General features: G+C 40.5%; 1 protein-coding gene, 1 non-coding gene and 1 pseudogene across 2 annotated transcripts; 1 reads left to right on the top strand and 2 right to left on the bottom strand.

The window, feature by feature from the left end:
- Positions 1 to 21,181: 21,181 nt before the first annotated feature.
- LOC141590694 (putative disease resistance protein At4g19530) lies at positions 21,182 to 56,816 on the bottom strand (annotated as a pseudogene).
- TRNAQ-CUG (transfer RNA glutamine (anticodon CUG)) lies at positions 50,418 to 50,489 on the top strand. Its single transcript has one exon. It is a non-coding gene; the product is annotated as a tRNA-Gln (tRNA).
- Positions 56,817 to 66,494: 9,678 nt separating the features above from the next.
- LOC141590692 (putative 2' cyclic ADP-D-ribose synthase BdTIR) lies at positions 66,495 to 68,097 on the bottom strand. The gene is made up of 2 exons (XM_074411261.1): positions 67,607 to 68,097; positions 66,495 to 66,639 (listed from the first exon to the last, which is right to left on the bottom strand). Exons 1-2 carry the CDS (start codon positions 68,095 to 68,097, stop codon positions 66,495 to 66,497), a joined length of 636 nt encoding a protein of 211 aa, XP_074267362.1.
- Positions 68,098 to 72,089: the final 3,992 nt, after the last annotated feature.

Genomic DNA, 72,089 nt, shown 5'->3' with positions numbered 1-72,089 from the left:
CCATATACAAAAGAACACGCAAATTTTGAAAACAGAATTATTTCAACAAAAAGTTGAAAACTTTGTACAAAAACTACGGTCAAATTTCAAATAAATTGAGTAAAAATTAAATTTTTCAACAAAACCCATTTATAAAAGAGGGCATAAACCTTAGAACAATTAGTCTTGCTGAAGACGGGTCGGAGAAAGTAACGGGTAATGCCACTCACAAAACGGATAGGGGGACAAGGTGGGGGCACCCCCATGTGCTTCCCTCTCTCCTCTATTTGGGTCATTTGTGATAAAAAATGGTATCCGTCACTCCAAAGTGACGGATACATGTCGTCTTCAATGAGATTTTGTGACCTTAGAAACAAGAGTAATTGAACAAAAAGTTGAAAACTTTATAGAAAAATTACAATCAAAATTCAATTAAATTGAACGAAATTTAATCTTTTCAGATACAAAATAAATAACAACAAAAAATAATTACTTAAAACATTGCAAATGAGAACAATAATTTGGGAAAAATCTAAATTCAGGAAATAAATAAATAACATCTCTAATCAATTGAGGGCGAAATTTATTTACCTCTTTCGTTGTGGAATCAATTGAGGGCGACATCGTAACTAGGCCACCTTTAGTCAGGTGACCTGTGGAAATATATGAACGGCGATAAAGCATAAACAATGGGGATAATGGATGAAATGATGAACATGCACAGGGATAAAAACAAGTAAGAAAAGGTGATAATAAATTAATGTAAAACAGAAAAAACAGGTGAAAAAATAATGAGAAAACAAAATTTTAAAAAGGTATAACCGATTGAACAGGTAGCCTTTCCACCTATTCTATTACGAGAGAGAGGGTGCATTAGTAGGTAATATTCTTATTTAATTTTAAGTATGAAGTATTTTGAGAAGGGGTGCAATAGTTCAGAGTATTGCTATTAAATAACCCTTTTTTATAATGTAAACTTAAAGATATTTACGTTGTAATTTGTGTCTTGGCAAGTGTGTAAATGAAAATGTTGTATTTGGTCCTGAATGGAGGGAGTACTATTTATTAATATTCATACGTTTGTTTTAAAAATTTTATCATAATTAAAAATACATGCAAATAATATGATACTATATACTAATGCTAGCATTTCTTTTACCAAGAATCTATTATAATATAATTTTCATAATTTTTTTTATACTACTTTTTCGGGATATGAGATGTATAAGTTTTTATAAAATATATATATATATATATATATATATATATATATATATATATATATATAGAGAGAGAGAGAGAGAGAGAGAGAGAGTAAGGATCAAGTGAGTCCACTAAGAAGCATTGAGTCCCTAAGTCCTATTTGGAGCCATTAAAAAGATGGGATGGAGGGTTGAGATTGAAGGAGAAAAGGGAGGGATTAATGCTAAATGGAGGGGATTGAAGCTAATTAATCACTTTCCCTCACTACCTCCACTAATCAACCACTAATTTTACTATATAACATTTATTTTCCACTCACTTCTCTCTCATCTCACACAATTATCATTCCTCTCCTCTCTCTAAAAATCAAAAAAATTCCAATCCTCTCAAAAATCCAACAAAAATCAAAAACCAAATAATTCAAAAAAATTCAAAAAAAAAATAATTTCCCTCATCACGGTCATCACCCGCCACCACCACGACACACCACCCACCACTCACACACCCGCCACCACCCCCATAACCCACCTCTCCTGCCGGCCACTCACACACCACCATCCACCCACACACCCGTCACCACCACTCCCCGCGACAACCACACACGACCCGACCAAAAACGCCAGATCTGCCTCACGCACCACAACAACCACCACCTTCCCTCGTCTTTTTCGAACACACCACCACCACCGCCTCCTTCAACCACCACCCTCACGCACCACACCGACACCACCTCCTCTGTTCCTCACTCTCCCTCACACACCCAGATCCGCCACCACCCGACACCACCATGGCCGAAACCCCCAACCACCTCCCTCCCTCCCTTTCTGCCACCGCCACCTTCACTCACCACCAACAACATCCACGACAACAACACCACCATAAAATACCAACACGCCACACACCATCCACCAACACCACCCACCCGACTCCTCCCTCCAACCACAACTCCAACCAGTTCCACAACCCGACACCCACGACAACAACAACCCCAGATCTGCTCATTGTTGTCGTTGTTTGTGTTTGTTATTGTTCTAACCACGCACCATCACGCCGTCTTCACGCTGCCGTCACGCCGCCGTCGTGTCGCCTCCCTCCTTTTCTTTTTTTTTCAGATCTGTTTTCTGTTGTGTTTTCCTTGAGTTTGTGTTTTTGGGTGTCGTCCTCTTTATGTTGTGTTTGTTTTTTTTTTTTTTTTTTTTTTTCAACAATAAAGTTTGTGTTTTTGTGTGTGTGTCGTCCTTTTTTTTTATGTTGTGTGTGTCGTTGTTTGTTGTCATTTATGTCGTTGTTTTTATTATTGTTTTTATTATTAGATTTAATGTTATGTTTATGTTTTTTTTTCAATCTCTCTTTATTAGATTTAGTGTTGTTGATGTTGTTTTATCATGATTTTTATTCTAGATCTAATAAATATATTTATTATACTCATATTTTTTTACATTTACACTCATATTTCTTTACATTTACACTCATATGTCTTTACAATTACACTCGTATTTCTTTACATTTACACTCATAATTTTTACATTTACACTTGTATTTCCTCACATTTACACTCGTTATTATTTAAATTTACACTTGTATCTCCTCACATTTACACTCGTATTTCTCTTAAATTTACACTTTTATCTCCTCACATTTACACTCGTATTTCTTTAAGTTTACACTCATATTTCTTAACATTATAATTTTTACATTTACACTTGTATTTCCTCACATTTACACTCGTTATTATTTAAATTTACACTTGTATCTCCTCACATTTACACTCGTATTTCTCTTAAATTTACACTTGTATCTCCTCACATTTACACTCGTATTTCTTTAAATTTACACTCATATTTCTTAACATTTACAGTCGTATTTCTTAACATTTACACTCGTATTTCTTTACATTTATACTTGTATTTCTTTACATTTACACTCGTTAAAATTATATAAATTTGCGCTCATATTTTTTGTGGATATGAGTTGGTGGGGAAGGACGATGATGGTGGCGTTTTTTGGTAGTCGGACTAAAGTTTTACTCGTAAAGGACAAAGTTGATGGTGGCATTTTTTGGTAGTCGAACTAAAGTTTTACTCGTAAAGGACACAGTTACACTTATAAAGGGCCAAATTCACACTCAAAGGACAAAATTTACACTCTAAAATCTTCAAATTGACTAAAAAATCAAATTTACACTCTTAAAATGTTACATTTACACTCGTAAAACCTCACATTTACACTTGTAAAATATTAAAATTATATAAATTCAAGATTTCCGTCACAAAAAATCAAATTTACACTCTTAAAATGTTACATTTACAGTCGTAAAACATCACATTTACACTTGTAAAATGTTAAAATTATATAAATTCAAAATTTCCGTCACAAAAAAACAAATTTACACTCTTAAAATGTTACATTTACACTCGTAAAACATCACATTTACACTTGTAAAATGTTAAAATTATATAAATTCAAAATTTCCGTCACAAAAAAAACAAATTTACACTCTTAAAATGTTACATTTACACTCGTAAAACATCACATTTACATTTGTAAAACAATAAAATTATATAAATTCAAAATTTCCGTCACAAAAAATCAAATTTACACTCTTAAAATGTTACATTTACACTCGTAAAACCTCACATTTAGACTTGTAAAATGTTAAAATTATATAAATTCAAAATTTCCGTCACAAAAAAATCAAATTTACACTCTAAAAATGTTACATTTACACTCGTAAAACTTCACATTTACACTTGTAAAGTGTTAAAATTATATAAATTCAAAATTTCCGTCACAAAAAATAAATTTTACACTCTTAAAATGTTACATTTACACTCGTAAAACTTCACATTTACACTTCTAAAATGTTAAAATTATATAAATTCAAAATTTCCGTCACATTTACACTTGTAAAACTCATACAACATTACATTTACACTTCTGAAATCTAAAACTCAAAACTGATTAATTAGGGGCTAGAGAGAGAAAGAAAAATTAATTAGTGTATAGAAATTTGATTAGTGGTAATTTTCAATCTCAACCACCCATCTCAATCCAACCATCCACATTTTTTTCCTTTTCTTTTTAATGGCATTTAATCAAATTCATCTCAACCTTCCATTTAGTCCATCCAATGGCCGTTAGAGGGACTTATGGACTCAATTTGAGAGGAGGACTCATTAGATCTTACCTCTATATATATATATATATATATATATATATATATATATATATATATATATATATATATATATATATATATATATCATCATCTTTGTGAAGATAATGATATAAACTCTTAAAATCTCTCCAAAACAATACTTAAGAGACTCAAAAGATTTTTGGTTGGCATATAGGTTCCAATGATGACTCCTATTTATAATCATAGGATCACCCACCTTATGTTAATCTTTCGATGTGAGACAATTCTATAATTTATACGTATTATAATCACCACACTAACATTGTTTTTCAATGTGGGACATATAACATATTAAGAAGTACACCATCTTTAATATGTGCAAATCATATGAAATCTATACTCTAATGAAAGCATTTTTTACCACGAATCTAATTATATTATCTTCATAATTTTTATAACGACATTTTTTTGTCAAATGAAATGTCAAAGTTTTTATATAAAAATTAGAAACTTCTCATGAATATAAAATAGGAACTATAGATATTATAATAATTAAAAGATTCTCCACTTTATTTTTTTATGTGGAAAATATTATTTATGAAACTTTCCTAAATTAATTTTTGATGATGTGGACGCTCTAGAATCGCTCGAAAAAACTCTCTTTTATGTATATATATAGATAGATTATGGCCTTTATGGGGGTCTTAAACGCATAAATTTTTCAAATCATCCGAATTTTAATGATGAAAAATGTCTACTGTCCAAAAGTATGTGGCTACGCCATTGATTACATGATGAATAACTTTATAAAATACGGAATATTATAATCCAGGTCTCATCACCAATTACCTCAATATTTAAACACGATTGTTGGAAATTGGATCCTTATACTCTTTTTCTTTTATACTCCCTCTGTCCTAGTGATATGTTTACCCTTACTTTATCTTCCCCTTACAAAATACAGAAAGTGTAAATAAATCATTGGGACAGAGGGAGTACAAAGTACAACTACATAGTACCATTTTTATTGATTGTTTAAAAAATAATACAGTATTGTATTTCGTACATTTCTCTTTCTTTCGATTGATTTCCCCCCTTTTATTTGTTTGTAAGTAAGATTTTAAAAATTCAACAAATTTATTTTCATATTTTATTTACAATGCTTATCCCATGTGTTGAGATGTTTTATTATGTGGTCGGCATGAGAAAAATTTGGTTCAAAAAAAAAAAAAACTCTTACTTAATATAGAAAGGAAAGAATGGGGAAGAATGAAGAAGAACATGACAATATATATCCGCAACGGAACAATGAAAAAAACGTCAATAAATGAATTGGTGTTATACTGTGAGACATTCTGATTGTGTGTGTCTCTCGTACTCTATAATTTGTGTTGTTATTTTGTTTGTAAGGTTTATCTACATTTACCCTTAAATCTAATAATAATACTCCGTAGTTTAAAACTTTTAATCTAAAAATCTACTCCCTCCGAGTGATATGTTTACAGTTGCTTTATTTTTCCTACAAAATAAAAGAAGTGTAAACATATCACCGGGACATAAGAAGTTGTATTTTAATCTAAGACACCTTGCACTATACCTAAGACACTTTGCTAACTTATTTATTAGACCTGGCAAAAGTATACCGAACCCGAAAAATCGACCGAAAATACCTGAATCGACACCTGACCGTACACCCGAAAGGTATAACTGAACTTCACCCCGAAACCTGAATCGACCTAAATTGATTCGAAATCGAACCGAATTTGTAATATCCGAAATAGACCCAAGATCGAATGAACCTGAACTATTCAACCTGAATTGTTTTAATCCGAACCGATATATACCTGAACCGATTTCAACTCGTATATTGATGAAAGAAACCCAACATTGAAACCTGAAATGACCCGAATGTACCTAGGCGTCACATCTAATGTGTCTTTTTGTACATGAGTGTCACCCCTTTGACGTCAATGAATTAATATTATATCGTAGTTTAGTAGTTATACAAACAAACATTATTTATTACTTTTTTAAAAAAAATATTCATATTATATCCAATCTTTTGAATAAAGACCTAATCCTTGACATCCGATCCGATTATGACCTAACTTGAATCTCATCTGCTCTGATATTGACCCGACTCGAACCTTATTTGCACCGATATTGACCCAACTCGAACCTGAACCGACCCGAAATATCTACAACCGATTAAAAGTGAAAACTGAATCCAACCTGAATTGAACCAAACTGAAATCGAAAAAAAAGATAAACCGAAATAACCCGATCCGAAAGAACCCGAACCAAAACTGATCCGATTGACCCGTTTGCCACCTCTATTATTTATCTTACACTTAGCACCTATGTAGTGTTTACACCTAGCATACATGATTACTACAAACAATTTACCTTAATGGTAAATAGATTATTTATTTACATTTACATTTCCTTGTCTTATTCTACATTTCCTTGTCTTATTCTACATTTCCTTGTCTTATTCTACATTTCCTTGTCTTATTTTATTCGTTTTTAAGCTTCGTTCTGTTCAGGTTGTTTATTCTTTTTTCGATTGATTATGGAGGTATCAATTCTGAGGAGCCAACATTAATCTAGTTTAAATTTTATAAACAAGATTAAAATTAAGAAAAACTACATATTCATTACCTTAATGGCAATGAATGCGCGGTATTTATAGAGTTTTTATTTTTGTATTACTCAGTCATGCTAAATTAACACTCATTAATTTTTCATATTTCACGTCACATCATTATATTTTGATAAGGAAAAAAAAATTGAAGTAAAATTATTCAAGAAAACTGAGTAAAATTGAACTGTAAAATAATAGTGGTATCTTATTAATTGTTTATTTTTCTCGTTATTGTATTTTGTTTCGAGCAAAAAAAATATTAAAACTGAAAATTAATCCAAGAGAAATGAGTAATGTGCTAAAATGTATTTTTTTTTAAAATGTATTTTTTATATCACAATGCTAATTATTTCAATTTATAAATTCTCTCAAATTTTTTTTTGTTAATATGGAAGTAATCAAAACGATTTTTAGTTTTGTTTATACATAGTATGAATAGTATGAGTCAAGTCATTCTCAAATAATAATATCAATAAATGATTTAATAGTTTATAATTTTATATTATTTATACTAAGTAAAATATTATAGTTTAATATTTAGTGAAAATTATATTTGATGAAAAGATTAATTTTAATGAAAATAATTATATAATGAAATACATTATGATTATTAATTTACTTATTTAGTGAATACAATTAAATTATCAATAGTTTCTTATTTGAAAAAATGTTTTTTGAAGGAAAAATTTGTGAGTTTACCTATTCTTTTAGTAGATAGCAGATTAAAGGCGTTAATCAGACCCGACCTAAATTTGACCCAAAACTTGTATATACGGATATACCTGACCCGTACAAACCCGTATCTTGCAAACTCGAACTGGCCCGATCCGTTTTTTATCCGAACTCGAAACGACCAAACCTGTAACCCGCCCGTTCAACCCGTTTGACAGGTCTATTCAACAACGTACTTTTTTATAAACTTTTTTTTGTGTGTTTTAAACAGGGCCGTCTTTGGACCCGTGCGGGCCGTGCGGCTGCACAGGGCCCCCAATTTTTTGGGTCAGAAATCAAAATAAAAGAAAGAATAAATAATTGCAATACACTAAATATTCAATGAATGATAGTGTCTTGGTGGTTAGTAATTGAGTTTCTATATATAAGGTCTCAGGTTCAAGGCTTGGTAGCTATACTTATGGACTTTTTTATCCTTTTTTTTTAAATTCTATTTCTTAAAATGTTATATAGGGCCCCATATCTAGAGTTCGCACAGGGGCCCCCAAAATCCCGAGACGGCCCTGGTTTTAAATGAGGCGCAAGGCCAACATAATAAATAGGGAAGGGATTTGAACCCGTGATCTATTGTCACGATATTTACGTCTTCCTCACTTACTTTAGTAAGTCTCTTGAGAGAGACCGTCTCGCCTATGTAATTGTGCATGCATGCAACTTCATCTTGCATGATCATGCTATGTACTTTAGCCTACGTAATTATCCGCTATGAAATCGTTTCCATCCTCCCAAGTTTTATGTGTAAAACACTATAGCCGACTTTTGTTTTTCTCTAATCATTTAATGCATCATGTAGGTTTCGGTTTTAGCATATCATTGTCAAAATATCTAAAATGAATATACTCCGTACTATCTGTACGACTGCACTTGACTCATTGACTCCAAGATTCGAAGGACCCACCACAACAAATATGTGACATGGCAGGTTCTTATTTTAGTTACACGTCAAAACTTACCCACCATGACTATGTCAATGGGGAGCTCAAATTTCGGCTCTATTACGGCTACTAATTTTTTAAGGGGAGTGTTAGGGCGACATCGGGTGTTACTGAGTTCGGTAACACCCTAATAAAAAAATAAAAAAATAAAAAAAACAGAAAAATGATTTTTGTTTTGCGCCAAATTCGTAGGGATGAAACCGTAATTTGCAAATTTATTATATTAATAAGATAAAATATAAAAGATAATAATTAAAACTAAACTAAATCTAATATCTCCTATCTAATAGACAACAATAATCATAACAAACACATATCTTCATCTCTTCTTGATCATCGATAGTTGTATTCATGTCAAACTAAGCTAAGTATACGTTTACCAATTATCAAAAAAAAAAAAAAAATTGTACTGTCAAACCTGAAACAACAAAATACGTTACGGAAATTTCCTCCACTGGATCGATAATTATTAAGGTACGTTCAAGTGTTGAATGAAAGATGAAATATAATTATTTCATTGAATTTGTTGTAATTGTACAAACGAAAGATGAAATTTGCTCGATCATATTTTTACTACTCTGTAGATTCAATTGATTGTTTAACATGCTTCTATTTTACTTTCTTTTATGAGATTGATTCCGTTAAACATAAACATCAAATTATTTTCGCTGATGCTCGACGGTATTAAACATACACATTTTTTTTTGGTGTAAGGTAAGGTATATTGATCTCAAAAAAATAGATACACAGTGCCAAAAATGTTACAACCAGTGCCTATATTTTGCAAAAAACTGTATAAAGACGACATTTTAATAATCAAATTCGCCAACCACCTACAGTCACTTGGCTTCATAGTGCTTGCATTCATCCTCATTAATCTGGCTTTGATCTCCCTCCTAAGTTTTTGGATAATGACTTCAGGCCGAGTAACCACCTGATACATCCGTGCATCATTTCTAGCTTTCCACAGTGCATACATCAGAGCAACATGACATGCTCCAATATAATTCCTCACTAGCTTTGATTTTCCCCTTCCATTTCTATACCAATCAACCAGGTCCTTTAATGGGAACTGCACATTAATCAGATCCTGCAAAATCTGCAGACACTTCCCACTAAAGACACAGTCACATAGCAAATGATCATGAGTTTCAGGTGCTGCCATACATAAATCACAGTTGCCATCAATCTGTAAACCCATAGCAATCAGTCTATCCTTTTATGAGCAGCCTGTGATGCATCCAAGCCCAAAAAATAAACGAGTGCTTAGGGACATTGAGTCTATTCCAGCAAACATACCTCCATGATACTTCGGGAGCAAATCATTTTAGCCAATTGCATCCATCAAGAAGCCAGATACTCAAAGATCGAATTCTCAACCTTTCTAGAACCCCTACACCCACATCCCTTTCTTAATTCTCTTGTTTTCTTCCTTTTTTTCGTCCTCTTTTCTTTCTATTATAAACTCTACATATATACAGAAATCACAATATATCTCTACTCTCAAACTCTCAAACTATCTCCATTTCCTCATGAAAAAATCTTGCATGAAATCTTTCCATTATGATACTAGAATCTCAACAAAAGTGCATATATTCTTCCATAATTTTTTAAGAACTATTATTATTATTTTTGTTTAGAAAAATCATGTATTCAGGTTCATTTTTATCAGGGTTTTATTGCTGGGATTGGGAATTTTTAACTGCCCTTTTGCTTTTTAGTTCTCCTTCTTTTTAAAAAAAATCAAATCTTTCTTCACATAATCATATTATTACTGATTAACTAGATTAGATTAGCGAAATTAACAGTATCTCTTATAAAGCGGTTTTACACAAACTCTTGCGTAAGGCGACCTTAACACAAAAATTTACTATTAATTAGAAGAAATGGGACAGAGATCAGTACCAGGATGATCCTGTGACAAATGATGTGATATCCTGGGGAGATGAAGGAATAACGTTTGTTGTATGGAATTATATGTATATGTGTGAAGCAACATTTGATTTACTCTTTAAAAATCCATGCCTTCAGTAGTTATAATCAAAGGACAAGGAATTGGTACGGATGACCAACAAAGCACTCGGGTTTATTCTTATAATCAAGATAAATGACAAACGTGCTAGTACCTTATTAAAATTGATGAATGTTGATAATACTATTAAGTTATTAATTTTTCTTTTCTTTTGATAATGCAAGTTATGGACTCTCAAAGTTATTCAAATATTAACGAGACGCAAGATAAAGTAAATGGTGAAGCAACTCATTGGGAAGGACAAGATGGAGGAATTAATTTTTAAACCATTGACTTATTAGATGATGAAGAAACTATTCCAGAAAATTAATTTTTATTACTATTATTATTACTATTATTATTATTGTTATATTATTGTTATTATTATTATTATTATTATTATTATTATTATTATTATTATTATTTATTAATATATTCATTTTGATTAATATTATTAATAACATATTTATTTTTATTTTTATTTTTATTTTTTTTATATTACATATATTATTATTATTATTATTATTATTATTATTATTATTATTATTATTATTATTTATATTAATTTTTAAAATTATTTATAATATTTATATTATATTATACTTATGGTATTTATTTTTTTAGTTATTATACTTAATATATTGTATTATTTAATAGTATATTATTAGTAATAATGTTCTCGTTTTTATTACTAATATATTATTGTTATTATTACTGTATTTATTATTATATTGCTATTTTTTTATATACATTATTAGATTATTATTAGATTATATCAATATATTAATTATAATAATAATAATAATAATAATGAATAATATTGTTATAATATTTATTATTATTATTATTATTATTATTATTATTATTATTGGTATTAATTTTATTATTATTATTATTATTATTATAGTCTTTTATTTTTATTTCAGTACAGTTTAGTTCGGCTGAGTTCATATCAGATCAGATTAGTTTACCTACTTTATTTTTGAGTGTCTTAATGAATTATTTAACTTTCTATTTTGGGAATGTTTTTAATGAACAATTTGAAGTACATGGACAATTTTGTCCACTTGTTATCTAATAATTGTCCCTTTACAAAGGCATACAAATGATCGAGACAGAGGGAGTAATACGTAAACAAATGACCACACAAAGAGTGTATAAGATAAAGTATGCTTTAAATCTTTTGTTTTTTGGATTCCTATAAAACAATAAGTAACTCTAATATGAATATCGGTTTCAATTACTTAAATACGTAAACCCATATTAATATCCAAAATTTAACAAAAATAATTTTTTTAAAAGAACAAAATAATAAGTTAACAAGTCTCTCCAAGTACTCCCTACTGACTAGTCAGTAGTCACTACCTAACATAAGTCAATACCACAATGACATGTGTTTTATGTGCTCTTAATTGAATCATCTATTGCTAAGTTTAAGTTAAATCATGGTCTTGCCAAAGATCAGGAAAGATTAGTAATTATGCACGTGATAATGAACATGTATTCCCAGTAGCGGACCTATGATTTGTATACCAGAGGGGTACATTTTTTTTTTAATAATTATTTTTCAGTTAAAAACTTTTATTTTAGAATTGTTTACGTAAAATAACATTGAAGAGTAAAACAAATAGAAAAAAAAACGAAATTATTGACAAATAATATTTCTAAAAAGTGGATAGATATAACCATTTTTTAAACTTTTTAACAATTAACTCTAGTTGTTCAATGGTTTAGAGTTTTATATATTGCTAAGAGGTCTAAGGATCAAATCTTCTTTCAAACATTTTTTTACTCTAAATAAGTAAATAAATGGAGCTTGTCTGAAAATGCAAATAAATGCTTGATAAAAATAAAAAATTGCTGCTAACTGGATTCAAACCGCAGACCACTCAATCACACGGAGAGACAACTACCAACTGAACAAGAAGACAATGCTACTTATGTAAGATTATATTAGATATTTATTTCGAAACGGATTACAGGGGCACGTTCCCCGCCGTCACCTAGGTCCGCACGTAACGCTTAATCGGTTATTATTATTACTTTTTTTTTGTGGAAAGAATTTTTTTTTAATTTACTATTATTATCTTAAATTAATTAATGTTAGATTCCTAAACTACCCTTTACCACCAATAAGTTTAAAATTTGAATGTTGATGGAGGGAACACAAAATACATGAGTAAATTACAATAATACCCCGGGTGTCGCTCACTTTGAATAACACCCGGTGTCGCCAAATCATTTTCCATTTTTTAACCCATGAGCACCTGGGTCCGATTTTTTCTAGCTTAATTTCTGAAATGTTTTAGCTTAATTTCTACTCATTTCAGTTTAGTTCAGCTTTATTCAGTTTAGTTCAACTTCATTCAGTTCAGTTCAACCCATTTTTTCACAGATTAAGGTCGTATTCTTTTAGCCGGAAAGAAATTGAACTGAATAAACCTGAGCTGAACTGAATGAACCGGAAATAAGTCAATAAGAGTTAATTTGTGAAGAGATTAACTGAATGAAACTGAACTGAATTAAGGTAAGCTGAACTGGAAAATAATATGGTTTTAGATTAACTGATAAGATGTTGTTCTAATTACTTGTTGCGGTTTTGTGTTCGAGCCACTGCTGATGAAGCAATGTTAAAACTCAGGAGGGAGAGCTTTATCGCCCTAATGATCTTACCCGACTCGAATTCGAACTAAACCGGATAATATATAGACAAAAAAAAAAAAGAAAATTTTTACTGTTAGCTTTTGTCTAGACCTAGTTGTCACGCTCTCCTATTTACGGAGTATTTATTTAATCTATTCAATTCTCATTATCCCAAGTTCCCAAACTAAAATCAATCAGTCTTTATGAAATCGCAATTTTTCTATTGGCTTGTTTTTTTCATGGGCCCATTTAAACAAGTATATTAATGGAGCTACTTAGAGTAGGCAATGGGCCGTGCTGGGCCGGCCCGCATGCCGGCCCATCGTGCCTTCCCCAAAAATTGGCCCGGCCCAGGCACGGATATTGGGCTCTTCGGGCCGTGCCGTGCCAGGCCCACTGATCCAAACCTACGCCGCGGCCCGCTCAAGGCACGGCCATTTTTGTGCTTGGGCCGTGCCTGGCCCATGGGCTTTCCGTGCCTTGTCCGTGGGCCGGCCCATGTACTTTAATATTTTTTTTATTTAAAAAAAAACGTTATATAATTGATATATTTTTAGTACTTTTTGTTTAATATATATTTTATTAAATATATATTTTATTAAATATTAGCGTACTTTAAGTTTAATAAATGATGGTTAATGGTTTAAATATATATTTTGTTAAATGTTAATGTACTTTTTATTTAATAAATAATAATAAACGGGTCATTCTTCGTGCCGGACCGTGCCAAGCCCCTCGTGCTTGGTGCGTGTCGGGCTCCACCGTGCCTGGGCCGTGCCGTGCCTAGGCACGTATTTTTGAAGAAAATCGCGTCGGAGCCCGTCCAAAGCCCATTCGTGTCGTGCCCGTGCTTCCTCGATTTTCTCGCCGTGCCATGGGCCGTGCCGCCCACCGGCCCGCGGCCCTTTATGCCAACTCTAGAGCTACTAGTTCATAAATGTTGTGGGTTCATTGAGCAAAACTAATTTACCCGGACAACTTTAATGTTTGAGCAATTAGAGACGCTCTAATAAGTTTTTATTTTAAAACTCTAATGGTTGAACAATTAGCTTGTAATTTCTTGAAATCGCAATCAAATCCGTAAACCTAAGCTTGTTGTCACTAATTCATAACAATTGCTTTTATTTATGACCTTGATATATTGATGATGCAAAAATTATAGGGTTCTCTTAGTTACCTTACATGTTATACTCCTGTCTTTCGAATCATAGGTGAATGTACTCACTCCTTTTTATCGTTTTTTTTTTCAATTTTTTTCCTTTTTGGTTCATTTATTTAATATCTTCCATTATCATTGTTACTTGTACTCTTAATGAAAAACTCTTAGATTATCCAAAGTGCTCAAATCAACCTCTTTTATTGAATGTTTAATTGATGCACTTTTGACAATAATTTGTCGAAATATTAAAATATATACTTTCTCTATTTTTTAGTTTTTACATATTTTTTATATTTTTTGGGCAAGTAGTATACTTTTGTAAAATTAAAGTCAAATGTTCACCTTAAAAATTAGTTTTATGGGTAAAAATTAAATTTGTGTTTTTGGATTATTTACTAAATTTAGGAGTACTATTGATTTTTTTTATTTTTGAAAAAAAAAGGATTACCAACAACGTACCATGTTACAGTTTGAGAAAACACGATGGTACTACAAAAAAAAAAGAATTATATGACCGTATTTTTATTTATTATAAGCCGAGTTTATTACTATATAAGCTCCATAACTAAATGAAAAATGTATATTGATTTCGCATGTGAAAAATGTCGCATTCTTCAGGTATAATCGTCTTCTGATCCCATACTCCCATAGAGAGAGCGAAAATTGGTACGGATCGGAGTTATGAGAAATTTTAAGCCATGCACAACCATACACAATCAAAGTGCGTGGAAACATCGATCAATAAGAAAACATATGAAAGAATTAAATAATAAATATGATAAAACTAATAAATCGTACTCCGTATATGTTGGAGGAACGTTTAGCATATATGGACCATATGGGTTAAGTATAAGCCATATGGGTTAGTTAGTTGTTAGTTGTCAAGTGACTACTTTGTATATATACTCAAAATGTAATCATTTGATTAAGTTAATATAACACAACATTATATTTACTCTTTCTCTCTCCTACTACCTTACTACATCTCTCTATAACAGAATTACTATTTCTGGTATTTCCATGGAGATCAATAGCAAGGTTTCACATGGTATCAATCGCCGGAGAGTTTCCTGAGCTATAATCGCTTCCGCATTTCTTCTTCTTTTTCATCTTGTGATCTTCGTTCTTATCTTCGAAAATTCGGTTAAATTTATCTCTTAGATTGAGGTAAAATCTCGAATTTTTCGTTTCTTTTGCGAAGATCGTCATCAATTGTCTTTCAATTTGTCAATTGATCCTTTTATCTCATCGATTGCTTTCGTTTGCATATCGTTTGATCGCATTTCACATCTGGTTAATTTTGTGGAAAATTCTGTGGTTTTCACCTGAATTCTGTTTTTCACCTGATTTTTTCTTGATATCTTTCCTTCTTATCATCGTCTGCATCATCATGCCTGAGTCTACTGATAATGATGTGTCGGTGACTTCTGCTTCTGGTGATTTTTATGATGATCCTCTCTATTTGAGTACATCAGATCAACCTAATATGAAGCTAGTTACTCCTGCTTTTAGTGGAACTAATTTCCTTAACTGGAAGCGTGAGGTTTATTTTGCATTAGCTGCAAAAAATAAGGAGATGTTCATTGACGGTTCTCTTAAAAAGCCTGCTAAGACTGATAAGACATATCATAGATGGATTCGTTGTGATATCATGGTAATGTCCTGGATTAAATACTCTCTCAGTGAGGAAATTCGTGATCATATGATTTATGCTAGAAGTGCTAAGGATCTGTGGGATGAACTCCTAGAGAGATATGGCCAGGCTAATGCCTTAGAAATCTATCAGATTAGAAAGGATCTTAGCGCAATCAAACAGAGTAATGCGTCTTTGGTTGAATACTACAGTAACCTGAAAAGGAATTGGGAGGATTTAGACAGCCTGGACCCTATTCCCCAATGTTCTTGTGGTGCTATCAACTCTTGTACCTGCAATTTGCTCAAAAGAATGTTTGACAGGGATAATCATGCCAAACTTATTCAGTTTCTCATGGGATTAAATGCTGGTTATGATGGGATGTGCACTAACATTCTGTCAATGGAACCCTTACCTCCTATCAATAAGGTTTTGGGTCAGTTGCAAACCATTGAGAGACAGAAACAGATTTCTGAAGCTGTTGAAGTCTTAGCAGAAGCAAATGCTTATGCCAGTGCTAGGGCAGCTCAGCCTGACCATAAGAAGCCAAAGATTGCAGGATCTTCTGATGCTTCTACTTCCAAGTTCTGCATTCATTGCAACAAGGGAGGGCATGACAGTGCAGACTGCAATAGTCTTAAAACCTGTGCTCATTGCAAGAAGCCTGGTCATGTCATTGAAAGGTGTTTTATCTTACTCAAGGCAAAGGCAAAGCAGAATAAGGGGAAAGCAACTGGTCTGACATTCACTGGGGGCAACAATGTGTATAGAAGAGGGGCACACAATGTTGATGTGGTACTTCCTGAGTCTTCTTTCCAGGCCACGTCTCCTCTGGATGAGATTTCTGCATCACCTCAAACAGCTAGCCAGTTTACCTTTGATTCTAGCATGGTGGATGGTATCATCAATTCTGTTACTCAACAAGTTCTTCAGGCCTTCTCTGCTAATCAGTCTGCTTCTTCCACATCTAACTTTGCAGGTATACTTACTGATTCTCAAGCCTATTCAGTTAGTAATGCCTGTCTAAATGGGGATTGGATCATAGACACAGGGGCTAGTGATCATATGACTGCCAATAAGGCACTCTTACATGACATAAAACACTTGCATAAACCTATTCTTGTGGGATTACCTGATGGAACACTTAAATCTGTTCATTTAACTGGGACTGTCCATCTCTCACCTGACATTACTCTGTTGAATGTCTTTTATGTTCCAGATTTTAAGCAAAACCTATTATCTGTAGGAAAGCTTATTGCACATACTAACATGTGTGTCTTGTTTTATCCCACTCACTGCATCTTTCAGGACCTTTCAAGTAAGGTCACTGTTGGTCAAGGGGTTAAGAGTGGTGATCTTTACAAGTACAAGACTTCAGTTCCTTCCTTATTACAGACTACTATAATAAACACTGTGTATGCAGTCTTAAGAAGAGTTAGTAAAACTCATAGTGATGTTCATGAGCATCAGCATTGTAATGTTGTGGGTACTTTACCTAAAGGCAGTAAGTCTAGTAATGATCTAGAACTCAGTTTACTTCATGCTAGGCTTGGTCATGCTTCATGTGATAAGATACAGCATGTAATACCCAAATCTGGACTATCAATAAAGAGTTTTTTTTGTGAATCCTGTTTGTTAGCTAAACATCACAAACTCCCCTTTCCAAGAAGTCAGTCTAGGGCATCTAAGTGTTTTGAACTTCTTCACATGGATATTTGGGGCCAATATAAGTTGCCTACTCTTTCAGGAACCAAGTATTTTCTTACTATTCTTGATGATTACAGTAGAGCCACTTGGACCATTTTGTTTCAGAATAAGGGTCAGGTTGGCCAGTTGGTCAAAAATTTTCTTTCTTATATTGATACTCAGTTTAAGGCCACTGTTAAGCTAATAAGAAGTGACAATGGTACTGAGTTTCTTCAAGAGCAATGCACTGCTTTGTTTAATGAGAAAGGCATAGTTCATCAAAGGAGCATAGTGGGGAGACCTCAGCAGAATGGTAGGGTTGAAAGGAAGCATAGGCACCTTCTAGATACTGCTAGGGCATTGAAGATTCATGCTCATTTGCCTGTTAAGTTCTGGGGTGAGTGCCTAATGACTGCCACATATCTCATTAACAAGATGCCATCTGCTGTTATTGACTGGAAGACCCCACATGAATTATTGTTTGGGGAGCCACCTTCTTATGATGAATTACGAGTTTTTGGATCAGCTTGTTATGCTAGCCAACCTGTTACCTACAAGGACAAATTTGGTGCCAGGGCAAGACGATGTATCATGATTGGATATCCTTTTGCTCAAAAGGGGTACCATTTATATGATTTAGATAATCACAAGACTTTTGTGAGCAGGGATGTTGTGTTTAAGGAACACATTCTTCCATATAAAATAGATGGGTTTCAAGAAGTGTCTTATACTGATGACACTCCTCTTGTTAATCCTGTGAACATGATTCCTGCATCAGTCACTACTACACCTTCAGAGCCTCCTCATGTAAATAATGACAGCACTGATCTGTTTGATGAAGATGCTATTGTGCAGAATGAAAATCAACCAGTTCCTGATATATCTGAAGGTAGTACTACTATACTAGATGATAATACCTTTCAAAATATTGACATACATAATAATATTTCTTCAAATAATAATACCATTCCTCTCATTCACAATAATATTTCCAATAATACTCATATAGAACAACACACAAGAAAATCTAGTAGACCAAAACATACTTCTTCTAGACTTAAAAATTTCCAACTTCAAATAAAACTGCCTCATCAAGGGTCCTCAGCTAGTTCTTCTGAGACCACATCCTCAACATTCCATGCTGCTGTTCTTAAGGATTTAAATGATTTTGATCCTGCTTTTGTTGCCTCTTTGGCACATGTTATGGCTGAACATGAGCCTGTTTCTTATAAGCAAGCTGCTGCAGACCCAAGGTGGGTACTTGCCATGACCAAGGAGCTTGAAGCCTTGGAGTCTAACAACACTTGGGAGCTTACTCATCTGCCAGAGGGAAAGAAAGCTATAGGGTCAAAATGGATCTACAAAATAAAGCACAGAGCAGATGGAAGTGTGGAGAGATTTAAAGCTAGACTTGTAGCCAAGGGTTACAATCAAGTTAAAGACAAGGACTATAAGCATACCTTTTCTCCAGTGGCTAAATTTTCCACTGTCAGATCTGTCCTTGCTATAGCAGCTGCCAAAGGTTGGTCCTTGCACCAACTAGACATTAACAATGCATTTCTTCATGGTTTCTTGGATGAAGAGGTCTATATGAAGATTCCTGAAGGGTATGCCAAAGCCAAACCTAAAGAGGTTTGCAAGTTAAAGAGGTCCCTGTATGGTTTGAAACAGGCCTCTAGACAATGGAATCAGGAGCTCACAAGGTTCCTCCTGGGCCAAGGGTTTGAGAGATCCAAAAGTGACTATTCTCTATTCACTTGTGTGAATCCCCTGACAAACAGTTTTACTGTGGCTGTTGTCTATGTGGATGACATTTTATTGACTGGTAATGATGAGAAACATATCATTACAGTTAAGAGCAGTCTAGACACTGCATACTCTATTAAGGATTTAGGAGCAATGAGATACTTCTTAGGCATTGAAGTTGCCAGGAATGATACTGGTATATTACTTAATCAGAGGAAGTATATCCTTGATATACTCCATGATGTGGGAATGGAACAGTGTCAAGATACCTTATTTCCATTACCAAGAGGTTTGAAATTGACTGTTGATGATGGAGAGCTTCTGGAAAATGCAGAGCAAAGACAGAGACTCATTGGCGAGTGTGTTTTTATACCTTAACCCGACTGGACAGGATATCTCTTATGCGAGTTCAACACCTAAGTCAATTTCTGAATAAGCCAAGGATACCACATCTACAGGCAGCTATTCATGTGCTGAGATATTTGAAGACTACTGTTAATGTTGGGTTGTTCTACCCAGCACAGAATGACTTACACCTAACTGCTTATACTGATGCAGATTGGGGCCAATGTGGTTTTTCTTGCAAATCACTCAGTGGCTATTGCATGATGCTTGGTTCTTCTCTTGTTTCCTGGAAGACTAAAAAGCAACGAACAGTTAGCAAGAGCAGTGCAGAGTCAGAATATAGAAGCATGTCCTATGCATCATCTGAACTGGTTTGGTTAATTGGTTTACTTAAGGATTTAATCTTATCTTGTACCCCTACCCGGTGACTATGCTCTGTAAGATCTGCTGCTTTGCACATATAGTGCAGAATCCTGTCTTTCATGAAAGGACTAAACACATCAACATTGACTGTCACTATGTTCGTGACAAATATGAAGAGGGAGTGTTAATGCCAAAGTACATACGGACAGGACTGCAGCTAGCTGATCTTATGACTAAGCCCTTAGGGGCAGCTCAGCACAAATTTCTCTCTGTCAAGCTTGGCCTGCAATTCCCAATGGACATTCCAGCTTGAGGGGGGTGTATGGACCATATGGGTTAAGTATAAGCCATATGGGTTAGTTAGTTGTTAGTTGTCAAGTGACTACTTTGTATATATACTCAAAATGTAATCATTTGATTAAGTTAATATAACACAACATTATATTTACTCTTTCTCTCTCCTACTACCTTACTACATCTCTCTATAACAGAATTACTATTTCTGGTATTTCCATGGAGATCAATAGCAAGGTTTCACAGCATAAATAATTACGTATATATGAAAAATGAGATAGTACCACCAATCCACCACCATGCATGTAATACCGAGTTTAGGTATTACTCATGGCATTTTGGTAATATAGTCGTGAATTTTGTTATGTTTTTGGATTTCAAGCTAATTCATTAAAAAAAAATAGTAAGACTAGAATTAGGGCAAAATATCCTAAGAATTTAAGGAACAACCTTAATCCAACTTTTTTTTTGGGGGATTAAAAGAGTATTTCAATTAGAAAACACAAAAGTTACAAATAAAGTTTCAAAAATGGGGACGGGTGATAGCTCGGCACAAATCGCCGAGTCAATAATACATAGATTAGAAACAAATGTAGGAACAATAATGTCTCATCAAAATATCTCATAAGCATCAAGATCATACAGTGATGCCCTAACATTATCCATTGACTATTTCAGAATCGAGGTGGAATCAGCACCGGAATATTTTGTAATACGATGATTATTATCATCATCGTCATCAAGGTATGGTTGGGTTTCTTGAACTTCAAGCAAGCTTTGTAGTATTGCATCAGTTGCACTTGTGAGAAACACTGACCAATCCCTAAAGAATAAGACAAACATATAATGATATAAATGTCAAAATTAATCTTACATAAATAGATAGTACTATTCGGAGTTACCCAAATTTGGAAATAAAATAGGTTATATATATAGGAAATGTGATTTTATTAATGAATTAGATGATTTACAATTAGCAATTACAATGCTATAGGTTCCGGGTGTAATTCCGGAGCAGGATTGTGACCACTTGAGCTTGTAGAATGATGTCGTTGGTCGTCTCTTCCTTTCACTCTTTCCTGTAAAGATGAACAAACTGAGGGCTCGGCTTGGGGCCAAGCGTACTCACTCCGACGCTCAAGTCATTAAACTTAGAGAGATAAGTTGTGTGTTTAACTTGGCAAAGTATATTGTAGAGAGATAAGGGAGTTTATACCAGATATTCCAGTTGCTTCTCAATGAGAGATGTGGAGTATTTATAGACTTTCACCTTTTGTCACGTAGTGGCCAAAAGGCCAAGTGGCGTAGCAGGTGGAAAGACTGTCTTACCCTCGGCCGAGGGACCCATGACAGGCCGGCAGGCCTGGTTGACTCCATGCCGAGGGGACTGGATGCGAGTACACGGATATGCCTCTCGGCCGGCTAGTTGCTTAGCCGAGACCCAAGTGACAGGCCGACAGGCTTTGTCGGTTAGGCCGTTTTTCCTTTGACTTGTTGTCTTTTAGCTTTGACCTTGGTCAATATGTTGACTCGGTCAGCGGGTGTAGAATATGCCCCATCAATTTGCCCCCAGCGTAGTCTATGCCATGGTATGGACCTTCGATGCGTGTTGAGCGTATTCTGCGCATGTCGAACTTCTTCCTCGGCTTGGTCCTGTTCAGGCCGTACCATATCCCCCCTCCACATTGTTGTGTAATGGACATCGAATGTGGAAAAGAAAATGGCGCTGGCCGAGACCAAGGTTGGGAGTGCCGTGTGCTCTTGATTGCCCCCGGCCGGTGCTGCCAAGCTTGGATGATCAGCTGGCCGTTGGCAAGTAGATACCAAGGAGTGTGTTGAAGAAGATTTGTCACTGTATGTCGATTGACATTCCGTGGCTGCATGCTTGACACGTGGCCTGGTATTGATTGGTGGACGCTTCATGGGCTTTGCTCTGATTGGTCCACTGAATGGACTTTGCTCTATAAATAGAGCAGTGTGCCCCTCATTTTGCTGTGCAAACTTCTTTTTCTTAAAAAATTTCGTCTCTCTAGTTTTCGAAGAGTTTTCTCTCTCTAATTTTCGAAACGTTACTCGGCGTAACACTTTCTTTCAAGGTAAAAACAAATTCTTCCCCAACTTTTATTTGTTAAGTATTCGTTTGCCACCATGTCTGCTGCTGACGCTCCGGCTAGTACCTCAGCCCCGGGGGGCGAACCGCCGCGTCCCGATGAACAGGAGCCACTGGTTGTCACCCCGGTAGGGTTCGGGGGTCGCAAGTCGCCTTCTCCTGAAATCGACGAGAAATATCTCGAGGATTTTGATGATGAGGAGGAGGAAAAGACCCAATCTGATTCAGAGAGGCCGCATTACTTGTGGCACGGTGAAGCCTGCTCGATTAAACCCGATCGCGTTTGGACGAACAAGTTGGCTTTTGTCTCCGGGCCTGAACTTTTCGAAGACCACTACAACTTCGGCAGGGGGTATAGAATTATTGTCCCTGAGGGTGATCAGGCAGTCTGTTGCCCTCCCGAAGGTTGTATAGGCGTGTATATTAGGCATCTGGAGTATGGGCTCCGTTTTCCTCTTCATGAACGCGTCTCGGCCATAATCAAAGCCATGAATGTCGCCGTGGCACAACTGCACCCGTTGGCCATTAGGACGATTATTAGCTTCGTATGGTTTTGTCTCTTTAAGGGGGTGGCCCCAACGGTGAACCTTTTCTGCCGGCTCCACCATCTTCGGCTGTCTACCCAAGGCGTCATGCGGTGGTACAGCGTGCAGACCGAGCCGGGTTACGTGACCGTCTCCAAGCTGACATCCTGCAAAGACTGGAAGGGGCGGTGGGTATATGTCGAGGTTCCGGAGGACTATCCACTGCCCCGGTCCTTCCAGCGACGCGTCAATTTGCGCTGTGAGAGTCAGGGGGAGCATGAAAGATATGTCTCCCGTAATAAGATTAAGATGGACGCCAAGAAGGTTTATCTTAAAGAGGACGAAGTGCGGGCAATGAGCATGTTCGAGGCAGAGAAGGATGGCACGCCGAAGGGATGGATGCCTCCGACGCAGATCGTCCTTCAAGACGAGCCGCTTTGTCACGTCGGCCTCATACCGGCTCTCAGCCAGGGTGAGTGGGGTCGGTCAGAGGCCCTCCTTTGCTTTTATGCTTCGATATTTGAGCCTCGGTTTACTTCTTTCGCTTAACTCCGGCTTTGTTTCTTGCAGATCGATTTGGTCGGGATCTCTCTGTCCCCATCCTAAGCAAGTTGGGACTTGACCAGGACAGGAGAGTTGTTGAGCTGCACCCTAAGGCCGCGCCGCATGATCGCAAGCAGGCCCCGCACGAACTCATGGAGCAGGCGTTGAAAGCAATGGATGTGGGGGGGGGACTCAAGCAGAGATTGGCGGTAACGTGCCGCGTCGGAGACCAAAAGCAACGTCTTTGGCGGCTACGACGTCAACTCCAACTTGATCTCCAATCCCCATAGTCCGAAAAGATAAGGAGGTCGTCAATGTTGACGAGGACGTCACCGTTCTGGAGGGTCCTCCTCCTTCAAATAAGAGGAAAGAAACAACGCCTGCTGCTGCTGCTGTTACCGAGGCGGGGGAAAGAGGAGGGGTCGGCCCTCAATCCAAGAAGGCCGGGATCGGTGCGGATCTAACCCATGGCTCGGATTTAGCGGGTTCCTTATGCATTCTCGATGACAAAGCTTTCGATATGTCGATGAATGTTGACATGGACGCTTTGTCTGGGTTTTTATAGATCGCCGTCGCCCCGTTGTTGTTCTCACCGAACGGCACGGCAATTGGAGAAGCAAACTTTGTGCGGACGGGCGACAAAAATGTCGCCGCCGACTCCTCGTCCGAGAAGGCTTCCTTCGTTCAGCTCAGGGCGGACGGCATAAGGTTGGCCAAAAGGCTGGTGAAGTGGGCTGAAGTTGCCGGCACTCATCTTATCGAGCATGAAAAGCTCGTGGCTCAAACTGCCCCTACGCTCGAACGGCTTAGGCTTGAGTTTGCCGCTTCTAAGGAGGAGGCCGAGAAGACGAAGCAGGACTTCCTGGCCACCATGAAGGACTTCCTCGCTGAGCGAAAGCTTAAGGAGGACGCTGAGAAGGTGGTCCTGGCCGAGAGAGTTAAGGTCGAGTCCGCGTTGGCTGATACCGCTAAGCTGCGGGAGGAGAGAAACAAGCTTGAGGGTGGTTATAAGGCCATGGTTGAGCAGAGGGAAAGTTGGAAGACCCTGCATTTGGCCAAGGCGAAGGAACATAAGGGCAAAAAGGCTATCCTTGCTCAGAGGGAGAAGGATATTGAGATGCTGAAAACCGTCATCATCCCTGAAATGTGTGCCCGGTACCGGGACCAAGCTGAAGATGCTACAAGGGATGCGATTAAGGCCCTCCTTCCTGAAGGCACTTTTCCGTGGCAAGATTTTGACAAACTTCTGGATGAGAAGGCGGCTGCTGAGGAGGCCAAGGCCTCGGCAGAGGCGAAGGCTGCTCAGGAAGCAGCGGCCAAGGCGGCTCATGATGCTAAGGTGAAGGAGGCTAGAGAGGAGGCTGAGATGGCAAGGGCACGCGAAGCTGCCAAGTCGTCCTCTGGGCCGCCCACCGACGGTGACGCGCTGGCGGGCCTGCTGCCGTGTGGCGAGCGCGACAAGCATAGGGAGACGGGCGGTCGTCACAGATTCACTGGCCCTTCGGACGGCCTTCACTGTTCGGGGCCAACTTTTGAGCCTTTCCTCCCTGCCATCCTTTTGGCGCTTCATGTCTTAATGTTGTAATTTTTGTTGTTCCTTCTTTTTTGTTAAACTTTGGTAGGTTGAGCTTAGGCTATCCCTATGGGGACGGCCGTCGACTTTATTTTGTCTCACCTGTAAACATTTTCAATGAAGTTTGTTTATTTGCTTTCGGCTTGGCCGAGGCTTTGATCTCATCCTCCATTCAGTTGTCTTCTTACGTTTTTAAACATATTGAGCGCTTTTTCGTTTACCTTCGGCTTGGTCGAGGCAATTAGATTGCGTATCTCAACTGTACTTAAACGTTTTTAGCATATTGGTCGTGTCCTCTGCTTCACCTGAACAGGCCGAGGTAGCAAAATTCACGTTTTCCAATTTGCTCAAGAACATGTTGGCATGTTGCCGCTTCCTCCTCCACTCTCGGTCATGCCGAGGCGGTCGATTTGCGCTTCCCAACCGTTGTTGTAAACATGTTAGCATATCGGTCGTTTCCCGTCACTCCCGACTTTGGCCGAGGCAATCGAGGTTACGGCTCGACCGCATTCGTATCTATAGACATTTTGATCGCTTCCTCCGCCAATCCCGGATTGGCCGGGGCGATCATTTGCGTTCTCAAAGATACTTATACGTTCTTAAGCATGTTGATCGCTTTCGCGAGTATCAATCGCATTTGTAGTGTTGCCGGCTTTGGCCGTGGCGTCTACTTTGGTACGACTACGGAGGGGACAAGCATTTCGATGGAAAACTTGGATCACTCTTCATAAGATATAATCACGCGTTGGGGTGCCCACAACGGTCTCGGACACCTCCGCCGCTATACGAAATACTTTCTAAGGTTGTCTGTGTTCCAATGGCTCATTAGAGGCACACCCTCCATGTCTGTCAGCCGATATGTCCCCGGCCTCATTTCTTCGACCACCTTGTAGGGTCCCTCCCAGTTGGTCGTCATCTTACCATGGATGTTTCCTTTGTTGGTTGAGGCCGACTTTCTCAGGACTAGATCTCTTACTCTCAAGTCCCTTTTATGGACCCTACGGTTGTAGGCTCTTCTCATTCGGTTTTGATATACTGCCAAGTTGAGCTGTGCCATATCTCGACTTTTTTCGACCAGGTCTAGGGAGGCTCTCAGGCCTTCTTCATTTTCGACTGGGTTAAAGGTTTGCGTTCTGAATGTCGGCACCGCTGCTTCAATTGGCAGGACGGCCTCAGACCCATAGACTAGGTGGAATGGAATGTACCCTGTTGCTTCTTTCTCCGTGGTTCGAAGGGACCACAGGACGTCGGGTAGTTCATCAGCCCATCTTCCCTTTAGATCTTCAACCTTCTTCTTCAACCCGTTCAGTATTGTTTTATTAGCTGCCACCGCCTGCCCGTTACTCTGAGGGTGGCAGACGGAGGAGTATGCAAATTTGATACCGAGCTCTTCCAACCAATTCATCACCATGTCGCTCGAAAACTCTCGACCGTGGTCAAATACAATGACTTGGGGCAACCCAAAACGAGTTATGATGTTCTCCCAAATCACCTTTCTTACGGTCGCCGTGGTCTTGGCAGGTACCGCGACAGCCTTGACCCATTTGGTGAAGTAGGCAACGGCGACAATCAGGTACTTCCTTCCTCCGGAGGCCGTCGGAAATGGTCCTAATAAATCCATCCCCCACTGTGCAAATGGTAGGGGATTAAGTACTGGTTGCAGGTCTCGGGAAGGTGCATGTATTACCGGAGCATGCATCTGACAATTCTTGCACTTCTTGGTTTTTGCCCTGGAATCTTTCAGCATGGTAGGCTAGAAGTAGCCGGCTCGGAGAGCTTTGTGGGCTAGCGTTCTCGCCTCCATGTGATGTCCGCATATGCCTTCGTGAATCTCTGTCAGTATAAGCTCCGCGTCGGCTGGGCCGACACATTTCAAGAGTGGTCTTATTACGGATCTTCTGTACAATTCTCCTTCGAACACTAAGTACCTTGCAGCGATCCTTCTTATCTTCTAAGACAGACTGCGGTCCTCCGGCAACTCTTTTGTCAGCTTGTATTTCATTATCGGAGTCATCCACGTCGTCTCGGCTTCGATGTCGCCCACCATGCCGACGGTCTCAGTGATGCTTTTAGCATTTCTGATATCCACCAGCACAGTTCGACTGACATTTTTTATGCTTGAACTGGCAAGTTTTGAGAGAGCGTCGGCTCGGTTGTTCTCGGACACTGGGATGCACCTTGTATTTGGAAAGATTTCAATTTTGAGGTGTCAGCTTTTACCCTCTCCAGGTACCTTACCATCCCATCGTCTCGAGTCTCATACTCTCCTTGGATTTGATTAGTCACTAAGAGCGAGTCTGTTTCCAACACAATATGCTCCGCCCCGGCAGCTCTAGCTAACTCGACTCCAGTTATCACCGCCTCATATTCGGATTCGTTATTTGAGGTCGAGAAGGTAAACTTCAAGGCGTACTCAAACTCGTTTCCGTTAGGGCTGATGATAAGGATGCCGGCTCCTGAGCTGTTTGCCGTGGAGGACCCGTCGGTATACACTTCCCACACGCCGGTATGTGATTTTTCTTGATACATGCACTCGGCCAGGAAGTCTGCAAGCGTCTGCCCCTTTATCGAAGGCCTCGGCTTGTCTTTGAATGCCAAAGCCGGGAGAGCTCTCGCCCATTTGATAAGTCTGCCGGATTTTTCGAATTTTTCTAATGTTTTCTCCAATGGCTGGTCGGTTAAGACCGTCACGGGATGTGCGTCGAAGTAGGGTTTCAGCTTCTTTGCGGCAACAACGACGGCGAGGGCTGCCTTTTCGATTAGTGGGTAATTTCTTTCGGTGGCCAGCAGTGTATGGCTGATAAAGTAAATTGGGTATTGCCGCTTATTTTCTTCCCTGACGATTACAAGACCGACCGTGGCCGAGGTAATCGCTAAGTATAGATATAACGTCTCCCCGGCGTCGGCACTGGACGGGGTCAGAGTGTCGAAGGTGGGCTTTCGGTTGCCGAAAGCCGTGCTCTGTTCCTCCCCCCAGCTAAAGTTTTTATTCCCCTTCAGCACTTTAAAGAATGGAGTGCTCTTGTCGGCCGACCGAGAGATGAAGCGGGCGAGAGCCGCCATCCTTCCGGTCAGCGTCATAACCTCTTTTCGGTTTCTCGGCTCCGGTAGGTCTAGTATTGCTTTGACTTTCTCCGGATTGGCATCAATTCCCCTGGCGCTGACAAGCACGCCGAGGAACTTGCCGGCCCGGACACCGAAGTTGCATTTCTTTGGGTTAAGCTTCATTTTATATTTCCTTAGTGAACAAAATGTCTCGCCTAAATCGGCCAAGTGCTCGCTGTCAGACTTGATTTTTACAATAGCGTCGTCGACGTAAGCCTCGATGTTTCGCCCTTTTTTATTTTGGAACACTTTGTCCACCAACCTAGTGTAAGTTGCGCCAGCGTTCTTCAAACCGAACGACATCATTTTATACATGAATGTACCGTGACTGGTGATGAATGCACATTTAGGCATATCTTCTTCGGCCATAAATACCTGATGATACCCTGAGAAGGCGTCTAACAGGCTTAGGATAGTGTAGCCTGTCGTGGCGTCAATCAAACTATCTATTCGAGGCAAGGGATAGCAATCTTTAGGGCACGCTTGATTAAGATTGGTAAAATAAACACACATCCTCCACGCCCCAGACGATTTCCTCACCATTACAACATTTGCTAGCCACTCAGGGTAAGTACAAGGCATGATAAAGCCCGCCGCTAATAATTTGTCTACTTCAGCTTTGATGGCCTCACCCTTCTCGGCCGAGGAGTTCCTCATCTTCTGCTTGACCGGCCGAGCGGTGGAGAGTACGTTCAGCTTGTGAACGATCACCTCCCGGCTCACGCCTGGCATCTCGGCAGCTGAGTATGCGAAGACATCTTTGTTCTTCCTCAGTAGGTCTAGGAGATCAGCTCTGAATTTTGGCTCCCGGTCGACACCGACAGTTACGGTGCGCCCTGGGTCAATTTCCACTTCCTCGGTCTCGGCTCCTTCGACCATGCCGACATTAGAATTTATCGATTCGCACTCCTGCTGCAAGGATGGACTTTTCCCTTTCTCCGATTTCTTTGCCACTTTGAAGGATTGCATGTTCCACCCCCTGGCAGACACTTGGATATTGACTATTTCATCTCTCTCGTCCTTTGAGACGAGCTTTTGTGCTTCCCCCCGGTCCGAGACGTACATCAATGTCAAGGCCCGGATGAACATCATTGCATCGGCCTCGCTCAAAGTGACCCGGCCTATGAGAACATTGTAGGCAGACGAACCATCGATAACCACGAACTCAGATAAAACATTTTTAGTCGCATCCGCTTGACCGAACATCACCGGCAATCTGATTGACCCCAGGGGTACCAGGCCGGCCCCAGAGAAGCTGTATAGCGGGTGTTTAGGTCTTTTTTACCTAAGTCGATTTAGGGTCAACGTAGTCTATATTCGTTGGTCGATTGTGTGATGATTTGTACGTTAATAAGTAAACGGGAAATAAAGTACTTAATGTAAATTGACACGTAAGATTTTGGTGACGCGGAAAACCCAATGTGGGAACAACCGCGGTAGGGACGGTACCCTGCCAAGTATTGCACTATATGAATTGGAGGATGATTACAATTATGGTACGAAGCTTAATCCTGCTGACCCTAGGTGTCAGGCCTGCAAGATCGAGAATGAACGTGTATTATTTGCTGAGATGTGATCTTGAGTGTTGATGTATGAATGCGGGTGTTCAATGAATGAATGTCCTTCTTGATTTCCTTCCTTTGCTATTTATAGGGTAAGAACCCTAGATATACTCCATCTCGAACGTGGAAAGAGAATATTATTTCCATAAGGACTTCTTTCCTAATCCGGATTCCCTTGCCAATTCTCCCCGATCTCCCTAATTTCTCCCTAACTTCTCCCTGACACCCCTTTCCTTAACACGGGCGCCTACTGTGATGGGCTCTTGATCCTTCTTAAGCCCGTTCCCCCTTCTCCTGACCGCGGGCTTCCATCCTCCTCATCTTTCCTCTATAATCTTTACTTCACCAAGTGGGCTTTCTTTATTACGCTATTTTTAGCCCAAATAGTTTGCCCCAAATTTCTTGCGAAGTACGCTTTCAAGTATCGAGCAAGGAATTTACGTAACCAAATATTTAAAACCCTACGCCGTCTTTTTATTCTTCCCATGCAAGCCGCCTTTCTCCTCTTTCTCCGCACCCAACTCCCTCTCTCCTCTTTATAACCCCAACGTTTCTCTTCCACTCTCATTAATCACTCCAAATCATTTAAAAAAACTCTCCTCTTAAACCCTCAATCTTCTTCCCTTTAATCTTTATCAGCTTCACTGTTCCCTCTCCCGTCTTCATCATCAGGTAATCCATCTTCTTTCTTTCTTTCTTTTAATCTTCATTTCCTCTCTCTATTATGGGCAAAACCCGACAATCTTCGTTAACGTCGGCGCCCTCCGACCGTAATCTTGACCCTACTTTCCCTTCTCGGGGACTTTTCAAACACCCCCACGATTGTGACTCCGCCCTAACTCCGGCCGACATTCCGACGATCAAGAACTTGCTTGGTCTTGGTGATGGGGTTGAGATCGCCGTCCCTGAACCGGGACAGAAAGCTGACGCCCTCCGTCCGGGGTGGGTTTGCTTCTACTTGTACCCGTTTAGATATGGTCTTCGTTTTCCTTTCCCTAAACTCATCCAAGATTTCATTTTTACCAATAATTTCGCCATGGCACAAATCTCTGCCGCCATTTAGAGAGTTCTTCTTTATTTCTCGACCGCCGGTCGAAATCGGCAAATCTATCACTCTGGGCGATCTGGCCCATATGTATAGCATCAGATCCCTGGGCAGGGGTCAGTTCTCATTCCGGGGCCATGGAGAGGCTCCCTTCAAACATGCGTCAAAGTCCCGTGATGAGAAATGGTTTGAGGACTTCTTCTACGTGAGGAAGGACTCCATCCAGCCTCCTGCTGATTATATTTTCGAGAAGTGGGCTCTGACTTCGAGTAAGTAGCCTCCCTGTCGCCTGAATTATTTTATCTCGCTGCTTACTAGCTTACTTCATCGTCTTCGTGCAGGCCCCTGTGACCTTAAATTACCCGTATTGGTGCCAAGATCCCTGCCTGCAGCAAGCTATTCTGCATTTCTGAATCTGAGAGAAAGTTTCCAGATCTGCTTCCTGGTTTTTCACCTGCTTCTTCCTCCAATCCTCCTCAATCAGCCCACAGCAATGTCTTCTGGTAAGGTTTCTGTAAACACTTCTGTTTGCATGCCGTTGCTGCTGATGTTTTAAGCATTCTGCCGTCTGAGACTGTGTATGCTTGCAGGTTCAAAAGTCGATCAACTGGAACTCATCCTCCAAAGTGCTAAAAGAAAGAGACCTTCTGCCAGCCCTGATGTGGCCTCTACCTCCAAGAGGAGTGCTCCTGCCGCCTCTTTTCAGACTCCTTCTGCAGTTTCTAGTTATGCTGCTCGCGTGCCCCTGGAGGTCGATCCGTTGTCTCGCCATCCGCCAACTCCTCCTGCCAGTGCCCGTGCTTCTACTAGTGGAGGCATCATTGCTCATTTTCCAGAAGGCTTTGGGAATGTGGACATGGTGCCCTACTGGCCGGAGATTGATCAGCTGCTCTTTCCTCCTGTTGAGGAAACGTTTTCGGAGTTCTCCCCAGAGGAGATGGCTAAAAATGACGTGCACAATGCTTTCATGGTGAATATTCTTCATTTTCTACCTGTCTGTCCGTCTGTTTCTTGATTAAATTCTGCCTCCCAACTCTTTTGCTGACTTCTGATTATTTATGCCCCAGACTCTTCAGTCTGCACTCTACAACAGGAAGATGATCAACATAGTGCAGACCACCAGTCGTTCTACCAACGCCAAGAACCAGGAGTGAAGGAAATCTGTTGCAGATCCGCACAAGACGGCCGGGTTGATTCGAAGGAGCGTGTGGTGGAGTGAAGACCGAGCTTCTTTGTCACCAAGAAGAAGTTGAAGGAGGGAGCCGATCGGTGGCTCGAACCCAGGCGGTGTGCAAAGACTTTTCCGACTCTCTGAAGCGGTCGAGAAGAAGATCATCGAGTGATCTCCCTGGCCACCAATGTCGTTGCTTATGCCACCGGGCGGGAAAGATCGGTGGGATGCGTCTTTGCCCTCGAGGAGGCTCCCACCCCAGGCCATAGAGGAAGAGGAGAAGCACTGGAGATGCTCTACCCCGCTCAACCCGATCCGAGCATGCGGATGCCCGAGGTTGGTGAGGTGAATTCTTTGCGTTGGCCGAGCAGTGCCTTTGGGGGTGATCTTTGGAATGTCCCAGGATCTCTTGGCCGGAGCTCGGGGAGCTATGGCGGCCGAGGATGCTCGGGCCCGATGCGGTACTGAAACAAGAGGTCAAAGAGCGGAGGAGATGAGGTGGAGGTCATTAATGTGACCGATAATTAAGTTTTTATATTTTGATAAAACTTTTTTGGCAGTCTGGCCCAGAGGTGGCAGACTTTGTAAGTTTTAAAACTTGTTTTGTGTTTGCTTCGCCAGGGTGGCGGTTTGAACTTTGGGGCCGTATTTTGGCCATATTTTGAATGCCCCTTGTCATAGTTTGGCAAGGTTTTTACATATCGTGTACTTGTTTGTTTACTCTCCCTGTTTTAGGAAGTTTATGCCGTGTCACCGCTTGACGATTTGGCGAGTCCTGTTACCCCGAAAAGGCTAACGTTCGACTCGACTAGGCCGTGTCACCGATGGTTGATTTAGGCGTATGCCGCAATGTAAGGAGGAGTGGCCGTGTCAACCTGGGGGTGATTTAGACCAAAGATGGTCACTGAAAAAGACGATCCAGATCAAGCTAGCTACCGTGTCAGCCGACTGGCTGATTTAGGCGTATGCCGCAGTTTGTGGACTACTTAACCTTGTTCATGACGCAAGGTGTGTTCGTCTCGTTTATGCCAGCAGGTGACGTCATTGAGGAAAGTTTATCGTCATTCTAGGACCAGATGGAGACGCTGCAGGATTCTGGTAGCGCAGATATCCCTACGTTCCATGTTCGTTTTTGCATGCATGCTGGGGCCCTGATTAAGTGCGATTAGTGCGAGCTACGTCCAGGGGGTGGTATCAGGGGTAGCTGGATAAGCGTATTCAACTGTCAACCAGGCTCCCTTTCGTATGTTCCACGATCCTTTGGTGAGGGTGCTCCTTGTGGAGAAAATAGGTTAGGCATGTTGGAGTGCCATGTGCCTTGTCACCCGCGTTGGCGATTTGACAGTCCGCGGACATCCTTTCAAAGTACCATAGATACCAGAATTCAAAGTGATGTACTTAGAGAAGCCTGAAAATAAGAAAATCTATCAGAATGATGTGAAGTACCTGTCGCCATCTCATGGGGTACCAGAGCAATTGTGGTCCCAGGACGCTGCCAGACCACACCATCCAATAGTAGTTTAAAGTTTTAAAACAACTAAAGACACCAGAAATAAGAGTGAAACTGGCAGTATGCCTACTACCGGATTTTTATTTTATCTTTTAAAAATGGTTTGGCTTCTCATAGTACATTATTCTGAAAGCTAGAGTCTACTTATTATCAAAAGTAATATCTCTTCAGGTGAAGTATGTTCCATGGGCGTTGTATAATTTGACCGTCCATAGTCATCATTCTGTATGCACCATGGCCAACAACTCCTTCTACCTGGTATGGTCCTTCCCATTTGTAGGCGAATTTGCCTGCTTTTCAATTCTTGGTGTTCTGGAACACCTCTCGGAGAACCAGGTCTCCTACCTCCAGGAGCCTGACCTTTACATTCTTGTTGTAACTCCTGGCCACAGACCGTTTGTAGGCAACCAAGACGGATTTTTGCGCTTGCTCGCAGCTCGTCAATTGTGTCCAGGCTTCTGGTCATCTCTGCATTGTTCAGTTCCCTCGTCATATTTTCATACCTGTGAGTGGGAACCGGAACTTCGATGGAATGATCGTTTCTCGCGCCAAACACCAGTGAAGGGTGTTTGACTGTTCTATCTTTGTCGTCGTCTGTCGACCATAACACTAGTGGCAATTCATCCGCCCACTTTCCTCCTAACTCCTGTAGCCTCCTTCTTAGATTGTCCATAATGATTTTATTATCGGATTGACTTGTCCATTGGACTTTGGAGTCTGGTCCGACTTTTTTAAGGTGATATTCCACCTTGCACAAGTATCCTTCGGTATCGTTTGAGATGAATTGTGAGCCATTGTCACATATGATTTCGGATGGGATACCAAATCTCATGACGATGTTTCGTTTTATGAATGAGATGACTGTTTGTCCTTTACTTCCGTGAATGCTTCTGCCTCTATCCACTTGGAGAAGTAATCTGTCATTGCTAGCATCCAGGTCCTATTTCATGTGGCCCGTGGTAGAGGGCCTATTATGTCCATGCCCCATGCCATGAATGGCCAGGGAGAAATAATAGGGTGCGGAGGTTCTGCTGGCCGGTGAATCATTGGTCCGAGTATTTGGCAAAGCGTCACATTTTTGTGCGTACTCGCTGCATCCGCCTTCATTGTAGGCCAATAGTATCCCTGTCTCGAGAGCTTTATTTGCCGGACTTCGCCCCCGCATGGTTTCCACACTCGCCACTTTGTGGAGAGCATGCAACACACATCGTGCTTCTTCCTTGTCCAGGCACCGTAGGTAGGGACTGCTAGCGATTTTCTCGTATAGTGTATCATCAATGAGTATGAACCTGGAAGCCTTTATTTTAAAAGCTCTCACTTCCTTCTTATCGTCTGATAGCTTATTATGGCGCAGCCAGTTTAGGTAAAGTGTGCGCCAATCGTCTGCTGGGTCGGCTATTTGGTCAGGCGCCTGCCTGCTTGGCCGAGAGCTCTCACCTTCCTCTGTAACTGCTTGGATTCCTTTTTGCTTTGTGGGTCCTCCAGTTCACCTCTGTCTATTTTCGTCCGCTTTCGGATAGAAGGTTCCAAAGATATGTGCTATTGGAATCTTTGGATAGCTCGTTGGTTTGAATGTTGCCCCGGTGGTTGCTAGGCGTCGCTTCCACGTTCTGGTCTCTGGGAACCTGTTTAAGCTTACAAGTTTCGAATTTTTGTTTTAATACCTTTGCTACTTTCAGGTATGCAATCATCTTCGAATCTCTGGCTATAAACTCATCATTCACGTGGTTGACTATTAGCAAAGAGTCACTGGATATGAGCAGGTGTCTGACCCCTAGCTCCAGAGCTAGCTTCATTCCCAATATCAAGGCTTCGTATTCCGTTTCATTGTTGGTTGCCTTGAATTCACATCTTACAGCTTGTGTTATCAGATCTCCCTGTGGTGATCGCAGGATTAATCCTACACCTGCCCCCCTTTGGTTGGAGGCTCCGTCGATATGCATCTGCAAGACGTTTGTCTGCTTGCCTCTTTCAAGAGTGAGGATTTCTGTATCTGCCAGACTCTGGATGGCTGGACTGAAGTGTGACACAAAATCGGCCAGTGCTTGTGATTTGATTCTTTGTCCTAGGGTCGCATCTTGGATGTCGTATCCACCGAGGTGTACCGACCATTTAGACATTCTTCCCGACAGTTCGGCTTCCTCATGATAGCTTTTAGCGGGTAGTTTGTCACAACATGTATGATGTGTGACTCAAAATAGGGACGCGGTTTGCGAGATGCTACTACCAATGCTAGTACTAACTTTTCAAGGGATGTGTACCTGGTTTCTGCCGGCAACAGAGACTTACTGACGTAGTACACTGGCTTCTACTCCTTTTCTTGCTCTCTGACCAGAGCAGCACTCACTGCTACTTCTGTGACGGCTAGGTATAGGAATAATGGTTCTCCTGGCTTCGGCTTTGATAGCAGTGGCGGGCTGCTGAGATAGTGCTTCAGGTCTCTGAAGGCTTGCTCGTGTTCTGGGGCCATTCAAACTTCTGACTCTTCCTTAGTACATCGTAAAATAGCCTGCACTTGTCTGAAGACCTCGAAATGAATCTGGTCAGGGCTGCTACCTTCCCAGCTAGCCTTTGAACATCTTTAGGCTTCTCCGGTGATTCCAGCTGTAGGACAACTTTGATCTGCTTGATGCTGGCTTTTATTCCTCTTTGAATCACAATATATCCCAAGAACTTGCCAGAAGATACCCCGAAGGTGCATTTAGATGGGTTTAGTTTCATCTTGTATTCCCTGAGGGTGCTGAATGTTTCTGCTAGATGCCGCATGTGATCTTTAGCTTTTTCTGACTTCACCACCATGTCATCAATGTACACCTCCATGGTTCTTCCTATTTGTTCTTTGAACATGCGGTTAACCAACCTTTGATATGTGGAGCCTGCGTTCTTTAGGCCGAATGGCATGACGTTGTAGCAATATATTCCTCTTTCGGACATAAATTTTGTCTTCTCTTGATCTGCATGATCCATCTTGATTTGATTGTATCCACTCCATGCGTCCAGAAATGTTAGCATCTCATGTCCAGCTGTTGCATCTACCATTGCATCAATATGAGGCAGCGGGAATGGGTCTTTGGGACATGCTTTGTTGAGATCGGTGAAGTCCACACATACTCTCCACTTCCCATTCTTTTTAGGCACCACCACTACATTAGACAACCATTCTGGGTATTTCACTTCTCTTATCTTCTTTTCTTGCCAAACAGTGTCTACTTCCCGGTTGATTACCTTATTTCTCTCTGCTGCAAACTTTCTCCTTCTCTGCTGGATGGGTTTATACTTTGGGTCCACGCTAAGCTTGTGTGTTATGATGGATGGATCTATGCCTACCATATCATCGTGTGACCATGCAAAGCAATCCATGTTATCTTGTAAGAATTTGACTAGCTGATGTCGTAAGCTCCTTGTACATCCTGCTCCAATGAGCACGGTTCTCTCTGGGTGCAACTTGTCCAGGTTAATCTGGTCCAGCTCTTCTGCCGGGGGCTCGATGTATTCGTCCTGGACAGGCTGCTTCTGTAATTGCTATGCGGGAGGGCTGGCAGTTCCCTTGAGTGCCTTCATGTAGCAGCCTCTGGCTTCCTCTTGATCTCCTCTTATCGTTTCTACTCCCCATGGGGTGGGGAACTTTATGCACTGGTGATATGTTGAGGGGACTGCTTTCATCTGGTGCAGCCATGGTCTTCCTAGGATGACGTTGTAAGTAGAGGGGCCATCTATAACCAGGTACCTGACTTGCTTGTTGACTCCTCCCACATAGGTTGGGATGACTATCTCACCTAGCGAGCTGGCTGTTTCCCGCTGAAGCCTACTAGCGGAATAGTCTTCTTCTCTAAATCCTTCTCGCTGAATCCCAAGTTTTCTATGGTTTTCAGCATGATTAAGTTGACCGAGCTTCCTGTATCTACCAAGACCTTTCTTACCGTGCAGTTGGCCATTGACAAGGTGATAATAAGTGCATCATGGTGCTCTCTTTCATCGTATGTATCTCCCTCATCGAAGCTGACTGCTGGCAGATCACTGTGAGATATTCTGCAAGAATTGGCTAGTCTGTCTCCTTTGGTCTCGGTGGCATGCCTTTTAGCTCGCCGAGTATGTCGTCGCTTAAGTTTGAGCCGCTTTGTTATCACGTTTATAATTTTAGTGCATGTGGGTGGGTCTGCCGGCTTGGCGGAGCCTACCTTATCCTGCTGCTTGCCCCCACGTGGTAACAGGTGGCTCAGCTTTCCTTGTTCGTACAGGCGCTTGATCTCTCTTCTCAATGTATAGCAGTCCTCAGTATTGTGCCCAATATCACGGTGAAATTCGCACTTCTTCTTGCTATCCTTTCTCCATGCTTGCTCTCCTACTGGTGGGTTAGGCCACCTGACTCCGTCTCCCATCTCTCTAAGTGCCTTCAAGATTCCTCCGATACCTTTAGTGAACCCATATTCTGCCAAGGTGGGGAGTAGTTGGTTTTCCTCGATTCTGTTGACTCCCCTCCCGTATGGCCTGTATCTCTCGTCCTTCTTGTTGGTGGTTTGTTTTCTTCCTGATTTCTCCACGGCTGAAGTACTAGAAATACTTGGCGTGCTCTGTAAGCTGGCTCTGGCTAGGATATCTTCCTCCAGCCTGATCGCGGCAGCTGCCTTCTCCTGCACTGCTTTGAAACTATGGCAAGGATGCATAGTCAGCTGCTTGTATAGATCAGAGTCATGGTGTAGGCCTCTTCTGAAGGCTTCTACTGCTGTTGAGATATCACACTCTTGTACTGCTACCTTCTCATTGTTAAATCTGGTATTGTATTCTCCAATGCTTTCTCCTGCCCCCTGGACGATTCTGTACAGGTCCCCTGCGTGCTTTTGTGGCTTTCTGCTGCTTGCGAACTGCTGAGTAAATGCGTTCACCAACTCAGCAAATGTAGATATCGACCTGTTGGGCAGGCTGACAAACCATCGAAGTGCTGGTCCTGTTAGGGTGGACCTGAATCCTTTGCACATGCAAGCTTCCTTAACTTGTCCTATGGCTATTACCGTCATCATTTTCTGCTTGTATTGGCTGACATGATCAAAGGGATCTGCTGTGCCGTCAAAGAGAGGCATGTTTGGATTTGTGAATCCTTTTGGCATGGCTGTGATGGATATGGTGTCCACGAATGGTGAGTTGGCATAGCTGTCTAGAGCCGCTTTCTCGAGTGGGGGTGGTAGCCCTGGAACCCTACTTAGCATCTTCTTTAGTTCCAAGTACTGCTGATTAGTTATATTGGCTGAATCTGGAGTTCTCCTGTCAGCTGTCTGCATATTTCCTCCTGATCCGGTTTCTTGAAGGTTCTGATAAGCTCCGGCAGCCAGGGGGGTTGCGGTAACGATTGTCCCCTCGCGCGCGTTCACTTGCTGGTTTGACTCGGATCCGCTGCAGGTGTCCGATCGATTCGCAGATCGCTAACGAGGAGGCCACCTGTTTGTATCCCTACGCAGCTGGCTGGCTGCCAGCTATCTGGCGTGAGGTATCTTAACCCTCGTGGAGTTATCCTTCCATCTGATGGCGTCGTAGCCAAATCCAATCTTGTAATTATTTCAGCTGGTATCTCATCCGCGCCGCCACTCCTTGCATCGATCTACCAAAGGAAATCTTCCTTCACCGCCTTGTTTCTTCGGAGTCTTTGGATTCTTGCTTTAGGAGATCAATTTGTGCCCATAGCTCTCTGTCTCTCCTTCTTACCTCAGCATCTGCTCTCCTTTGATCTTCTCTCATGTTTTCCATAGCTTTTTGAAGATTTTCCACGCCGGCAAGCAGAATCTGCGTGGGGCTGGGCGGCGGAGTGACGCCTGAGCTTGATGTTCCTTTGTCTGATCTGGTCTGGGCTGAGACAACAGGGGTCCTGGGAGGTAGAGAGGCTTTTGTTGTCGGTATGATTCTTGGGGTATGTCCGGGAGCCTGCGTGGCCACTGTCGATGTTGGACTTTGGGTAGACGATGGTGGTGGCGATGGTCGCCGCTCCCCGACATGGCTTCAGATGCTTGCTTTTCCATTGTATATCTAGAATATCAACGATTGACGACCACAATGCCCCACGGTGGGCGCCAAACTGTTTAGGTCTTTTTTACCTAAGTCGATTTAGGGTCAATGTAGTCTATATTCGTTGGTCGATTGTGTGATGATTTGTACGTTAATAAGTAAACGGGAAATAAAGTGCTTAATGTAAATTGACACGTAAGATTTTGGTGACGCGGAAAACTCAATGTGGGAACAACCGCGGGAGGGACGTTACCCTGCCAAGTATTGCACTATATGAATTGGAGGATGATTACAATTATGGTACGAAGCTTAATCCTGCTGACCCTAGGTGTCAGGTCTGCAAGATCGAGAATGAACGTGTATTATTTGCTGAGAAGTGATCTTGAGTGTTGATGTATGAATGCGGGTGTTCAATGAATGAATGTCCTTCTTGATTTCCTTCCTTTGCTATTTATAGGGTAAGAACCCTAGATATACTCCATCTCGAATATGGAAAGAGAATATTATTTCCATAAGGACTTCTTTCCTAATCCGGATTCCCTTGCCAATTCTCCCCGATCTCCCTAATTTCTCCCTAACTTCTCCCTGACACCCCTTTCCTTAACACGGGCGCCTACTGTGATGGGCTCTTGATCCTTCTTAACCTCGTTCCCCCTTCTCCTGACCGCGGGCTTCCATCCTCCTCATCTTTCCTCTATAATCTTTACTTCACCAAGTGGGCTTTCTTTATTACGCTATTTTTAGCCCAAACAGCGGGTTAATGCAGGGGCTCAGGTCTCCAATCTTCAGACCGAGATTAAGAAAGCACTCCCTGAACATGATGTTCGTGTAGGCGCCTGTGTCAATCAGGCACCTTTTGACCAAGTGGTTGGCTATATCCAGGTGGACTACAAGCGGGTCGTTGTGCGGGGCGACGACTCTCTCGTAGTCCCTCTTTCCAATGGTTATATCGAGGATGGTGGAAGCGGGGATCGCTGTTTTAGGCACAAAGTTGATGGCTTGGTATAACTCATTTAGGTGCCGTTTGTGCCTATTAGCTGACCCACCGTTCTCGTTTCCCCCGATGACAACCTGGATTACTCCCATCCGTTGGAAAACTGATTTTTTATTCGCCCCGTCGGCGCTTGTTCCTGGGCCTCTAGCTACATACTTGCTGAGGCTCCCCTTTCGGATTAGCTCTTCGATGGCGTTCCTTAGATGTCGACAGTTGTCAGTTTTATGGCCGGTGTGGCCGTGGTACTCGCAAAACTGGCTCGTGTCACCGTCCCCCCTCGCCTTGGGGGGCCTTGCCCACTTATGTCCATCATTCTTGCTTAGGGTAAAGACCTCGGCTGGAGTGGCGACCAGGGGGTGAGACTACTGTACCGCTTCTGGTAGTATGGTCCCGAACTCCCCCCGGCGCCCGCCGAGTGCTGTTTCCTATTAGGTCTCTCAGGCCGTGACCTATTCCCGTCACGGCGACCTTCATCTATGTTGTCCCGGCGGCTCCTCCTCTCTGGGTGCCCAGCTTCACTGTGGCCTACCCAGGTTTTGTGATAGTCTTCCACCTTTAAGGCTCGGTCGGCCATCTTCCTGGCGGAGTCTAAGTTGAGGTCTTCGCACTTGATCAGCTCGTTTTTGAACTCGCCTTTCGGGAGGCCTTTCATCAGCGCGAAGGCCGCGCCGATTCGGTGTTCGGTTCACGGATCCGCTCGAACCTTAGCGTCGAATATTTTCACGTAGCCGGAGGGACTCGTCCTCCCCGTCGGATAGTTAGGAGATCCGATGTTTCCACCGCCCTTCTCTTGTTGCAAGCATACTGGGCTATGAAATTGTCTCTCAGGTCGGCATAACAGTATACCGAGCCATTAGGTAGCCCCTTGTACCAGCTCTGAGCCATCCCATGCAGGGTCGTTGGGAAGACTCGGCACCACACCTCATCAGGCTACTCCCATACCGACATGTACGACTCGAAAGTCTCGGCATGGTCGGTCGGGTCGCTATCCCCTTTGTATGATAAGGGCGGCAGCTTCAGCTTAGTCGGCACAGGGATCTCGAGGACGTAGGTATTGAGGGGCTGTCTGACCACGTGTCGAATGACACGCGGCGATCGGCTCCTCGCAACCTTAGTCCGGCTTATCTCCCTCTGGCGGGAAGGGCTTCTTGTCCGACTTTGGTGAGTCGGACTTCTTTCATTCCTTCGGGGCTGGCCTCGTTGTTGCCGCGGCGACGCTGTCCTCCCGCGAGTGGGGAAGGACTCGGTGTCCGCTATCGGCACCACGGGCTCGCCGGCGTTCTAGCATGCCTGCTCCTTGTATCGCTCCGGACAAGTTGTTCGGAGCCACTCTATGGGCCCCGGTCACTGTGGATGTCTTGCCGCCCCCGTCGTCGTGACAGGGGTAATCGGCGTACTACCCATCAGGTCCAGGAATAGCTTTAATTTGGCCGCATCGACCACATGTCCCATGACAGTGACTTGGTCGGTAGGCAGCGGTGTTTCTAGCTCTTTCGGCATCCCGTACGCCGCGTCAGTGACTCGGCCTGTGGGAGACTGCCCGATCTCAGAATTACGGAACGTGTCATCCTGGAAGAATGCAGTTCCTTCACTCACAATTTCTTGTTGCTTTGACATCTTCTTAGCTCGCTGAATGGTTTGTTTTTTTTTTTTTTTTTTTTTTTGGTAATGTAGGTGACTAGTTTTTAGTACGTGTTCCCCACAGACGGCGCCAATTGTTCCGGGTGTAATTCCGGAGCAGGATTGTGACCACTTGAGCTTGTAGAATAATGTCGTTGGTCGTCTCTTCCTTTCACTCTTTCCTGTAAAGATGAACAAACTGAGGGCTCGGCTTGGGGCCAAGCGTACTCACTCCGACGCTCAAGTCAGTAAACTTAGAGAGATAAGTTGTGTGTTTAACTTGACAAAGTATATTGTAGAGAGATAAGGGAGTTTATACCAGATATTCCAATTGGTTTCTCAATGAGAGATGTGGAGTATTTATAGACTTTCACCTTTTGTCACGTAGTGGCCAAGTGGCGTAGCAGGTGGAAAGACTGTCTTACCCTCGGCCGAGGGACCCATGCACGCCTGGTTGACTCCATGCCGAGGGGACTGGATGCGAGTACACGGATATGCCTCTCGGTCGGCTAGTTGCCGAGCCGAGACCCAAGTGACAGGTCGACAGGCTTTGTCGGTTAGGCCGTTTTTCCTTTGACTTGTTGTCTTTTAGCTTTGACCTTGGTCAATATGTTGACTCAGTCAGCGGGTGCAGAATATGCCCCATCACTATATATAATACAACTAGAGTGTGAAAGGGGTAAGCTATCTCTACAATTAGGGAGAGAATAAGGGTAAATATATACACTCAATAATGTTGTTAGCAAAATATAGGAGAATAATTAGTTGCCTAATTATTCTTAAGCGGCTTCTCAACATCCCCCGCAAGATGGACGGCCTTGGGGTAAGTCCGATCTTGGACATAAGCATATTGAAACGCGGACGATGAAGGGGTTTGGTAAGAGTATCAGCAAGTTGATCATCATTGGCAATAGGGACAACACGTAAGGTACCACCTTGAACCTTTTCGCGGACAAAGTGATAATCAAGGGCAAGATGTTTCATACGACTGTGGAACAAGGGATTGGCACTTAAGCTCATTGCGCCAAGGTTATCGCAATAGACAGTAGGTAAAGCAGCAATTTTAACTCGAAGTTCAGAGAACAAATTTGAGAGCCAAACAAGTTCGGCAGCTGCATTGGCAACTGAGCGGTACTCAGCTTCGGTGGAGGAGCGAGCAACGGTTCGCTGCTTTTTCGAACTCCATGAAATGATGTTTCGACCTAGATAAACAACATAAGCAGCAGTGGAGGTAAGATCGTTAGGATTACCTCCCCAATCAGAGTCGGAATAAGCGTGGAGGCTGAGTGGTGAGTGACGGAAAATCGTGATGCCATGTGACGTTGTACCAGCAAGATAGCGCAACAGTCTCTTCAGGGCATTCCAGTGGGGCACCGTAGGAGCATGCATAAACTGGGATAGCTTATTGACGGCGTATGCTATGTCGGGTCTGGTGAGGGACAGGTATTGGAGGCCGCCAACCAGAGTGCGGAACTTGGTGGGATCGTCAAACTTTGGGCCGTCAAGAAGGCTAAGAGTGAGAGATGCATCCATCGGTGTTGTGGAAGCCTTGGCGTCAAGCATACTGGCACGGGTAAGAAGATCAAGTGTGTATTTTTGTTGATTTAGGGACAGACCGTGGGAGCAAGTTTGCACTTCAACACCGAGGAAGTAGTTGAGAGGGCCAAGATCCTTGAGTGAGAATTTGGCCGAAAGAGCAGCAATGAAGGCAGTTACTTGAGACGGACAAGAACCTGTAACAATTATATCATCAATATACACGAGGATAAATAATGGGTTAGTGCCATGTCTAATAAACAGGGAGGTGTCACAAATGGAATTCGTGAAACCAGCACCGAGGAGATAGGTGCGGAGTTCAGTGTACCAGGCCCGTGGGGCCTGCTTCAACCCGTAGAGAGCCTTACGCAGTTTGCAGACGTGAGTTGGTTTGTCGGGATCAACGAAACCTTGCGGCTGAGCCATATAGACAACATCAATTAATGTCCCTTGAAGGAAAGCATCGTTGATGTCTAGTTGACGGAGCGACCAACCATTGGTAACGGCAAGACTAAGCAGTAGACGGACCGTGACAGGCTTAATTACGGGGCTAAAGATTTCCGAGTAGTCGAGTCCGGGTCTTTGGTGAAACCCTTTAGCGACAAGGCGAGCCTTATGTTTGTTAATGGAGCCATCGGGATTGTATTTGGTTCGAAAGACCCATTTACAATCCATATAGGAAATGTGATTTTATTAATGAATTAGATGATTTACAATTAGCAATTACAATGCTATATATAATACAACTAGAGTGTGAAAGGGGTAAGCTATCTCTACAATTAGGGAGAGTATAAGGGTAAATATATACACTCAATAATGTTGTTAGCAAAAATATAGGAGAATAATTAGTTGCCTAATTATTCTTAAGCGGCTTCTCAACAATATATAGGTGCTATTTGGCATAGTTTATGTGAAATAACTTTTACTTTCTAGAATGAGTTTTTTCATAAACTACTTTTTGAAAAAGTTGTTGTTGTTTGGCCTAACTTTTGTAAAAGTAGTTTCTTAACAAATTGATGTGTTTGGCCTACTACTGCTTTTTAGTTTTTTTTTTTTTTTTTTTTTTAGTTTCCATAATCCTAAGAGTTTTAGGGAGAAGTAGAAGCAGAAGCATCAATTTGGTGCTTCTGTTTCTAGTAGCTTTTTATTAACTTCTAACTTTTCAAAAGTAATTTTTTATCTCCCTAAATTATAGTGTTTGGCCCTGCTTCTACTTTTACAATTAGAAAAACACTTAGAAAGCTTGGTCAAACACCCCCATAGTACTCTAAAACCCTAATTAATCAAATTTGGAAAACAAAAACACAAATAAGCATATATATAATATAAAAATAATGTTTCTTCAAACTTAGCAAATTCTTTACGTTTGATTAAAAAATTGCGAGTATTTATAGTTCTTTTAGTTCTGTTATTTGGTCTTTTACTAGTCGAGCGAACAATTGTGTGGCTCATGATTTAGCTCATCCTTTGTTGGATCGGAGTTTTTACCTCCGTCTGTGAACAATGCTGTACTTTTAGATTTATCATTAATGCAGTAGAACCTTCGGGTTGTTCCTCAAAAAAAAAAACTACGAGTATTTATAAATAAATAAAAACGTAAAAAACCAGATGAAACAGAAACATTAATAATTTACGTACGCAACATTAACAAAAAACTTACTCCGACGAAGTATCGAAGGTTAATCCAACGGTATACTTTGCCTCATCAAGAGCCCTTTGAAATCTCTTAAAGTCCTTATTAGAGAAAGTACCATCATTCTTAATCTTAAGTTCAGACGGTTTTACGTCACAAAAAATTGGAACTATTTTCTTTTTAGTTTCCGTCATTAATGCAAGTTCGTGCAAACAAAAATATGATTCACAATAACGTTGCGAAAAAATCGCAACACCAACTCGACTTTTTTTTATGGCCGGGTCAATTTTGTCGAATAACCTATCCCCGGGCCTCATACTCTTAATATCCAAAGTTTAACCCGAGACCCAAAAGATTTTGGTAGAGTAACCCGGCTATGGTTCTTTTTGTGTCGATACCTCTATGGTTGATGAACACATGGCACGGTTTAACCGTATGTGATGTTATACGGGTTGTGGGCCGGATGATCCGGGTTGCAAAGGTTTTGGAGATCATTGAACGTTGTACAGTAATGTAGGGCTAAATTGTATAACAACGTACGTATCCTTAATTTAATAAAATGAGATAATGTATTTATAAAATTAAAAGTTGATATAATATAATATTACTAATATATAATGAAGTATATATGTATTAGATAGATAGTTTCATGATGTATTTATATAGGGATTTGATGACATGTTAGGTTGATCATTTAATTACTACTCCCTCCATTTTTGCTTTTTTGAGGCGAACCTTTGACTTTAATATTTTCAAAAATATATTTGGTAAAAAATTATAAAAATTATATCATTAAATTCCTTATGAAAAATTCTTTCATATGAGTATACATATCACTATATTTAATCATATAATTTGAGAGATATTGAAGAGAGAAGTGTGTGTCTCGAAATGTAAGAAAGTCATATATAGAAAAATAGAGGGAGTAGTAGTTAGAAAAATGAAAATTTGTTTTTAAGACGAGATTTCCACATTAGTTCCAAAATGATAATATTCTTAAAAGAGTAAAAGCGTTTTGAAAGTTTTGATTGTTATGTTGAGGCCTAAAATTGCAAGTGTTAACTCTTTCAACTACATTTATTATTATATTGCACTACCTCCGTCCCGCTCAATTGTTATCTTTTGGTTTTGGCACAAAGACCAAGAAAAGAGAAGGGAGTCAATTTACTAAATGACAAGTGTTCATTCTTAAAATTAAGGGTGGGCACCGGTCCAAAATCGGACCGGACCGGACCGGAACCGGAATCGACAAAATTTATGGACCGGGACCGGACCGGATTACAAAAATTCCGGACCGGGACCGGACCGGAAAAATTCCGGTCCAAGACCGGACCGGAATTACCCACCTTTTCAAATTCCGGTCCAAAAATTCCGGTCCATTGGACCGGATCGGACCGGTTGGACCGGAATAAAAATACAATTTTAAGAAAAAAATGCAAATAACAATAATTCCGGGCATTCCGGTCCAAACCGGTCCGGACCGGAAAATACCGGTCCCCGGACCGGACCGGAAACCGGAATCTTGGAAAATGGTGGACCGGAGACCGGACCGGAATTTTTAATTCCGGTTCCGGTCCACTAGATTCCTGTCCGGACCGGTCCATTTTTCCGGTCCGGACCGGATTATGCCCACCCCTACTTAAAATAGAAAGGACAACAATTGACTGAGACACTCAAAAATAGAAAAGGACAACAAATGACGGCACATAGGGCGTACTTTGGTTTCCAACACTACTTAGAATACTCCGACTTTCACATTAAATAGTTTACATTTACTTTATTTTGTGAAGGAAAATAGAATAAGTGTAAATTATTCCTGAACGAAAGGAGTATAACTTAGTTGGACAAAAGGAAAATTAACATACTAGCAAAATTAGCAATGTGGCAAAACTTGGATCTCCCTTCCCCTATCTACTAAAAAAATATGTGCTCACTATTATTTTCTCACAAAAATACATATTCTCAAAAAGAAAACTAATAATTATTATGTCCATTTACTAAATAAGGAAACTTACAATTATCATTTCATTCATTTATTATATTTTCATTAAAATTAATCTTTTCATCAAATTATATTATTTTCATTATATTGTACAATGTATGAAAAACAACAAATATCTCAAGCTATACTAATTGATGGATGATTTGCGAAACTAACGAAGTTAAATTCAACCCTAATGATGATCGAGAACGCAAAGTTCATTTATTTCCAATGGAGAACAACTTGTGAACGGATTCTTACAAGTGACTTGTGTTTGTACTACGGAGTATTAAGTTTTGTAATGGCTATTAATGTTCTTATATGACCACAAGTACATATAGTGATACATTATACGAATTAGTGACATATGTTATACTTTTGAGTTACATTGTAATTTTTTGAGTTTAGTGTTTAGTGAATAAAGTCAAAAAATCTATAGTAAAGCTCATAATCTTTAAAATAAAACTCAAAAATTTCCTTATAAAGCGGAAGCTACACAACTGGTGGTAGTATATCAGATGTATAATCTACTTACTGGAAGAAAGCGTAAAGAAAGTAACACAAAAATTTATGTGGTTTATTAACAGTGTGTTAGCTATATACACAAGGTACAAGGTAGGAAAATCTTATTGATATTAAGGAGTTATAGATTTTAGAATCAGAATTATTATGATATGCATAGTTGTTAGGATGCGGATTAGAGAGTATATATAATGCTCCGAATAACCAATACAGAATAACGATCTAGTAGAAAGGCACAAACGGAAACCCTAACCCAGATAATTTTTTTGGAAAACCCTAATCAGCGAGACCTCCGTGATAGTCATTCGAAGTGGCGACTAATAAATTCAAGGCACATTGACTTGAATATCTTCTCACAATAAGACAGATGTACCAGATGCTCCCTCTTATAGGTCAAATGTACTAGAGACCCTTCTCCCTTCTACCTCAAATATTGCTCACCACGGGACAATCAAATACTCTTAACTAACATTTAGCAGGTCCAAACCAGGTTGAAAGTTACTATACGGAACTAGTTTGATAAACAAATCATCTGAGTTATCAGCAATACCCAATTTGTTCACACTCTAATAATAAAATGCTACCTCACTTTAAACTGTTTAGTTTTCTAGTTAGGACAAGTGTTTATTTTTTTTTTGGTTTAATGAACGAACTTATGTCATGGATGAGAATTGAAACCCCAATAATAATATTGCCCTTGATGTTTTAACTATACACTCCCATTGTCAAAAGACATTATCTCCCATTCTTCATGACTGAAGGGATAAAGTTATAAATTTATCCATATTTCTTAATTCATCCCAAAATAGAAAGTACGACAATAAAAGTGGAATATAAGGAATATTATTCAATAAACATGGTACTACAACATTGTTTTTACACAAAGTCTTGTTTAAAACGGGTACTATCCGTCTTAAATTTAAGACGGGTCTTATATACCCATGCGGGATAAATATGACCAAAGCAGAATGTATCTTATGCTTAAGACGGGTCTTCCACCATTATTTCCTATTTTGGTATCTTATCCTATGCGGTAGACCTGTAGTCGGGCCGGGTTAAGGCCGGGCCAGGCTGGCCGGGGGCGGGGCGGGCTCTCCTGGTCAGACCAGGACCAGGCCAAGTGGAGGGTCGGGCTTGGCCGGGCTGGGATATGCTTGACCCGAGCCAGGACCCGAGGCGGGCCTTACTAATTTATTTTTATTTATTTTTTATTTTTGCTAAAATGATGGGCTAAGGGCGGGACGGACTGCCAAGCCGCATAAAATACCGGGCCAAGTCGCATAAAATACCGGGCCAAAGCGGACCGGATCAGCGCGTGCTAATGGCCAGCTCTACTATGCGGTCATGCTAGTAGGCATAAGTTACCCTTAAAAAACTTATGTGGGCAGTATAGTTATAACATTTCGTTTGGACTTAGCTTGGTCTAGGCCCATATATTTAAACATGTAAATTAAATGGGTTAACAAGTTAACCCAATCTGATTTCAACCCATTTAAATAAATGGGCTATTCTTATCGGGTTTATGTCGTAACACACTAACACCCTAACCCAGCTCATTTAATTTTCGCATCGTGTTTGTTTCGACCCAACTACTTAAATGGGTTAAAATGTCTTTACTCAAACCCGTCAATTTCATTGTCCGATTCATTTGGTGATCTCGGGTTGGGTGATATTTGCCAGCTCTAGGCTTAATTTGCACCACTCGACTTATATTTTTGTTTGACTTCTCTCAGAAGTCAACAGCTGCTACGGATATTTTTGTTTGACTTCTCTCAGAAGTCAACAAAATGCAAAACTCAACTTAGTGCATCTTCGATTTTTTTTTTCAGATTACAGCATTCTTGTGAACTGATCAATCGGAGTTGTATGAGGTCGTCGTAAGAGAAAAACTAATTTTTTTTGTAGTAGATGGTACTCGAACTTGGACATTTAGCCCGCAAATCTAACCGCTCTGTTTGGGCTACTCATCTGGCTCAAAACAACAAAAAAATAACCGGCTTAATGTTACCTTTATTTTTAGAAATGACTGTCCGAATGGAACGTTTAAAAAAAAATTTAAGGTTATACTACGAAAATATTTAATAGATTGAATAAACATTTTATCAGCTAGTAAAAATTAGTAGTCTTTTTTTTTTTTTTTTTTTAGGAAAGGAAACTAGATCGATCAAAGTCGACCCATAACATCCTCGCGGTAAGAGCGGCAGCGGCGAATCTACTAAGGTCCTTCCGGGGTGCGCGGACACCGGAAACAGAATTTTTTTTGCGTATTTTGTCTAATTTTCAAGCTAAAAATATAAATTTATAATTTTTTTATGTGTGTAGATTTTAAATATTAATCCGGACCCCGGAATTTTTTTTTCTAAATTCGCTATTGGAGAGCGGAGCAGGTAAAAATGAGTTAAATAATCCTATCACACTATAAAGCAATCTCAAATTACTGAAGAAGTAATATAGGTAACTTGTTTTGTTATGGTAACAACGTGGTCCTATGGTCTAGTGGTTAGGACATTGGACTCTGAATCCAGTAACCCGAGTTCAAGTCTCGGTAGGACCTAATTTTTTGTAAATTAAATTCTGCTGCCCTTTTTATTAGTTCATTCACTCGGCCTATTTAAATCCATTTGACAGTATTGACATTTTGACACTATAAAACCAAATTAGTGCTCCGTACCTTTTTTCCGCAAATGTATATTCATATTATTCTCTTAAATTGGAATATTGTATTTTTTTCAAAAATAATGTTAAAATAGCAAATAGATAACGAAAATGGTACGAGATAGACATGCCATAGAAGCAATGAGGATCCTCTGTCTCATTTGTTGTTCCATTGTGTGTGTTACACCACTTAGCTTCTAACACCTTAACAAATTAACAAATACTCTATATTGTAATATTTTATTTTGCCACAAGTGATGTGTCGAAATATAAGTGGCGTGGCACACACAATGAGACACAAAAGTGGGACAGAGGATCCTCACTGACCATAGAAGCCGATACGTATACAAGAAACACGTAACATTTGTCATGTCATGTTTTAACATAATCAAAGTGATGGGGCATATTCTGCACCGCTGACCAAGTCAACATATTGAGCAAGGTCAAGGATATCCACAGCAAAGTCAGCGACCTAGACAGTCTAGCCGATGCAACCCATCGGCTGTCACTGGGTCTCTCGGCAACCAACCACCGGTAGGGACACATATCCGCGTACTCATATCCAAGACCCTCGGCCGGCCTGCCATAGGTCCATCGGCCGAGGGTAGAACGGTCTTTCCACATGCTAGCCACTTGGCCACTTGGCCACTACGTGACAAAAGGTGAAAGCCTATAAATACTCCTCAACCTTCATTGAGGAAAGGATCCATAAATTAACCTAAGAATCACTATTCATCTGGTAATATCTCCCTTATCTCTCTACAATGCATCCTTAGCCAAGTAACAACTTATCCCTCTAAGTTTACTGACTTGAGCGTCGGAGTGAGTACGCTTGGCACAAAGCCAAGCCCTCAGTTCGTTCATTGTTGCAGGAGAGGCCGAGAGGAACGATAGAGACGTGAGGAATCCAACTCAAGACATCATTCTACAAGCCACGGGTGGTAACAATACTTGCTCTGGAATTACACCCGGAACAATTGGCGCCGTCTGTGGGGAAAGACACTAGAAGCTAGTCACATTCATTCCCAAACAAAAAATACACACAAAAAACCCACCCCAAAAGCCAAGAAGATGTCGAAACAACAAGAGGCATTCGTGACTGACGAAACCGAATTCTACCAAGATGATACCGTCCACAAATCTGGAGTTGTGCAACCCTCCGCCGGTCAAGTGATTCAGCCGGAGTACGGGATGCCAATAATACCAGACACTCCGCCGCCTGCCGACCAGGTCACCATCATGGGACATGTGGTTGACGCAGCAAAACTGAAGATGCTCCTGGACCTAATTGGGAGTACGCCGGCTCACAGTGTCACGCCGACAAGAGCGGCGGAAACCGTCCAGGAGACCAGGGCCCAAAATGTGACCCCAAGAAACTTGAACGGAGCATTAGGAGAAGCTGACCCTGTCAAGACACCGGAGGAGCCCAAAGTGGTCGCGGTAGACCTAAGTCCTTCTCGCACTCGTAAGAAGACAGCGTCGCCGCGGCACGAACGAGGCATACCTCGGAGGAGCGAAAGAAGCCCAACCCGTCAGAGTTGGAGAAGAAGCCCGACTCACCAGAGTCGGAGGAGAAGTCCTTCTCGCTACGAGGAGAGAAGCCGGACTAGGAATGCGAGGAGCCGATCGCCGCGTGTCGTTCGACATGTGGTCAGACAGCCCCTCAGCGCCTACGTCCTAGAAGTCCCGGTGCCGACTAAGCTGAAGTTACCACCTATAGCATACAAAGGAGAAGGTGACCCAACCGACCACGTCGAGGCTTACGAGTCTCACATGTCAGTATGGGAGCAACCCGATGAGGTTTGGTGCCGAATCTTCCCAACGACACTGCATGGGATGGCACAGAGTTGGTACAAGGGGCTACCCGACGGGTCGGATATCTTTGTTACGCCGACCTAAAGGACACGTTTCTAGCCCAGTATTCCTGCAACAAGAGGAGGGCCGTGGAAACATCGGACCTCCTGACTATCAGACAGGAGGGAGGCGAGTCTCTCCGAAGTTATGTGAAGAGGTTCGACGCCAAGGTTCAGCAAATTCGTGAGCCGAAGCAATGAACCTGGCACCTTCGCGGATGAAAGGCCTCCCAAGGGGAGACCTAAAAAACGAGCTCATCAAAAGTGACGGCCTGACCCTGGACGCCGCCAGGAAATTGGCTGATCAAGCCATTAAAGTGGAAGACTACCACAAAACCTGGGTAGGCCCTAGCGAGGCCGAACCCTCAGAAAAGAAGAGCCGCCGGGAGGGCAACCCGGATGAAGGACGCCGTGACAATAATCGGTCACGATCTGCTGAAAGACGCCGCGACAATGATAGGTCACGGTCTGACAAGTCCGCCAGGAAACAGAGCTCGGCAGGCGCCGGGGGGAGTTCGGGAACGTATTACCAGCATCGGTACAAAGATCACACCCCCCTGGTCGTATCGACCGCAGAGGTCTTCGCCCTGAGCAAGAACGAGGGCCAGAAGTGGGAAAGGCCCCCCAAGCCGAAGGGAGACGGTGACACGAGCCAGTACTGTGAGTACCACGGCCACACCGGTCACCTTACTGACAACTGCCGGCATCTGAAGAATGCCATTGAAGAACTGATCCGGAAGGGGAGCCTCGGCAAATACGTTGCCAAAGGCCAAAAGACTGACGCCGGCAGTTCAGATAAGAAATCCGTCTTCGAACGGATAGGAGTGATCCATGTTGTCATCGGGGGCAACGAGAACGGAGGGTCCGCTCATGGGCACAAACGGCACCTAAACGAGCTATATCAGGCCATCAACTTTGTGCCCAACACAGCGATCCTCGCTTCCAACATCCCCGATATGACTATTGGAAGGAAGGACTACGAAGGAGTCATCGCTCCTCACAGCGACCCACTTGTAGTCAATTTGGACATATCCAACCACCTGGTCAAGAGGTGCCTGATTGACACAGGCGCCTACACGAACATCATGTTCAGGGAGTGCTTCCTCAGCCTCGGTCTGAGAGTCAAGGACTTAAGCCCCTGCACCAATCCACTGTACAGCTTCTCTGGGGCCGGCCTGGTACCACTGGGGTCAATCAGACTGCCTATGATGTTCGGCGAAGGGAATGCGGCTAAGAATGTCCTAGCCGAGTTCGTGGTCATTGACGGCTCGTCCGCCTACAACGTTCTCATAGGCCGAGTCACCCTGAGCGAGGCCGACGCAGTGATGTCCATCTGGGCCCTAACACTGATGTATGTCTCGGACCGGGGGGAAGCGCATAAGCTCGTCTCCAAGGACGAGAAGGACGAGGTGGTCAACGTCCAGATAGCTGTCAGAGGATGCAACATGCAATCCCTCAAAGTGGCAAAGAAGTCAGAGAAAGGAAAAAGTTCATCCTTACAACAAGAGGGCGACCTCATGGATGCAACTAGTGGCTGACTGGGAAGGTGTGCCTTTGATGAGCCATTAGGACGCCGGTAATCTCGGGAAAACTTTGTATAGCGGCGGAGGTGTCCAAGACAGCTGTGGGCACCCCAACGCATGTTTATACCTAATGAAAAATCGTCCAAGACTTCCATCAAAGTGTCCATTTTTTCCCCATCAGTCATTAACAGGAAGAAAACGCCGGCTCACACTGTCACACCGACAAGAGCGGTAGTCTCCATAAAGGAGTAGGCACCGTCGCAGTCACCCCAAGTAGTAGACGCCACGGCAGTCACCCCAAGAGGTTTGACGCCGTCGCAGTCACTCCAAGTGGTAGACGCCACGGCCGTCATCAAGAAATAGACGCCGGCTCACACTGTCACACCGACAAGAGCGGTAGTCTCCATAAAGAAGCAAGCACCGTCGCAGTCACCCCAAGTAGTAGACGCCATGGCAGTCACCCCAAGAGGTTTGACGCCGTCGCAGTCACTCCAAGTGGTAGACGCCACGGCCGTCATCAAGAAATAGACGCCAGCTCACACTGTCACACCGACAAGAGCGGTAGTCTCCATAAAGAAGCAGGCACCGTCGCAGTCACCCCAAGTAGTAGACGCCACGGCAGTCACCCCAAGAGGTTTGACGCCGTCGCAGTCACTCCAAGTGGTAGACGCCACGGCCGTCATCAAGAAATAGACGCCAGCTCACACTGTCACATCGACAAGAGCGGCCGTCATTACCAATAAGCAGACGCTGGCTCACACTGTCACACCGACAAGAGCGGCAATCACCCTCAGGAAGCAGACGCCGCGGCAGTTAGGGCCGGCGCAGTTGATACTCGCAGAAACGATCAAAACGCCTTAAAAGCGTTTAAACAGTTGGGATGCGCACTCTAGACTGCCTCGGCCAGGCCGAGGCGGAAACAAAAAGGCAACTCAGACGAAGACAAAAAAAAAAAAAAAAAAAAAAGACCTCGGCCAAGCCAGAGGCAAAGTGAAGACGCTAAGTACAGTTGATACGCTCAACTATTAGCGCAAGGAAACTCAAAAAAAAAAAAAAAAAAAAGACCTCGGCCAAGCCAGAGGCAAAGTGAAGACGCTAAGTACAGTTGATACGCTCAACTATTAGCGCAAGAAAACTCAAAGTGAGGTAAAGACCTCGGCCAAGCCGAAGACAAAAGAAACGAACTCTTATTAAAAACGATAAGTTACAAGTGAGGAGAATACAGACGACGGCCGTCCCCATAAGGATAAGCCAAAACACAACCTACCAAAGTTGTACAAAATACAAGGAAAAGAAAAACAAAAGATTACAGGTATCATTTGAAGCGCCAAAAATGGCAGGGAGGGAAGGCTTAATAATTGGCTCCCGAACAGCTGAAGCTATCCGAGACGCCGGGTGAGCCTGGTGACGACCGCCCGTCTCCCTATGTCTGTTGCTGCTTGCCATCAGCAGCGGTAGCAGCATCTTCTTCGATGGGCAACCCAACGGCCTTCTTAGCAGCCTCAGCCTTAGCCTCGGCAGCCTCAGCTGCCCTTGCCCTCTCGGCTTCCTCCTTGGCCGCCTTAGCCTTCTCAGCAAGGGCCGCTTTCTCCGCGGTCGCCTCTTCCTCTATCTTCACCCTCACCGCCTCCTTGGCCTTCTCCGCCACGGCCTTCTCCTTGGCTTCGAGCTTGTCGTCAAACAGCTCGTCAAATTTGCTCCACGGAAAGGAACCATCAAGAGGGAAGAGCTCTTCAATCACTTCCCTGGCAGCTTCTTCGGCCAGATCCCGAAATTCGGCGCACATGTTAGGGAGCATGACGGTTTGGTGCATCTCAATGTCGTCCTCCTTTTGCCTAATGATGGCCTCCTTGCTCCGAATCACCTTCCCCTGGATCTGATGCATGCCCCTGAATTCGTTCCTCTGCTGAAAATAAAGGTCGGCGTGCCTCTGAACAAGGTCACACTTCTCCAAAAGCTTTGCAACTTCGGCGCAGCAGCAACCTCGGCCTTGGCTCTCTCAAAGAAGGACCTCCTTTTCAGCGTCCTCCCCCGAGTTTTCTCTCACCAAAAGCGCTTTCTCAGCATCTCCCCTAAGCCTCTGCTCATTGAGGAGATCCAGCTTCGCCTTCACGGCCACCTTCTTAGTGGCATTAAGCTCAAGAGCGGATTGAGCCACGGCCTTCTCCTGCTCTATAATACGAGCACCGATCAGCCCGTTCCACCTCGCCAACCTCTCGATCAACCTCGCGCTTTCCGCTACAAGCTGGGAGGGGGAAACCTTCTGGGATGAAGAGTCGGTGGTGACGTTTCGATCACCAGCCTGTAGTCGGGAGGGGGAAACCTTCTGGAATGAAGAGTGGCAGACGTTTCGATCACCCGACTGCGATCGGGGGGGAAACCTTCTGGGATGAAGAGTCAATGGGGACGTTATGATCACCAGCCTGCGCGGGGTCCTCCTCCACTTGCTGCTCCTGCGCGGGGTCCTCCTCCACTTGCTGCTCAATAAGAGCGACGGCCGACAGCGGCTGACCTACAAGATTTAACGAAAGCATCAGTATCAACATGCATAGACATGCCAGAGAGCCTGTCATCAGCAGCGGCTAAATCTGAGCCACAAGATAGATCAGTACCATGCTTCGCCTTCTTGGCAGGAGGACGCATTTCCTCGCCAGCAGCAGAAGCAACGGCAGCGGTAGATGCTGTCTCCTTTCTCTTACGGATAAGGGGAGACCCCTCCTCATCGGAGTCCTCCCCATTGGAGATATGAACGATCTCCACCGTCACCTTCTCAACAGGGGGGATGGGAGGTGGAACTGATGTCGACGCCGCCGCCGACGAAGACTTTGTCTTTCGCGTATGGCGCGGCATGTTACTAACGACCTTCGCCTGGGCCTCCACCACATTCAAGCTTTTCAGCTGCTGATCCATGAGATCATTCGGTGACGTCCTGCGGTCATGGGTTAGAGCCTTGGGGTGCAAGTTAGCAACGGTTTTATCTTTGTGCAGCCCCATTCTCCGAAGGATATCCTCAGATAGGTCCGGTCCAAAGTGGTCTGCGAAGGAAACAAAACAAGAGTTAAGTAGAAGAAATAAATCGAAGTTCGAGAAACAGGAACATTGAGAGCGGTAATGGGCCTCACACCGACCCCACTCACCCTGTGCCAGGGCCGGTATGAGGCCGACATGGCAGAGCGGCTCATCCTGAAGGATGATCTGCGTTGGGGGAATCCATCTTTTCGGCACCCCACTCTTGTCCGCCTCAAAGAGCCTCATCGTCAGCTTCTCATCCTCCTTAAGAGGGACCTTGCTGGCATCCATCTTGAGCTTTTTCCGGGTGACCCATCTGTCGTGCTCCGCCTTAGTCTCACACCGCAAATTAACTTGGTCTTTGAAAGGAGCGGGCGGGGCGGATAGTCATCCGGCACCTTAACATACACCCACCGATCTTTCCAGTCCTTGCAAGAAGTAAGTTTGTCAACATAGACATAACCCTGCTCCGTTTGCACACTGTACCATCCGACGCGGCCAGAGATTGATGGCCGAAGATGATGAAGCCGGCGGAATAAATTCACCGTTGGGACCTCTCCCTTGAAGAGACAAAGCCAGACAAAGCCGACTATGGTCCTCACAGCCAACGGGTGCAGTTGGGCAACAGCAACGTTCATGGCCCTAATGATGGCCATAACGTACTCATTCAGCGGAAACCGGAGCCCATACTCCAAGTGCCGCATGTATACGCCGATGTGACCCGGGGGAGGGCAACAGACCGCCTGACCCTCCTCAGGGATAACAATTTTGTATCCCCCGCCAAAGGAAAATAGGCCCTCGAAAAATGTCTCGCCGGAACAACTGGCGAACTTATGGGTCCAAGCACGGTCAAGGCGGACCTTACAGGCGTCGCCGTGATCCATAACGTACTGCCTCCCCTCATTAGGACGAGCCTTTGCAGCATCATCACCAAAATCGTCTGCGTCATGATTGACATCATCGTCATCCTCTCATTCCTCCAAAACTTGAGGATCAACTTCAGGAGAAGGAGACCTAGGGCCCCCAAACCTTATCGGGATGGCATCTAGTATCCCCTCCCCATCAAGACGCGACGGGGAACCCCGTGCGCGAAGTGCTAGTCCCCGGCGTCAAGAGAAGACATGATAGCAATGATTATTTAACAAAATAAGAAGTGAGGAAATTTGCTTGTTTACCTTGAAGAAAAACACTCGCCGGAGTAACAACTCTGAAAATTAGAAGACAAAGAAGCCCTTGAAAGTTTAGAGAAGAAAATTTTGGAGAGAATGAAATTGGTGGCCAATTTCACAGAATAACTGCCCTATTTATAGGGAAAAGCCCATGAAGAAGGACCAATCAGAGAACAGCCCATGAAGCGCCAATCAAAGAAAAACAGACACGTGCGGACATGCAACCATGGAAAGTCAATCGTCGCAACAGTCAAACGTCAATCAATGCAACAATGATGAAGCGTCTTCAACACGCCCCTTCACCTCTCTTCGCCTATTCATCTTCCTCAACAAATTCCTAGGTATCTGCTCTCCGCTGGCCACATGATCAACCAAGCTAGGAAGCACCGGCCTGGGGGCAATCAAAACAACCGGCACTCCCAACCCTGGTCTCGGCCAGCGTCACTTTCTCTTCCACATCGGATGCCCTTTACACATCCATGCGGAGGTGGGATATATATGGTACGGCCTAATAAGAACCAGGCCGAGATAGAAGAAGCCGATACAGAAAAAGTTTTTGAAATTACTTTCGCAGAATATACGCTCAGCATACATCGGAGCCCATACCACGGCATAGACTACGCTGGGGGCAAATTGATGGGGCATATTCTGCACCGCTGAGCAAGTCAACATATTGAGCAAGGTCAAGGATATCCACAGCAAAGTCAGCGACCTAGACAGTCTAGCCGATGCAACCCATCGGCTTTGTCACACTGGGTCTCGGCCAGCGGCAACCACCGGTAGGGACACATATCCGCGTACTCATATCCAAGACCCTCGGCCGGCCTGCCATAGGTCCATCGGCCGAGGGTAGAACGTGTAACGCCCCCGGAAAGCAGACAGGCAGCTCAAAATAGCTGCCATTATTTAATGTAATATCCCGAAAAAAACAAAAAAAAAAAACTAATATGAAATAATATATATATACTCCTTTTATATATCTTATATTCTATATGACATACTACTAAACACATTTATAACTAGACACATATTTTAACCATATCTATTTACCATAATATTTATTGGATGAGAACTATGACACAAATGCATAAATGCATTAACTTACTTCATCTAGCATGCACATGATATGGTCTATTTAATCTAATCTTGTAGAATGCTTATCTTTACCTAACTTAGCCATTAAGTAATAGTAAGAGATATATATGGCACGTGTGATCTAATCTTCTACTAACAACATATGACAAATACTAATATGGCACGTAGAACTTGGTAAAAAATGATCCTAATCTTCTAACCGACTTTGCATGCTATAAATAGACATCAACCTTCTTCATTTTTGATCACACTCATTCTTAAAGTATAACGTGAAATGAGAGAGGGGGAGGACACATATTACATATACACTACTTCTATTACACCGCATAATAATAATAAGGTATGATTTCGAGACCCTTCGTCGTAGAAATAAGTAATAATGTAATGATTATTGGGTAGTATTATTGACCGTATAATGTTATATTATCATTATGTTACTCACATGTTATCTTAACTGTCTTTGTATGAACATATGACTGTCATGTTAATACTTCTGTTATAATGTACATTTGGCTAATTGTAGCATTCGGGATACGATTACGGGAGGGGGACAACATTACAAATTTGACCTATGTACATGGAAGGGGGCACTGCCTCATGTAAACTACGGTTCTGATTATTACTGGTAAAAATGCCAGGGGGTTTACACGGGTCTTAGACTCGGGATCCTGTGTACATGGAGGAGGGCTTAGCCCGGGGAGTTTTTACTCCGTAATGTGTCTCATTTCAGTAATAGTAGACCGGTAATCTATATTTTGCATATTATGATAAAATGACAGGTTGTGCATGTCTATTTATAATTATTTGACTGTATTCATATGACCTATTTTCTATACTTGTGAGACGTGAATTGAGTAAATTACTAAAATGGAGGTAAGTAGGGCCGGTGGAGGTGACCGAAGTCATACTCAGCCTGTGGTTGGCTGATCCGTTACTTTCATTCTTTTTCAGGTACAAGTGTCGGGGGAATGACAAGAGTGAGGAATTTCAGATAGGATCGATAACCTAATAGAATGATATATGTAATCGAGTTATTAGTTTTTAGCTTTAACAAGTGTTTTTATCTTTTTTTTTTGTAATAGCCTTGTATTTTCCGAATGGGAAATACGGCGGTGACGCCCTTGTAATTCCGCTGCTGTCTATTATTAATAAAAAGAGCTATTTTGAGCTGCATGTCTGCTTTCCGGGGGCGTTACAAAATGGTATCAGAGCAACTCTGCAACCGCGTGTTGAGCCTTCGGCCATACGTCTAGCGGGGGAATAGATTTTTGGGTCTAGTATAAAACTCTTATCAAACAGATAGAAACCGACTACAAGAGAGTGGGGTAGATATAAAGTGTCTCGAGTTACTTGTTTAAGTGATTTGTTTACTAATTCTTTTATTGCTTTAATAATGTATAGTTTGGGTGTTCTAATTGTTTTTCTTCTGCGTACATTACATATTTGCATGAAGTTTCTACTTGCCAGTCTCATGATATATGCATATTTATTGGTGTGAGATATTCTAAGAAGATTTCGGGATATTTTACCTTTAAGATTTTACTCTATCCTTCCACTAATTATATCTTGATATGGTTTTGAAAATTTCGAAGTTTTAATACTCAAGCTATTTCTCGTATTATAAAATTTCAAATTTGTTCCAGTTAGTTATTGGTATATTTTCAAAATTTTATGTTGTATATTTAAAAAAAAAACCTTTACTAAAACTTTGAAATAAAATTTCAATTTTTGTTTTCTTTGCCTTCTGCTTATTAAATTTTGGTTGTTTTCCTCCGATTTCGAAGTTTTAACTGTTTCACGTATACGAAAATTTCTCGCTCGTTTAAGTTAGTCTTTGATGTATATATTTTCAAAATTTTATGTTCTATATAGATTTTTTTTTAAAAAAAAAAAAAGTTACCTAAAGAAGTTGAAAATGAAATTTTCAATTTTTGTTTTTTCTTTGGCCTTGTGCGGTTATTGGGATGCTAGGGCTTGTTATTATGGACGTCTAATAACAGGCTAAGCACCTACAAACGTATTTGAGTTTGTCTTTGAATTGGATTACTCGAATTCTTGTTCGCGACGGGAATTCCTGCGTTCCATTATATAAGACTTACATTTTTATTAATCATTTTATAAATATGATAGAAAAAAAAAACGCTTTTGTGATAATGAATGCTTCTAACTCTTTTGAGTTTTGAAAAAAAACGAAAAACTTTTCCATTTTCCATTTTTCAAGTTTCGGGACGAAACTTATTTTAAGGAAGGTAGAATGTAATATCCCGAAAAAAATAAAAAAAAACTAATATGAAATAATATATATACTCCTTTTATATATCTTATATTCTATATGACATACTACTAAACACATTTATAACTAGACACATATTTTAACCATCAATTGGTCTCCCTTGTGACGGGTTACCATTTGTGACGGATATTTTGTGAGATAAAATGGTAACAAAATGGGTTAGTGGAGAAAGGGGACCACATAAATAGTGTTGCAGAGAGAGAAAAAGTGGGTACATTGTGAGGTAAAATGGTATCCGTCTTCAACTTGTGACGGATATGTCATGTCTTCAATGAGAATTTGTGTTTAACCATATCTATTTACCATAATATTTATTGGATGAGAACTATGACACAAATGCATAAATGCATTAACTTACTTCATCTAGCATGCACATGATATGGTCTATTTAATCTAATCTTGTAGAATGCTTATCTTTACCTAACTTAGCCATTAAGTAATAGTAAGAGATATATATGCCACGTGTGATCTAATCTTCTACTAACAACATATGACAAATACTAATATGGCACGTAGAACTTGGTAAAAAATGATCCTAATCTTCTAACCGACTTTGCATGCTATAAATAGACATCAACCTTCTTCATTTTTGATCACACTCATTCTTAAAGTATAACGTGAAATGAGAGAGGGGGAGGACACATATTACATATACACTACTTCTATTACACCGTATAATAATAATAAGGTATGATTTCGAGACCCTTCGTCGTAGAAATAAGTAATAATGTAATGATTATTGGGTAGTATTATTGACCGTATAATGTTATATTATCATTATGTTACTCACATGTTATCTTAACTGTCTTTGTATGAACATATGACTGTCATGTTAATATACATTATAATGTACATTTGGCCAATTGTAGCATTCGGGATACGATTACGGGAGGGGGACAACATTACAAATTTGACCTATGTACATGGAAGGGGGCACTGCCTCATGTGAACTACGGTTCGATTATTCGGTAAAAATGCCGGGGGGTTTACACGGGTCTTAGACTCGGGATCCCGTGTACATGGAGGAGGGCTTAGCCGGGGAGTTTTTACTCGTAATGTGTCTCATTTCGGTAATAGTAGACCGGTAATCTATATTTTGCATATTATGATAAAATGACAGGTTGTGCATGTCTATTTATAATTATTTGACTGTATTCATATGACCTATTTTCTATACTTGTGAGACGTGAATTGAGTAAATTACTAAAATGGAGGTAAGTAGGGCCGGTGGAGGTGACCGAAGTCATACTCAGCCTGTGGTTGGCTGATCCGTTACTTTCATTCTTTTTCAGGTACAAGTGTCGGGGGAATGACAAGAGTGAGGAATTTCAGATAGGATCGATAACCTAATAGAATGATATATGTAATCGAGTTATTAGTTTTTAGCTTTAACAAGTGTTTTTATCTTTATTTTTGTAATAGCCTTGTATTTTCCGAATGGGAAATACGGCGGTGACGCCCTTGTAATTCCGCTGCTGTCTATTATTAATAAAAAGAGCTATTTTGAGCTGCCTGTCTGCTTTCCGGGGGTGTTACAGAACGGTCTTTCCACCTGCTAGCCACTTGGCCACTTGGCCACTACGTGACAAAAGGTGAAAGCCTATAAATACTCCTCAACCTTCATTGAGGAAATTAAAGGATCCATAAATTAACCTAAGAATCACTATTCATCTGGTAATATCTCCCTTATCTCTCTACAATGCATCCTTAGCCAAGTAACAACTTATCCCTCTAAGTTTACTGACTTGAGCGTCGGAGTGAGTACGCTTGGCACAAAGTCAAGCCCTCAGTTCGTTCATTGTTGCAGGAGAGGCCGAGAGGAACGATAGAGACGAGGGATCCAACTCAAGACATCATTCCACAAGCCACGGGTGGTAACAATACTTGCTCTGGAATTACACCCGGAACACAAAGAATTATAGAAATGATATGTCATCAGAAGTTGACGTGTCTTCTTCTTGAAATACGCCAAATAACGTGATATATTGTCAAATTTAAAAAAAATTATGACAATATTTAGTATGTATATACCCGCCATACGGCCATCAAAAACCAAAAATGATAAAAACTAAACAGTTTTTTTTTTTTTTTCAATTTGAATCTTACTGTGTAATTGTATAATTTAAATATATCTCAAGTTGGAAAAATATTGTGCCTTAATTGTTTTCAAATCATCCTAAAAGAAATTAGGATAAAGGTTTATCAAATCTACCCTCCTAAAAAGCAGATGGGTGAAATCGTTTGGATTGAACAGATCGGAGATCGAGTACATAAGTTGATAGAAAAACGTGCCATTGGAGGTCACTAGTCCTATGTAGTCGTTCGTGTTGAGCCGTGACTTTTGAGTGACGGTCCCGTCCACCAAATTTGATGATTTCAAATTTGCGTATTATTCTTAAGTTCATGTGTATGTGTTAAATTGCCATGCAACCCTACAGAAATGCGGCGGTATGTTCTTATTTGACTTACACTTACATACCTTAATAATTATAATAATTATGTCGTGGTAGAGCTTAAAGTTCGGTTTTATAAGTACAAATTTAGGTTCATTGCCATAAATTCATTCCATTTTATTGCCATCTTAATTAATGTATGTTGACTAAATATTATAGGGTACGGTATTGTTTCGATCTTAATATTCCTAAACTTATTGAATAATGTTAAATTATTCAAAATGCTATATTCCACCTATTTTAAAGTTTAGTTTATATACATTTTAGTTAATTTTTTTGACAATAACATATTTAGATCAATTAACAAAATTAATCGTACATGAGCTGTTTTCTAGTAGTGGTACTTTGAGTATTTTAAGAATTTTACAGGGTACCATGTAAAATTCGAAATAGCAAGAGGGTATCACGTAAATAATTAAAAATTATATTGAAAAAACTATAATTATAAGCCGAGTTTATAGTTCTATAACTAAATGAAAATCATACGAATTTTTGCATGCAAAATAACATAAATACATTGTCGCCTTTTGTAGAGTATTTTACAGGGTACCATGTAAAATTCGAAATAGCAAGAGGGTATCACGTAAATAATCAAAAATTATATTGAAAAAACTACAATTATAAGCCGAGTTTATAGTTCTATAACTAAATGAAAAACATACGAATTTTTGCATGCAAAATAACATAAATACATTGTCGCCTTTTGTAGAGTATTTTTTTAAAATGAGCATTTTTTATTAATGTTTTCCATTAACTAGCCATTTTCAAATTTTGATTCTCAAAATTTTAGCTCTTTTCGGGAAATACTTTGTATAAAGTGGCTAATTTGGTATAAAAACTCTAGAAAATACCATTATAATTTCTTATGATGATAATTAGTAGTAACTATGTATATATTACTCATCATCACATTGATATTGAAAGAGCTATATCTTTGTTTTTAATCTTTAATTTACTTCTCTTGTTATAAATCTCACACTTATATATGACTATATCCAATAATTTTTTAAATTAATTGAACATATATCTTTTATAATTATTAATTATATACATTTCTATGCATGGTTAATTGATCATCTAACAACCCAATAATGTGCAAGTGTGCAACACAAAATGTTTAGATATGACAAACGCAATCCTCAAAGGTAAAGGCTTATAACCAGAGATGAAGTTAAGTACAGGCTGACCAACCGACTAGGCCATGATGATCCGAGCAAATTTTTCGGAAAAAAATATAATACACACTAATTTTTTTTAAAAAAAGAAAACTATAATTCGAAATATATGTAAGGTCGATGTTTATTTCGGCTCTGGTAGAATTTGTACCAAGCTCGTTTTTGCTTATAAAAAAAGGTATAAAATCGACTCCAACCATCAACTTAAACTTTTGGTTGAGATGATTTTTTGACATGATATCAGAGCATGTGACTAAAAGATCACGGGTTCAAATCTCACCGCCTCTTATTTCTAAAGTCGAATATTAAGCACCAGATATGAGAGACAGATGCATCTACACTTCAATCTCAACACTCGTGAGAGATTGCGTGTTAGAGTATAAAATCGATTTTGGTACTTCAACCATCAGTTTAAGCTTTTGAATGAGATATTTTCTTGACAATAACTATATGAAATCTTTGATCTCAATTTTTTCTTCAACAATATCGTATTTTTTTTTTCAAATTCAAAATGAAAAATAATTAAATAAATAAATTATAAGCAACGTGATGAAATTGTTACGATCAAATATTGAGATGCTTAAATAAAACGACAATTGGAACACAAAAGTACGACCACATTTTTTTTTATTTCCGCATAAAATGACAGTTTTTTCGCTTTTTTCACATTCACAGTTATATTCAAAGGAAAAAATTAAAAAAAATTAATAAAGTAAGAGAAGTAAATATAAATATATAAGAAAAAAAGTATACGTTTTTAAATATCCACGAATTAATGATAAATATTACTCGTACTCCGTATCATGGAAAGCTAAGTTTGATATGGTCTAGTTTTTACCGAAGTGTCCATTTCACCTTAGTTAATTCCCAAACTATCACTGTCAAGATTAATTATGCCCTAAAGTATTAAAAATGGATAGAATGAGAATTAAAAGTCGATAATGATTAGTTCAATAAATATTTTATTAAAAAGGGTTATTTCATGTGAATAATCCATCCTATGCCCCTTCATATACGTAAAATACTACATACAGTGAAAACATCTTAAGATAAACTGGTAAAATATATAGTGGAGTATACTCCATGATACATACATGCGTAAGTTATTACATCTGTGCAGTTAGCCAGTTGGCAGTTACATACAAGTTATCAATCATACAAGCTCTGGATTTTTTCAGAACAAAATCAAAATTAAAAAAAAAAAAAATTGAAATCAAATAATATTACATTGAATGAAAGAATCAGTTAAATATTTATAATTATGATCGAACTCATCATAAATTATACTCCGTATATATATGTTAAGTTTTATTCCGCGTAAATACTTCCCGAAGCTAGGTGGAATCGCCATCAAAATATTTTGTAATACGATGATTATTATTGTTGATATTATTATCAAGGTATTGTTGGTTTTCTTGAACTTCAAGCAAGCTTTGTAGTATTGCATCTGTTGCACTTGTGAGAAACTGTGACCAATCCCTATGGAATAAAACAAACGTATAAATGTCAAAATTAAATTTGTTCATATTATATGAATGTACTTTATTAAAATTACATTTGGCAATTTATGAAGATGCAAGAGATATGCATGAATTATTTATTTCACATTTTAAAAGTATTATACTACGCAGCAAAAACAATATCGGAACCTTAATCTAAAATAATTCAGAACCTTAATCTAAAATAATTTGGAGTCGACTGACATAATTTATCATTTAAAAAGTTTATGATTAATATGTTTAGGATTTAGGAAGTTGATACGCTACTCTAAAATATATTGTGCTACTCATTTTTATTTACTTTATATTAAGATAAGACTAATTAATTAAACTGTCATAAAACGATTGAGTGATAAAATATATTTCAGAGTAACGTTATGATTGTTAAGATTATGTAACTTTAGATGCCATTCAATAATGTGGCTAATGAAAAATACTTACTATTTTTAACAAAATATATATAAATGCAATCTCATTTGTCAAAAAAATGATCACAAAGAATAAAGTTTTTTTTTCTTTAATAGAATAATTTAATTAGTATACTATTTCTTTTCTTTCTCATTATTCAATGCTTGAAATTCTGACCATAAGATCGTTTCAGAATAAAATTCAGACCCTTGAAAAGAAATTGACAGGAGATGAAATGGAGAGACCCTTGAAAAGAAATTGCTACAAGATGAAACGGAGAGGATCCAAATTGGTTCGTAAGGTACGAGATGACACGAGATGAAATGGACATGTTAATGATTGAATAATATGTAACTAAAATTAGAAAAAAAAAATGCAATCATGATACATACCGTACTTTCTACTAATTAAATGCAACTTTTTAAGAAATGTGATTAGAGATATTCCCTCCTCCAGTTCGTTGTCTCAATCATTTATTTACCTTAATGATCAGAACAAAAGAGGTAATAGTTTACGAAACATTAAGGAAAAAAAATTACCCTGAAGAAGTATCAAAAGTTAATCCAACGGTATACTTAGCCTCATCAAGAGCCCATTGAAATCTCTTAAGTTCCTTATTAGAACAAGTCCCATCATTCTTAATCTTAAGTTCAGACGGTTTTACGTCACAAAAAATCGGAACTATTTTCTTTTTAGTTTCCGTCATTAATGCAAGTTCATGCAAACAAAAATATGATTCACAATAACGTTGCGAAAAAACCGCCACTCCGACCTGACTTTTATGGATGGCCCGGTCAATTTTATCGAATAACCTATCACCGGGTCTCATACTCTTACTATCCAAAAACGGGTTTAACCCGAGACTCGAAAGATGTTGGTAGAGTAACCCGGCTATGGTTCTTTTCGTGTCGATCCCCCTATGGTTGATAAACACTTGGCACGGTTTAATAACCGCAGGTGTAGCTATTTGGGTCATGGGTCGGATAATCCGGGTTGCAATGTTTTTGGAGATCGTCATTGAACGTTGCATGGCAATAATGTAGGGCTAAATATTATATAAAAGGTTTATTTTTCGCTATTAAGGTACGCACTTCTTACAGAAATAGGAGTAATAATAATGCAATGTTTTTAATAGTGTTTTAAGTTTGTGTTTTTGTTGAAATGTAATGTTTTTTAAGTTGATAGTTTGATGTATTTATAGAGGAATTAGATGAAAGATTGAGTTGATCAAGTACTACTAGTAAGAAAAATGAAAATTTGATTATTAAGACGAGAATTCCATGCAAAATATTTCCAAGGCGATGGTCGTATATTGAGAAAGTATGTACGTATAGTAGTCGGTTTGAAAAGAAAAAACTCTTAAAAGAGTAAAAGGGTTTGAAGGTTTTGACTGTTTTGTTTTGTATGTTTAAAGGCTTAAAAATGCAAGTGTTTACTCCTTCAAACACGTCTATTATTATATTATTGTACGTATAACATCATCTCATATGTGAACAACGGTAGAATAATAAAAACAATGCTATATTACGGTATAGCGCCGGCGAAAAAAAAAATTAGCCGGGACAAACAGGTAATAATTTAATGGTAATTTGAAAAAGTGTGAAAATTTTAACCGAAAACTTTGAAATTCTCGATCACCAACGGGGGTGAGCACCCCTGCTAGTAGACCTGGAAAAAGCAACCCGACATGAAATGGTTGACCCGAGATCCGAAATTGACTCGAACTACATCACCCGAATGTGACCCGAGACCTGAAATTGACCTGAACTACATCACCCGAATGTGATCTGAAACCCGAATTGACCCTAACAACCAACACGAACATGAACCGATCCAAAACCACTCAACCTGAAAATGACCCGCCAAACATAACTCTAATTGCACCGAAAAGACTTGAAATTGCGTTTTCTCTTTTATTCATTGACCCGAAAATGACCCGACCCGCTTGACCCGAAACAAGTCCGACCAACAAACCCAAAACCCGAAATGAGCCAACCCGACCCGAATTCCGAAATCAATAGGAGGCCCGAACTAGCCCGACCCGAACTTGACCTGATTGACCAGTTTACCAAGTTTATCTGCTAGCCCCCCTAGAACCACCACTGATTACAGAATATCGTTATTACGGTTGAATAATACAAATTCTAGAATAAAAATATCTCGAGATGTGAAACTGCCCATTTTTGTTATTAAATCATTAAATAAGTTGTTTTTTAGATACCAAAACTATTTTAAGGTATAAAATTGTCTGACGTAATAAGTACTGATTAATAATAATAAGAGTAAGTCTCCTGACAGATGATCTCTCAATAAGTTTATTAAAAAACTATTTTACAATTTTAAGTAAAACTGGTACTGAAGGTAATAAAATAGGTATAAATCATGATTAAAGATAAAATGGGTACATTTATTATGTAAATAGATACGAAATTCCTTTCTCACGATCAACAACAAAAGGGGGTCACGAAATACAAATAAAAAAGTATAAAATACTGGTCTCTTAATAACTTATTAAAAGACCGTCTCTCACAAGTTTTACATAATATAAACACAAACTTAAAGAGTCATTTATTGTCAGTACTTGTTTAATGGAGATGCATTAAATTTTGGCACAAATTCTTATTTGTGACGGAGGGTATCCGTCACAAATAAGAGACGGGTACCATATTGTCTCACAAAAAACCCATAGGGGGTGAGAGAAGGAGCACATGGGGTGGGTGCCCACCTTGTCCCCTCTACCCATTTCCACTCACAAAATACCCGTCGCAAGATCCGACCCGTCACAAGCAAGACTTATTGAAATTTTGGATACCATCATTAGTGTTGAATAGGAGTAAATAACTAGTAAGCTCTGCCAAAAAATCGAAAATCTTGTGTTCAAGATAAGTACTTCAAAAGTTAATCTTGTCATGTGGACGGTGGACCTTGTCAGTGTCACCCTACCTATGTTTTTGGGCAAAAAAAAATAAGTCTTGTTTAACAAAGCGTCTTGTTTATGAATTCCGTCATAAGCTGAATACCTCTCACAAAAAGTGAGAGGGGACAAGGTGGGGCACCCTCATGTACTTCCCCACTCATCTCTCATGGGTATTTTGTAAGAGGAAACGGTACCCGTCGCAAGCTTGTGACGGATATCGCCGTCTTCAATGAGATTTTGTGCTTGTTTAAACATTCTGAAATAAAACAGATTAAATATCATTATTTTTTAAAAGAATAAAACTATTTAATAACAAAATGTTACTTGTATAACTAAAGTTGTCATTTTTTATCTTGAAAATGATTACAATATTTTATCAGAAAATAGTAGCATTTTTTCGAAAAATGGTTATTGGGTCCGTCTTATTTTAGGCGGGGAATAGGCCGTCTGAAATAAGAATTTGCAACGGTTTTTGAGGGCTTTGAAACTTGGAAATCAAAATTTGCTAATTAATAAAAACAACAGCCAGTCTTATTTAAGTCGACATTATTCGTCTTAAGTTTAAAACGGATCAAATAACATCTTATATGAGTATATAGGATAAATCTTTTTACTTTTTCCAATCCATTCTGTTTTTGTCATATTTATCTCACATGGGTTTATTTGACCCGTCTTAAACTTAAAACGAATAAAAATCACTTGTCATAACTAGAAAACTAAACAGTTTAAAATGACGGTACGTAGCATTTTATTATTAGAAATCGTGAGCAGAGGATTATCGTTAGTGTGAACAAAGCGGGTACGGGTGATAACTCAGATGATTTGTTTATCAAACTAGTTCCGTATAGCAACTTCCAACATGGTTTGGACTTGCTAAATGTTAGTTAGGAGTATTTGATTGCCTCGTGGTGAGCACTATTATTCGAGTTTAAAGGGAGAAGAGTCTCTAGTACATTTGACCTATATGAGGGAGCATCCGGTACATCTGTCTTAGCTTATTGTAAGAAGATATTCAAGTCAATATGCCTTGAATTTGTTAGTTGCCACTTCGAATGACTATCACAGAGGTCTCGCCGATTAGGGTTTTTCAAAAAAATTATCTGGGTTACGGTTTTCGTTTGTGCCTTTCTAGATCGTTATCTGTATTGGTTATTGGGAGCATTATATATACTCTCTAATCCGCACCATAACAATATAATAATGCATATCATAATAATTCTGAATCTGAAATCTGTAACTCCTTAATATCAATAAGATTCTCCCACCTTCTACCCTGTGTATTAGCTAACACATTGTTAATGAACCACATGAATTTTTGTGTTACTTTCTTTAGGCTTTCTTTTCGGTAAGTAGATTATACATCTGATGTAATATCACCAATTGTGTAGTTTCTGAGCTTTATAAGGAAATTTTTAAGTTTTATTTTAAAGATTATGAGTTTTACTATAAATTTTTTGACTTTATTCACTTAAACACTAAACTCAAAAAATTACAATTTAACTCGAAAATATTACATATGTCACTACTTCGTATAATGTATGTCACGATATGTACTTGTGGTCATATATGAACATTAATAGCCATTACAAAACTTAATACTCCGTAGTACAAACACAATCAAGTCACTTGCAAGAATCCGTTCACAAGTTGTTCTCCAACGGAAATAAATGAACTTTGCGTTCTCGATCATCATTAGGGTTGAATTTAACTTCGTTAGTTTCGCAAATCATCCATCAATTAGTATAGCTTGAGATATTTGTTGTTTTTCATACATTGGACAATATATAAGTTATTCTATGATTACATGCATATCGTTGTCATATACTCCCTCCGTCCCGCTCATTTGTTATCCTTTGATTTTGACACAAAGACCAAGGAAATAGGATGAGGTCAATTACTAAATGACAAGTGAAATAAATTGAGTGTGAATGATCAAACTATTTATCAAATTCATTCTTAAGGACAACAAATGACGACTGAGACACCCCAAAATGGAAAAGGACAACAAATGACCGGGACGGAGGGAGTATCTTCTATGTCGTCACTTCTTTTTGCATAATGTTGTAAATGAGATACTAAAGTTGATTGGTGTGAGTGGTAAAAAC

This window comes from Silene latifolia, chromosome 7 (assembly GCF_048544455.1).
Source record: "Silene latifolia isolate original U9 population chromosome 7, ASM4854445v1, whole genome shotgun sequence".
NCBI classification, from domain to species: domain Eukaryota; kingdom Viridiplantae; phylum Streptophyta; class Magnoliopsida; order Caryophyllales; family Caryophyllaceae; genus Silene; species Silene latifolia.
This window is presented reverse-complemented; position numbering and strand designations above follow the sequence as displayed.

Bases quoted from the DNA above. Each gene is read 5' to 3' on its own strand.
- LOC141590692 (XM_074411261.1), bottom strand. From the start codon at position 68,097: ATGCAACGTTCAATGACGATCTCCAAAAACATTGCAACCCGGATTATC. The intron at 66,640-67,606 runs GTAATTTTTTTT...TTTATTCCATAG, and splicing joins ACTTTTGATACTTCTTCAGG to GGATTGGTCACAGTTTCTCA.